Raw genomic sequence first — 70763 nt, forward strand, 5'->3', positions numbered from 1 at the left:
TACAGACTCATCAGGAATTACAGTTCCATCAAATGTAACTCCAGATACGCAACAAAAATCTGCAGATGCCCAGGCTTTAAGAATAAAATATCAGTGGCATCTATAGATACACAAACAGTAACTACACCATTGTTATCTTTAAGCATAGATCCATTATAAATAGCTATTGATATGCCAACAATATCATCTGATTTATTATGAGATATTAGATATATTGTCATTTACTACAAACGGGATTCCAAAAAAGTTGGGACACTAAACAAATTGTGAATAAAAACTGAATGCAGTGATGTGGAGGTGCCAACATCTAGTATTTTATTCAGAATAGAACACAAATCACAGATCAGAAGTTTAAACTGAGAGAATGTATCATTTTAAGGGAAAAATATGTTGTTTCAAAATTTCATGGCATCAACAAATCCCCAAAAAGTTGGGACAAGGCCATTTTTTACCACTGTGTGGCATCCCCCCTTCTTCTTACAACACTCCACAGACGTCTGGGGACAGAGGAGACCAGTTTCTCAAGTTTAGAAATAGGAATACTCTCCCATTCATGTCTAATACAGGCCTCTAACTGTTCAATCGTCTTGGGCCTCCTTTGTCACACCTTCCTCTTTATGATGCGCCAAATGTTCTCTACAGGTGAAAGATCTGGACTGCAGGCTGCCATTTCAGTCCCCGGATCCTTCTCCTACGTAGCCATGATGTTGTGATTGCTGCAGAATGTGGTCTGGCATTATCTTGTTGAAAAATGCAGGGTCTTCCCTGAAAGAGATGACGTCTAGATGCTGTTTGTGCTGTAACACACACCGCTCCACCTTAAAAGATACAGTCACTTCTTACTCACACATACCGCTCCACCTTAAAAGATACAGTCACTTCTTACTCACACGCACCGCTCCACCTTAAAAGATACAGTCACTTCTTACTCACACACACCGCTCCACATTAAAAGATACAGTCACTTCTTACTCACACACACCGCTCCACCTTAAAAGATACAGTCTCTTCTTACTCACACACACCGCTCCACCTTAAAAGATACAGTCGCTTCTTACTCACACATACCGCTACACATCAAAAGATACAGTCGCTTCTTACTCACACACACCGCTCCACATCAAAAGATACAGTCGCTTCTTACGCACACACACACCGCTCCACCTTAAAAGATACAGTCGCTTCTTACTCACACACACCGCTCCACCTTAAAAGATACAATCGTTTCTTACTCACACGCAACACTCCACCTTAAAAGATACAGTCACTTCTTACTCACACACACCGCTCCATGTTAAAAGATACAGTCGCTTCTTACTCACAGACACCGCTCCACTTTAAAAGATACAGTCGCTTCTTACTCACACACACCGCTCCATGTTAAAAGATACAGTCGCTTCTTACTCACACACACCGCTCCGCCTTAAAAGATACAGTCGCTTCTTACTCACACACACCGCTCCACATTAAAAGATACAGTCGCTTCTTACTCACACACTGCTCCACATTAAAAGATACGGCCGCTTCTTACTCACACACACACCGCTCCGCCTTAAAAGATACAGTCGCTTCTTACTCACACACACCGCTCCACATTAAAAGATACAGTCGCTTCTTACTCACACACTGCTCCACATTAAAAGATACAGTCGCTTCTTACTCACACACACCGCTCCACATTAAAAGATACAGTCGCTTCTTACTCACACACTGCTCCACATTAAAAGATACGGCCGCTTCTTACTCACACACACCGCTCCATGTTAAAAGATACAGTCGCTTCTTACTCACACACACCGCTCCGCCTTAAAAGATACAGTCGCTTCTTACTCACACACACCGCTCCACATTAAAAGATACAGTCGCTTCTTACTCACACACTGCTCCACATTAAAAGATACAGTCGCTTCTTACGCACACACACACCGCTCCACCTTAAAAGATACAGTCGTTTCTTACTCACACGCAACACTTCACATTAAAAGATACAGTCGCTTCTTACGCACACACACACCGCTCCACCTTAAAAGATACAGTCACTTCTTACTCACACGCACCGCTCCACCTTAAAAGATACAGTCACTTCTTAATCACACACCGCTCCACCTTAAAAGATACAGTCGCTTGTTACTCACACACACACACAGCTCCACATTAAAAGATACAGTCACTTCTTACTCACACGCACCGCTCCACCTTAAAAGATACAGTCACTTCTTACTCACACGCACCGCTCCACCTTAAAAGATACAGTCGCATGAACACAAACCAGAGAGGAAATTTTGTTTTGCTGTGAAAATAGTAGCTCTTCAGAAATATCTACACTACCTTTAACAGCTAGTTCATGTTGCACACATAAAAAAGATAATATGCAGAAGCAAGGACTATAAGGGTCCTTACTCTCTTGTTGGTGTTTTGTAATATATGGGTTGATTTTGTTGAGTAACTCTCATATTGCCTAATGCATATCGATCATATTATGATCTCTTTTTGTAGCTGGACAGAGCTGCTGCTCCTAATCACTATGAAGTACACAGTAGTGGCCCAACCCAAATAAAGATCTGGGATTTGTACAGACAGAAACATCATTTTGCTTATGTTATGCTTCTAACTAAGGAAAACTCCTAATTATTACCAATTGCATGGTATTTTTGATTTTATTCAGATTCACTCACCACTGTGTCAGCATGGAGCACAACAGGTCAAAATGGGACTTCATCAGTCACAGACAATTCAGCTACAGACACATTACCAACAACAGCTGAGTCAATCTTAATATCCACAGGGCCAAAATCAGTTACAACGCAGGTACCATCAATGTCCACAGACACACCATCAGCTGTAATAGAAACATCATCCGTGACCACAGATACAACAACGTCCACAGAGACAACATCCATCACCACAGTGACACTATCAACAAATTCAGAGACAACATCAACATCCACAGAGTCACCAACGACTACAGAGACACTATCAACAATAACTGAGATATCATCAACAACCTCAGAGTCAACATCAACATCCACAGAGTCACCAACGACTACAGAGACACTATCAACAATAACTAACCCATCATCAACAACCTCAGAGTCAACATCAACATCCACAGAGTCACCAACGACTACAGAGACACTATCAACAATAACTAACCCATCATCAACAACCTCAGAGTCAACATCAATGTCCACAGAGTCACCAACGACTACAGAGACACTATCAACAATAACTGAGATATCATCAACAACCTCAGAGTCAACATCAACATCCACAGAGTCACCAACGACTACAGAGACACTATCAACAATAACTAACCCATCATCAACAACCTCAGAGTCAACATCAACATCCACAGAGTCACCAACGACTACAGAGACACTATCAACAATAACTAACCCATCATCAACAACCTCAGAGTCAACATCAACATCCACAGAGTCACCAACGACTACAGAGACACTATCAACAATAACTAACCCATCATCAACAACCTCAGAATCAACATCAACATCCACAGAGTCACCAACGACTACAGAGACACTATCAACAATAACTGAGATATCATCAACAACCTCAGAGTCAACATCAACATCCACAGAGTCACCAACGACTACAGAGACACTATCAACAATAACTGAGATATCATCAACAACCTCAAAGTCAACATCAACATCCACAGAGTCACCAACGACTACAGAGACACTATCAACAATAACTAACCCATCATCAACAACCTCAGAGTCAACATCAACATCCACAGAGTCACCAACGACTACAGAGACACTATCAACAATAACTAACCCATCATCAACAACCTCAAAGTCAACATCAATGTCCACAGAGTCACCAACGACTACAGAGACACTATCAACAATAACTGAGATATCATCAACAACCTCAAAGTCAACATCAATGTCCACAGAGTCACCAACGACTACAGAGACACTATCAACAATAACTGAGATATCATCAACAACCTCAAAGTCAACATCAATGTCCACAGAGTCACCAACGACTACAGAGACACTATCAACAATAACTAACCCATCATCAACAACCTCAGAGTCAACATCAACATCCACAGAGTCACCAACGACTACAGAGACACTATCAACAATAACTAACCCATCATCAACAACCTCAAAGTCAACATCAATGTCCACAGAGTCACCAACGATTACAGAGACACTATCAACAATAACTAACCCATCATCAACAACCTCAGAGTCAACATCAACATCCACAGAGTCACCAACGACTACAGAGACACTATCAACAATAACTAACCCATCATCAACAACCTCAGAGTCAACATCAACATCCACAGAGTCACCAACGACTACAGAGACACTATCAACAATAACTAACCCATCATCAACAACCTCAAAGTCAACATCAATGTCCACAGAGTCACCAACGACTACAGAGACACTATCAACAATAATTAACCCATCATCAACAACCTCAGAGTCAACATCAACATCCACAGAGTCACCAACGACTACAGAGACACTATCAACAATAACTAACCCATCATCAACAACCTCAGAGTCAACATCAACATCCACAGAGTCACCAACGACTACAGAGACACTATCAACAATAACTGAGATATCATCAACAACCTCAAAGTCAACATCAATGTCCACAGAGTCACCAACGACTACAGAGACACTATCAACAATAACTAACCCATCATCAACAACCTCAGAGTCAACATCAACATCCACAGAGTCACCAACGACTACAGAGACACTATCAACAATAACTAACCCATCATCAACAACCTCAAAGTCAACATCAATGTCCACAGAGTCACCAACGACTACAGAGACACTATCAACAATAACTGAGATATCATCAACAACCTCAGAGTCAACATCAACGTCCACAGAGTCACCAACGACTACAGAGACACTATCAACAATAACTGAGATATCATCAACAACCTCAGAGTCAACATCAATGTCCACAGAGTCACCAACGACTACAGAGACACTATCAACAATAACTAACCCATCATCAACAACCTCAGAGTCAACATCAATGTCCACAGAGTCACCAACGACTACAGAGACACTATCAACAATAACTGAGATATCATCAACAACCTCAGAGTCAACATCAACGTCCACAGAGTCACCAACGACTACAGAGACACTATCAACAATAACTAACCCATCATCAACAACCTCAGAGTCAACATCAACATCCACAGAGTCACCAACGACTACAGAGACACTATCAACAATAACTAACCCATCATCAACAACCTCAGAGTCAACATCAACGCCCACAGAGTCACCAACGACTACAGAGACACTATCAACAATAACTAACCCATCATCAACAACCTCAGAGTCAACATCAACATCCACAGAGTCACCAACGACTACAGAGACACTATCAACAATAACTAACCCATCATCAACAACCTCAGAGTCAACATCAACGCCCACAGAGTCACCAACGACTACAGAGACACTATCAACAATAACTAACCCATCATCAACAACCTCAAAGTCAACATCAACATCCACAGAGTCACCAACGACTACAGAGACACTATCAACAGTAACTGGCCTATCATCAACAACCTCAGAGTCAACATCAACATCCACAGAGTCACCAACGACTACAGAGACACTATCAACAATAACTGAGATAATAACTGAGATATTATCAACGAACTCAGAGTCAAGATCAACGTCCACAGAGTCACCAATGACTACAGAGTCAATATCAGCAGTAACTGACAAAATACATGAGATATCATCAACAACCTCAGAGTCAACATCAATGTCCACAGAGTCACCAACAACTACAGAGACACTATCAACAATAACTAACCCATCATCAACAACCTCAGAGTCAACATCAACATCCACAGAGTCACCAACGACTACAGAGACACTATCAACAGTAACTGACCTATCATCAACAACAGCAGAGTCATCTTCAACAGCTACAGTGACCACATTAACATATACCACACCACAAACAACTACCAACACAACCACACCACAAATAAATACCAACACAACCACACCACAAACAACTACCACAACAACCACACCACAAACAATTACCACCACAACCACACCACAGACAGCTACCAACACAACCACACCACAAACAACTACCACTGCAACCACACCACAAACAACTACCAACACAACTACACCACAAACAACTACCAACACAACTACACCACAAACAACTACCACCACAACCACACCACAAACAACTACCAACACAACCACACCACAAACAACTACCACCACAACCACACCACAAACAACTAACAACACAAACACACCACAAACAATTACAACAACAACCCTTTCAACAACTACCAACACAACCACACCACAAACAACTACCACTACAACCACACCACAAACAACTACCAACACAACCACACCACAAACAACTACAACAATGTCCCTTCCAACAACTACCAACACAACCACACCACAAACAACTACCACCACAACCACACCACAAACAACTACCAACACAACCACACCACAAACAATTACAACAACAACCCTTTCAACAACTACCAACACAACCACACCACAAACAACTACCACCACAACCACACCACAAACAACTACCACCATAACCACACCACAAACAACTACCACCACAACCACACCACAAACAACTACCACAACAACCACACCACAAACAATTACCACCACAACCACACCACAAACAACTACCACCACAACCACACCACAAACAACTACCACCACAACCACACCACAAACAACTACCACCATAACCACACCACAAACAACTACCAACACAACCACACCACAAACAACTACCAACACAACCACACCACAAACAACTACCACCATAACCACACCACAAACAACTACCAACACAACCATACCACAAACAATTACAACAACAACCCTTTCAACAACTACCAACACAACCACACCACAAACAACTACCACCACAACCACACCACAAACAACTACCACCATAACCACACCACAAACAACTACCACCACAACCACACCACAAACAACTACCACAACAACCACACCACAAACAATTACCACCACAACCACACCACAAACAACTACCACAACAACCACACCACAAACAACTACCAACACAACCACACCACAAACAACTACCACAGCAACCACACCACAAACTACCACCATAACCACACCACAAACTACCACCATAAACACACCACAAACAAATACCACCACAACCACACCACAAACAACTACCACCATAACCACACCACAAACAACTACCACCACAACCACACCACAAACAACTACCACCATAACCATACCACAAACAACTACCACCACAACCACACCACAAACAACTACCACAACAACCACACCACAAACAATTACCACCACAACCACACAACAAACAACTACCACCACAACCACACCACAAACAACTACCAACACAACCACACCACAAACAACTACCACCACAACCACACCACAAACAACTACCACCATAACCACACCACAAACAACTACCAACACAACCACACCACAAACAACTACCAACACAACCACACCACTAACAACTACCACCACAACCACACCACAAACAACTACTACCACAACCACACCACAAACAACTACCAACACAACCACACCACAAACAACTACCACCACAACCACACCACAAACAACTACCACCATAACCACACCACAAACAACTACCAACACAACCACACCACAAACAACTACCAACACAACCACACCACAAACAACTACCACCACAACCACACCACAAACAACTACTACCACAACCACACCACAAACAACTACCACCATAACCACACCACAAACAACTACCACCACAACCACACCACAAACAACTACCACAACAACCACACCACAAACAATCACCACCACAACCACACCACAAACAACTACCACCACAACCACACCACAAACAACTACCAACACAACCATACCACAAACAACTACAACAACAATCCTTCCAACAACTACCACCACAACTACCCCACCAACATCAACAGCCACAGCTACCTCACCAACAGCTGCCACCACAAACTCCACCACCACAACATCGCCAGCGGCCTCTACAGCCAGTTTGACCACAACTACTACAACAACAACATCCAGCACCTCTCCTCAACTTATCTCTCTGCAAACATCAGCTGTCCAACTGATGCCAACAACATTGCCACAAAGTATTGCTTGTTTTCTTTATCCCAAACCATTTCATATAAGTTCAATACTAAAAAATGTAAAAAAATAACTTGTCTGTTTGATTTTCTAGATTTTACAGCATTTGCTGCAGCAGTAGTTAAGATAAGGTCTTTTACTGCACTGAGCAATGATACGATCATAGCCTACATACAGGAGGTAAGTGAAATGTAGTGGTGGTCTTACACTGCATAAAGTAATGTTGTGTAGAAAAAAATGTATAACATTTGCATACGGTAAAATCATAATTGAATACACCATCTTTCAACAACAGCCACAAACCGAGTTTTATATTATAAAAGGCATAATTGTTTTATATATATGTGTGTGTGTGTTTGTGTGTGTTTGTGTGTGTGTGTGTGTGTGTGTGTGTGTGTGTAATATAATAAAATGTAACTTTTTTCGTTGCAGTTTTCCAAACAGATTCAGGCTCGAGTGAATGGAACCATTAAAGTTACTGTGAAGAAGATAACGAAAGTGACACCTTAATGATCATTTCTGGCAAACTCCGTGTCCAGCCATTCTCGTTTGTATTCACAACTGAGAAAAACGTGAACAGTGAACTAAGTGGGGGCCGGGGCAGGACAAAGGCCTAATTCATCATGACATCAACAGTCACCAAGTGGACACTTTTCTTTGTCGTTGATTGAATTTAATTACAATCAAAGGTGGATAAAACTAGAACCACTGAATGATAGAAGATTTACCCCAATGAAAAACACTACAGCAGGATTCCTCAGTTCCAGGTTTGTTTCAACAATTTGGGCAATTTGGCCCTAAAATAATATCACAATATTTCAGGGAGGGTGGCACAGTCACACAGCTCCAGGGACCTGGAGGTTGTGGGTTCAATTCCCGCTCCGGGTGACTGTCTGTGAGGAGTTGGTGTGTTCTCTCTGTGTCCGCGTGGGTTTCCTCCAGGTGCTCCGGTTTCCTCCCACAGTCCAAAAACACACGTTGGTAGGTGGATTGGAGACTCAAAAGTGTCCGTAGGTGTGAGTGAATGTGTGAGTCTGTGTTGCCCTGTGAAGGACTGGCGTCCCCTCCAGGGTGTATTCCCGCCTTGTGCCCAATGATTCCAGGTAGGCTCTGGACCCACCGCGACCCTGAACTGGATAAGGGTTACAGACAATGAATGAATGAATGAATGAATGAATGAATATTTCAGGGTATTTTGACGATAACAATATTATTGAAAATACGACAAAGCATATTATTTTATTAAGCATTTATTTTACTACAAATGTAACTGTTTCAAACTTTCAGAAGAAAAGACCAAACAAAATTTGTAAACATTTTCTTAGTTTGTTAAAAACAGTAACTTGCCACGTTACTAAATTGTTTATATATTTACCACAAAACCATTCATTCCTTTTATAATGCCATGGTTTATTGTACATCTGATATTTTGTAACTAAACCACCTCCCCACGACTAAAATCACTCCCTTTCTGTTGGAGCCACCGTACCCCACTCTGCCTAAATCACTAATGTAATGAATGTATGCCCTGTTATATGTAACTGAATGATGTCATTACATAAACAAGTCAGAATATCACAATTATCACGATATTGATTATTTTTTGTAAACTTTTAAAAGATTTGACAATATTCTCATGAATGATAAGATACGGCACACCTCTGTGGGGGACAAACACCACAGAGAGGTGCAGCTGGTCATCAGCAAAACATTTTGTATTAGTAATTATCTGCGTATGAATAAAACAGATACAGTATATATTTTTATATGAGTTTTTATGTGCTCCAAGAGAGTGAGATATGTAGAGTGGTTAAGTGGTTAGATGATTTGTTCTTGCTAAAAGCTGCACTGTAAATTAACGGTAAATTAATGTAAATCATCACTGTCCAAATAAAAACAGGTTCCTCCCAAAACAATGATTATACAGAGGAGCTTACCTTTCAGTGGAAGTCAGTGTAAAAAATCTATTCATTTCATCGAGTCATTTTGGAGTGTTTCTATTGGTCGATTCGTCATGAGATTTACACACTGCTGTGCTCAAATGATGCAGTAACTAAACGTGTTTTTCAATGGACAGCGATAATATTGTATTATGAGGTGTTAATCGTTAGCATTCTAAAGTTAAAATACATTGGATGTGATCAAATCCAGTTATAATCTCTGCACAAATAATGAGTGTAAAAAATCACAACTCTTACAAAGAGAAACAATAATTTAGTGACTGATGGTGAGAATAAAGTAGTATTTCATCAAATGTCAATGGTGGCTCTTTTTTTCATACAATATTAAAGGTTTCCATAGTTACGAGTTGCATTACAATTATATTTAATTGTGTGTAAATTCAGTTACAGTAAACTGTCGTCCGCTTCACGTGATCACTCAGGTTTGTGATGTCAGTGTTTCAGGAAGCTCCCGCGTCTGTGTGTCTCTCCTTTTAGTTAAAGCTGTCATAGTCAGATCTGCCGGAGTCATTAGCCACACTTTGGAAACGTTCATATTCTATGCTCTACATTCACCCAAACAGTTCACAACTAACTCCATCCCTCTACCTTTTTCTGAGTAAATGACCGCCCACCTGTCACTGGACACTGATGGATGACTGTCGAGATCCTGCTCCACTCTTCAGACCAGCTGCCCATGCTCCAGCCACCACCACTGGCCTCGGGGCTGCCCCTACACTGCAATTTTCTCAGACTCCTAACTGTTACCAGTAGATTGACCAGAGGAGGGTAGGTCCCCTGTGTGAGCCTTGGTTCCTCCCAAGGTTCCTTTGTTCCGCTGTCACCCCTGGCCTCACTCACCTGGGGGTTTTTACATTCTTTACATTTTTACATTTCATGTCAAAACTTTGACTTCACTGGAATTCTGTGAAGCTGCTTTGTGACATCATCAGTTGTAAAAAAATAAAATAAATAAATAAATACAACATACAGAGTATACAGGGTATAAGTATTAATGGGCGGCTCGGTGGTGCAGCAGGTTAGTGTCGCAGTCACACAGCTCCATGGGCCTGGAGGTTGTGGGTTCAATTCCCGCTTCGGGTGACTGTCTGTGAGGAGTGTGGTGTGTTCTCCCTGTGTCTGCGTGGGTTTCCTCCGGGTGACTGTCTGTGAGGAGAGTGGTGTGTTCTCCCTGTGTCTGCGTGGGTTTCCTCCGGGTGACTGTCTGTGAGGAGAGTGGTGTGTTCTCCCTGTGTCTGCGTGGGTTTCCTCCGGGTGACTGTCTGTGAGGAGTGTGGTGTGTTCTCTCTGTGTCTGTGTGGGTTTCCTCCGGGTGCTCCGGTTTCCTCCCAGTCCAAAAACACACGTTGGTAGGTGAATTGGTGACTCAAAAGTGTCCGTAGGTGTGTGTCGCTCTGTGAAGGACAGGTGCCCCCTCCAGGGTGTGTTCCTGCCTTGCGCCCAGGTAGGCTCCGGACCCATCGCCGCCCTGAACTGGATAAGGGTTACAGACAATGAATGAATTAATTAATAAATATTAATCAAATCAAATCAATTTTATTTCTATAGCTCTTTTTACAACTAAGTTCATCACAAAGCGGCTTCACTGAATTCCAATAAAGAAAAAAGTTTTAATATGAAATGTAAATGTAAAACCCCCAGGCCAGGGGTAACAGTGGCACAGAGAAGCTCCCTCAGAGCTGAGGAAGAAACACTGGGAGAAAGCAAGTCTCACACGGGGGACCTACCCTCTAAAATCCTAGTAATGACCTTGAAACTGCAGATATTTGCACTTTAATAAAGTGAAAGCCACTACGTATTTGGGAAGGTTTACAGTGAATGTTGGGACAATGCTGGGAAGATTTGACTGGATTCATTCCTGAGAATTACTGCAGTCAGCTGCTAACGCTGAATGATTAGATTCAGAGTCATCTCAAACAGTCCCAGAAAAAATGAACAGAGGGAAATCACTCCAGAGTTCCACTGCTCCACAGCCAAATGCTTCTGAGGCTTTACACTCCTTTAGCACAAGCTTGGTGTTGTGCATGGTGACGTTTGAAGATCATTGGATGGGATTTCTGACTGTGTTTGGTCACATTTCATCGACTAATAAGTAGAGAGTTAAATGTAGCATATACACTTTTATGTATATGTTATATTTTATTCTGAATTCCAAAGGGACTAATGGGAAAGTAATATCAAACATAGAAAGGGGAGGAACACAGTGGAGAATAAAGCTGAGTGTGTGTGTGTGTAAAGATCAAGGTTAGGTTTGTTCAGGCCGTGGTCAGTTTATCATTAGCTGTGTGCTCCTCTGCACTTCCATTAGGAGTGATAAGCTTGTGCCTGTTAAAGGGCAATGACACCTATTTTAGACATAGTCCGTTGTTAAAGGAAAAGTAGAAAGAACTTGTTGGAATTCTGCTTTCCACATAATACTAATAACAACACTAATACCACTGAAATGTCTCTTTGTACATAAATCACATTTAAGTACAATCCAGTACACACACATCTGAGCTATACACATTTTAAAGATGTATTATTTTGGGAAATATACATTCATTCATTCATTATCTGTGACCCTTATCCAGTTCAGGGCGGCGGTGGGTCCAGAGCCTACCTGGAATCATTGGATGCAAGGCAGGAACACACCCTGGAGGGGGCGCCAGTCCTTCACAGGGCAACACAGACACACACACACACATTCACTCACACACTCACACCTACGGACACTTTTGAGTCGACAATTCACCTACCAATGTGTGTTTTTGGACTGTGGGAGGAAACCGGAGCACCCAGAGGAAACCCACGCAGACACAGGGAGAACACACCACACTCCTCACAGACAGTCACCCGGAGGAAACCCACGCAGACACAGGGAGTACACACCACACTCCTCACAGACAGTCACCCGGAGGAAACCCACACAGACACAGAGAGAACACACCACACTCCTCACAGACAGTCACCCGGAGGAAACCCACGCAGACACAGAGAGAACACACCACACTCCTCACAGACAGTCACCCGGAGGAAACCCACGCAGACACAGAGAGAACACACCACACTCCTCACAGACAGTCACCCGGAGGAAACCCACGCAGACACAGAGAGAACACACCACACTCCTCACAGACAGTCACCCGGAGGAAACCCACGCAGACACAGAGAGAACACACCACACTCCTCACAGACAGTCACCCGGAGGAAACCCACGCAGACACAGAGAGAACACACCACAATCCTCACAGACAGTCACCCGGAGGAAACCCACGCAGACACAGGGAGAACACACCACACTCCTCACAGACAGTCACCCGGATGAAACCCACGCAGACACAGAGAGAACACACCACACTCCTCACAGACAGTCACCCGGAGGAAACCCACACAGACACAGAGAGAACACACCACACTCCTCACAGACAGTCACCCGGAGGAAACCCACGCAGACACAGAGAGAACACACCACACTCCTCACAGACAGTCACCCGGAGGAAACCCACACAGACTCAGAGAGAACACACCACACTCCTCACAGACAGTCACCCGTAGGAAACCCACACAGACACAGAGAGAACACACCACACTCCTCACAGACAGTCACCCGGAGGAAACCCACACAGACACAGAGAGAACACACCACACTCCTCACAGACAGTCACCCGGAGGAAACCCACACAGACACAGAGAGAACACACCACACTCCTTACAGACAGTCACCCAGAGAAGGACTCGAACCCACAACTGGAGCTATGTGACTGCGACACCTACCTGCTGCACCTGTTCTTACACATTAAACTTGCTGGAAATCTTCTTTTAACACAGTAATAGTACGACAAAATTGTGGTACTTTTGCTCAGAAAAAGTTTTTTATGAATTTTTAGTACAATATATAGGTTGTTGTGTGTCTGTTTGGGAAAATAATAAGAACAAAGGATATTTCTGTTTGTAGCTTGCTAAAGGATTTAAATGAACGCTGGATTTTTGCTGCTGGGGCTCCCCCTAGTGTAAATAACGTTTACAGCACCGTACTGAAATCAATTGAAAGGGAGAGGGGTGGTGGTGGCTTCCTACCCTTCTCCAAAAGACACATAGTGCAGTTTCTGCAGTGCTGAGCCTAGAGTAGCACGGACAAAGGTTCTATTTTCCCGATTACAGCTCAGTGGAGCATCACAATGAAGCTGTAATTTTACGGTAAAAAATGTACCGTAGTGTTCCTTTAATTCCACAACGCATTTGAGGCACACACGTATTTAGGAAATGTCCCGCCCTCGGCAAGCTCTGATTGGCTACTCCTTTGTACACAAGAAACGCTCCTATTGGTAGATTTCTTGAGCGTATAAGCTATGAGCCAATCAGAGCGGGGGGGCGGAGAGTGGCCAGCTCTAACTCTTCGTGTGCTTAAGTGGATTAGAGTTGGGTGAGACTTAATCCTTGGAAACTAGAGGTTATTTTGCGGTTTTAAATGAGAAAAGTGGCCAGTTCGGAGCCATGGCGTCGGAGCTGCAGCTGAACAGAGTCCCGTTCCCAGCGGAGGACGAGGAATTCCGTCAGGTGCTGAAGCAGATCGGAGGGAAAGGGAATGTTTACTTGGTGGGCGACGTAAACAGAAAGGAAGGGGAGTGTAAATGCGGTTTGATGAAGGAGTTTGTTGCTGATGTGTTTCCTGCGGAGGATCCTCACGAGGAAATCAACCTCAATGGAGAGATGAAGTCAAAATGCTGTACTGGGTCTCAGGGGTCAAAGGGTGAATGCAGGCCAGAGGTAGGGGCTAGAATCAGGGCTAAATCTGACCAGGGAAGAGCCATGCACTGTGCCATAGTGATATTCCTGTTCAGGGATGGCTTTGTCAGTGATAAAGCTAACCGAGCGAGTATGAGGGAGGTGCTGAAGGATGTCAGGATGAGGACAGAGGGACATGGAGTCCGGCCGGCCCTGCTGGGACTGGTCCATTCTGGCAGCGAAAGTCCAGAAAGTGGAGAATCTGTGGAGCTCCTGGAGCACATGCTGAGGTCCGTGTTCCCTAAACATCCGCACGACTCCATATGGGCTGGACACTTCCTTCCCAAAGCGCCGGACTGTGTGCGGACCATCAGGACACGCGTCTGCAAAGCTGTGGTGTCTGCTCAGGCTGCTCCAGCTGCAGGTGAAGTAGTGCAGTGTTTTGTTGTTGTTTTGATGCCACTGTTTCCCCCTTAAATGTATTTATTAATTCCTTTATACTTGATTCCTTCTAAAAGGGCAGTTATTTAAGTTTCTTTAAGGTCCTTGTATTCAGAGTGGTGTTTCTGTCACTGCTGGTTGCTCTGGGAAATAAAGTTTAATATGAACCCCAGCGGGACAAACCTGCGGGAGACGTTTCCTAAAGCTGGGTCTCTCAATAAGCCTGAGAACTTAAGCCAAAAGTGGTTTGCCCAGTTGAATTTCTACAGTTTAAATCAATGTTTGTGATGTAAATAAAGTCATTCAGAGCGGTCTGATGTAGGGCTGGGCAATAATTCAATATGCATTAGTTACAGCATCTGTCACTGGGTGGCAGTCATTAGAGGGCGCTGTAATTAGTTAAGAACTCAGTTTATAGTTTTGTTTAAAAATATTAATGGGGGAGGAAACCCACGCAGACACAGAGAGAACACACCACACTCCTCACAGACAGTCACCCGGAGGAAACCCACGCAGACACAGAGAGAACACACCACACTCCTCACAGACAGTCACCCGGAGGAAACCCACGCAGACACAGAGAGAACACACCACACTCCTCACAGACAGTCACCCGGAGGAAACCCACGCAGACACAGAGAGAACACACCACACTCCTCACAGACAGTCACCCGGAGGAAACCCACGCAGACACAGAGAGAACACACCACACTCCTCACAGACAGTCACCCGGATGAAACCCACGCAGACACAGAGAGAACACACCACACTCCTCACAGACAGTCACCCGGAGGAAACCCACGCAGACACAGGGAGAACACACCACACTCCTCACAGACAGTCACCCGGAGGAAACCCACGCAGACACAGGGAGAACACACCACACTCCTCACAGACAGTCACCCGGAGGAAACCCACGCAGACACAGAGAGAACACACCACACTCCTCACAGACAGTCACCCGGATGAAACCCACGCAGACACAGAGAGAACACACCACACTCCTCACAGACAGTCACCCGGAGGAAACCCACGCAGACACAGGGAGAACACACCACACTCCTCACAGACAGTCACCCGGAGGAAACCCACGCAGACACAGGGAGAACACACCACACTCCTCACAGACAGTCACCCAGAGGAAACCCACACAGACACAGGGAGAACACACCACACTCCTCACAGACAGTCACCCGGAGGAAACCCACACAGACACAGGGAGAACACACCACACTCCTCACATGATTCAGGCCAAAATCTTCACTCAAAACTCCAGTGAAGCAGTGATTCAGGCGTGAGGCGGTGCATTTAAAGGAAGGCGTCTTGTTGCAATCACCACCACTGTCTGGTTTCACTTCTTCAGTCAAAACCCTCTCCATCACTTCATGTTTTTACATGTTCACTGTAAATCTAGAGAGAAATGCTAGAACAAGTCAAGGATTGTTGAGATGCTCCAGAATCTGTGTCTTGGTGAGAGTTGGTCAGATTTGAGTCACAAGATTCAGAGCTCTTCTCGAGGCATGAGGAGCCAGGGGGGAGATTAATGTCTCGACAGAAGATTTCATTCATAAAGCAGTCTGCCGTCTGTTGAAGGTTTTTCTGTGTTGTCGTTACGGCTGTAGATCTCACCCCGAGCAGAAAGAGGCACGTGTGCTGGCCGCTGCAGCAGTGGTTTGGACGAGGACAGAGGAATCGACACGCGGCAGCTTCGAATAATCAGGTACAGAAAGGTGAGCTGAGAGAATCCTGCTTGTCTCTCGTCATCCTCCAGCAAACTGCTTTCACTCTTTCTCAAACAAGCTGTGTGATCTGTGCAGGACGAGCAGGAAACACGGAAGAAGGAATTCCACTGCAGATGAGAGCAGAGCCACACGTACGAGGAGCAGGGAACTCGGAATGACACACTACAGACGTACAGTGTAACTGTGATCTAATGAACATCTAAGGACCTTCAGTACTGGGCGTTTACTGCTGCTCCAGGTCTCTATTGTCTCAGTTTTTAATGTTAATTATGGAAGGATTGTCGATTAATTGCACAGTTCTTATTGTTTCTAACACTGTTTACACAAATGCATTGTTGTAGTGTTTGTTAATTAATCCCTTTAATCTCTGACGGCTAACGATGTCCGAGTCACTGAACAAAACTGAGTCATGGCCTCGAATGGAAAATGTGAAAACACTTGGGAAACTACCAACTACCACTGAGTCCGATTCATGGCACGGAAACGGAGACCGTTGTAATTCTCAGTGCGATGTATTTACGTGTGACGCAGGACGTGTGGGCGGGAACTAGCATCGGCAGGAGGTGATTGGATGTTCCTCAATAACATCACTGGACGAGATGCTGCTGAATGTTCCGACCTCTGGATCGTGTTTGTTTCGTTGTGTTTTTAAGTCTGTGTTTTGATTACGCTTCGTCAGATTTGAGTGAATGTGGCTGGAGAGACGAGGTCCTGCAGGTTGCTGTGAAGTGTGGATGGTGTCTGTACGTTAAACCCTTCCTGAGTCACGACGTCAAACTGAAAACGGTAGGGTTAGGGTTCACGGTGTCAAAGAGCTCATCATGAAGTGTTTTAAAGTTTCAGAACACGCTGCTAACCACAGATACCTCACACATCATACACAGAAGCTAAGCAGCAAAACGGCTTGTTTTTATGATGTCACAAGATAAATGCTTCTACATACATCTGTCTTCTCTGCCTACAGCAGTTTAGCCACGCCCCCTTCATAGTGAAGTGGGTTTCAGAGCAGGCTGAACTTCCTGAACAAGGCACAATACAGAACGGCCAATCAGGACAGCGCTCATTTCACATATCAGCCTTTAGGGCATGTTTTAATATCAAAGCCGTCTTCGTGTGGGTTTTTCCATTTCCGTTCATTCATTCATCGTCTGTGACCCTTATCCAGTTCAGGGTCACGGTGGGTCCGGCGCCTACCCGGAATCACTGGGCGCAAGGTGGGAACACACCCTGGAGAGGGCGCCAGTCCTTCACAGGGCGACACACACTCACACATTCACACCTACAGACACTTTCGAGTAGCCAGTCCAGTTTAGATGTACTGAGTTTTGAGTTTCTGGGCCTCTGCAGTAACCCGTGATGAGGTTATAGATCTCTTCTGAACTCTGAACTCTCTGGGAAACAGTTTAATGTCTATTTTATAAAACACTGATTTTATTTTCCAGTATTAGTTTCAGTATATTTTAAAATAACTCAAGTTTTTATGGTAGTTTTTATAAATCTTGCTGTATAAGGACTGTATAAGTATTGCTTTATAATTCTATTGTAACCACTGATGTTTTTATCATTGTTTAGAATATGATTTAAGATTTAATAAATTATGAAATCTATTAGGAACAACTGTGCCTTGTGTATTTTATTATTTTTATTATTATTATATTATTATCGTGTGTGTGAATTTTGATCTAAATCTGAGAAACCTGGAGGTATTGTGAATCAATTGAAGTAACTGGATTAATAAACAAAACATACTCTGATAACCCTTAAGTTCCTGTTCAAAATGGCTTCATTCTGACTGTTCCCTACGCTGCTCACTATATAGTGCACTGTTACGAATTCAGGAGGGTACTGAAAGATTTTGGACACTACTTTATTATGGTTTGTTATTACAATGAGACATAAACACTACAAACAACGTGCCCCGAAACACTAAAACCACTGAGTGGACAAATAAAAACTATGCTAGGATACATGGGTTGTGCGCTACTTATTGCAGTGCATTGTGGGATTGTTTGAGTGCACTTAAAATGGTGCACTTTGTTTTTTGGACACTTCTACAAAATGGTGAATGGGGCACTAATAAATTTTATTTTTCAAAATTATGACTTACAAACAATTACAAGATTCCGAGTTCTCTTTTAAAAATAAGAAAATGTTCAAAAACAGTGGCCTGATTTAATCATTTAAACATTTAAAAAGTGAGGGTGACATAGCTGCTCTATAAAATTCTTAATAATGTAATGTCACCGTTTCTTATAAAAATTACAACGCAAAATTAAGTTGCTCCCAACGTATTACATATTTGTTCTACTGTGTCTCACAGCGACTACAGAATTTACAAGTAGCTCCTTAAATTAAAGCGGTAATTGTTTAAAGGGACCGCTCGGGGGCGCAGTTTGTTCATTCCTTCATAACGCACAGTCATTGGGCTTCCACGCTGCCGCCTTCGTGAAAATAAACACAATTAACTGCAGTATCATTTATAATAATTTTTATTATGATATATATTAGATAAATAGTGCTACTCCAATTTAAATACACATGTTTACGTCTTAAGGTAATGTTAAGCAGTTTTATATTAGCGTTGGAAGTGGGCATCTTTGTGGAGAACCCGAATTCAGTTAAAGCCAAAGATCGTGTAAAGTAAACCGAGACAAGCCACTCCCGGGACACAGAATGACACGCATGCTGTTACGTCATACAGTTCGCCCCGCCCCCGTCAACGGTCAACACGAGCAGCGTTTCAGAACAGACTTCAGTTTACGGTTTTAAAAGTTTTCAAATAAAGCCGAATAAGTTTTATTGGAATATTTAAGTGTATTTACTTTGTTATAAAATTATGGTGATATTTATTGTTTACTATGATTATAAGATTAAAAAACATGTAGATGTCTTGTTTTTTTTAGATTTTTTTCTATTTCTTATTTTGTTGTGATATTTGTTTAAAGAAGGAGAGACTAATTAAGGATTTAAATAAAGAATATTTAAATAAAGAATGTTGACTTGAAAGTTTAAAAGTCTTGAATTTATTTATTTAAAATTATTTAAGTGGACATAACAGAACATTAATAATGGTGGTACATATCTCCAGAGTTTCAGGCTTCACTGTCCAATTAAAAATATGTATTTTAATTATTGTCCATTTTGATTTTACTACACAAACACAGCAGCTGTCAATCATATCTATCATATGCTAAAAATCATGATGAATGGACCAATAGAAATGCTCCAAAATCACTGAATAAAATCTTTTTACATTCACTTCCACTGAATATCTGTAAAGTTACTATTTCAGGAGATTCATGTTTTTAACTGGACAGCGATGATATATTACTGGACTGCCATTATTTATCTGAAACAAGCAGCCCACCAGGGTCCCACATATATCTACCTCATGTACCAATGCAAAACAGAGCCCATGTTCAACTCATGGGGGCCCTGCTAAAGTGTGCTGACTTGTGGTATTGTTTGTAAGTTTTAAATCCAAGAAAGAAATTAGGGAACTCTCTCAACCTTAAACAGCCATATTATAATCTTGTAATAGAATAAGACATACATTAATACTATAAAATACCACAAAACACCACGTGACACGGCCTGGGAAATATCTCTCAGTAGAGACTCTCGGTTTGGTGAAGACTCTTTGGCGTCGTTACAGAGAAGCGCCTTTCGGCGGATCTGCGGGTCACATACATTTATTGATTCAGTGCTTCTTCTTTTGCCTATTTTTTATTCGTTTTCACCATCGCGTCTCCGTTAACCGTTCTACAGTGTTCCTTTTCTCCGAGAGGTGATTGAATACCCAGGCTACAGGATGATTACTTCAGCCGGTAAGAGATTAGAGACTCGTTTAGCTGAGTCACACACAATAACCTAGCGTTTTGGGCTAAAACAGACTAAATGTATGTTAATTCTGTATGTTAACTAAGAGTATACAAGCTGAGCTAATGTTAGATAAGTTTAAAATATGTCAGATAGGCTTCTTACGCGGTATGGGTTGGTTTAACATAATTTTTAACTTGATTTCTTGTTCGCGAACTTAGCTTCTAATTACAACTGTCCGTTCCACCTTAAATAGTGTGGCAGTTACGTTCTGGTGCCAGGCGGCAGAATGTAGCTGCTGCAGCATTTAAGGTGGAACGGACAATTCGAACCAGAAGCTAACATAAGATGATAAACAAAGAAATGACAGGAAAAACAACGTAAAGAAGGATATAAATAGTTTTATTATATACATAGCAACAGGCAAAGATTCTTAAAATTAGGGTTTTCAACCTAAATAAAGCAAACTGATTATTAATATATAATACAAAACAAGTTGAGTGTAACAACAGAGTAATATTCCTTTAAATCAAACCTGGTTTGTCTTGTTTTATTCTATTCTTAACATCACTTTATCCGTCAGCCACAAGAATAGAACCAGTGAATTGACAAGTGAAGGGAATAGTGTTAATGTTTTGTTCAGAGCGTCTCCAGACCTCAGGTCTCGTGGGGTGTTCTCGGTGTGTGGTGGTCAGTACCTGCCAAAAGTGGACCCAGGAAAGGTGATCGGTGACTGACAACAGGGTCCTGGGTGCCGAAGCTTCACTGATGGAGGGGCTACAAAGCTCCAGACCAGTCCGTGTGTCACTGCTGACCCCTGTCCACCACCACAAGTGCCTACACTGGGCACATGAACATCAGAACTGGACCCTGGAGCAGTGGAAATAGGGGGTCTCTCTCGTCTGATTGATCACATACCCTTGTCCGTCATGTGGACGGCGCTGACCTGTGAATGAGACGTCCCCGTGTGCGCTATGGGAAGAAGACGAGCTGGCGGAGGCAGTGTGCTGCTCAGGGAGATGTTCTGCTGGGGAACTTTGGGTCCTGGTCTTCACGTGGACACTGCAGACCAAGCCCGCCCTTCACAGCTGTGGTGTTCACTAACAGCATTGCCTCTTTCAGCAGGGTGATGCTCCGTGCCTCTGTAGGGTCTCTAGGACGTGCTGGAGAAACAGGACTGTCTTTGTCTGGTGCCAATGTCTTTATGTCAGAGACCACCTTCAGAGGCCTCGATGGGTGGCACGAGTGGGGTCTCCACATGGATACAGTTGGCTTTAATGTAATGGCTGATCAGTGCTTGCAGTTCAGGTCTCAACACCCAGAGCACTGCTTATTTAAGCATTTACATATTTCGTTTATTTTATGTGCCCTCTGAGGTTTTATAATGTACATGTGTATTGTTAATAACCGTCCGGTGTGTGTTAAAGCTGATGTTTTTGTTTGTGCAGCTGGTATCATATCCCTCCTGGACGAGGACGAGCCTCAGCTGAAGGTATCCTTCTGTTTACACACAGCTTTATTTCCCATAGAGTTATAAGAGCATTAAAGCGGATATAATGGAGACGGTTAAACCTGGCTCCACCAACTGTTCCAAGCTTGAGTGAATATATTTGTGTGTATTTTGTGTGTATTCATGCTTTAATCGTGCTTGTCTGTTTTTTTCGGTAGGAGTTTGCACTCCACAAACTGAACTCCATCGTCAATGACTTCTGGGCTGAGATCTCAGAGTCTGTGGATAAAATGTAAGTCATGTCTGTCTCTGCGTAAAAGGGAAATGTTTACGTATTAAAACATGGGTCTTGACTTTGGATCTGAGGGGTGTTGGTGTCTTGATTTGTTTTGATATTTGACGCTATCAGAGATAATCAGCCAATATTTATTCATTCTAGGGATTATAAAAATACAAGAATGTTTACCAGGGCTGGGCAATACATTAAAAATTAATCGAATTCGACATTCAGAACTTCGAATTGACATAATCTTGTCTAAATCGATTATATTAATTATTTTTAACCGTTGTTTTTATATATATATATATATATTATTTTTTTATGTCCCCACTGTGTGTTCATGTACTGTCTCTTTAAAACCACGTTACCAAGCTGTAGTCACATGATTCTGCCCCCTATCCGCCACATGGAGGAGAACCTAAACACAGAGGCCGACCGAGCGACTCCAGCAGCTCGTACCAAAGAGAAACACAGCGTCTGTGGTTTGGACGTGCTGTGTTTGAGTATAATTAAGGCAACACTGGATTTGCAACACTGCAATTGTAGCTATGTGTAGTTGTCCCTAGGGGACAATAAAATATATCTTATTTTATTTTAAGACGTGGCCTTTCGACGTATACATTTCACTATGCTTCCCAAAGTATCCAGTGTTGTTGAGTAGTATCATATTTTATCTTACCATCATAACATTTCCAAATATTAACCCCGTGTACAGTGATGTAGATGGGGTTTGTGGGCAGAGGGGTATCACGCCACTTTCATGTGCCACGATTAGAAAAGCATTGATTTAATAAAGTCTAAGTTTAATAAGGTCATCAGGCCCAGTGCCAATCATGTGTTAGAGGGGTATAGACTATAGGGATATAGCTCCATCCACTGCCTTTGGAAAGGGCTGGAGTGGTATTCGCCTTTGTAACTTGTGTTTAACTTAGAGAAGATACACCATCAGGACCACGTCTCTCCATCTGTACCAGGTTGGTCCCGGTCCGAGCGGTAATCAGAGAGTGATTACACAGTCTGCAGGCTTCATGAGTCATGAAAAGTTAAATCCAGTACCAGATACAAAAGGTTCTCTGGTTGTTTACAGCTCTTGTGTTTCTGTTTCGGCAGTGAGGTCCTGTATGAGGACGAGACGTTCCGCAGCAGGGAGTTCGCCGCCCTGGTGGCTTCAAAGGTGTTTTACCACCTCGGGGCCTTTGATGAGTCCCTGAATTACGCTCTGGGAGCTGGAGATCTTTTCAACGTCACTGATGATTCAGAGTACGTGGAGACCATTATTGGTAAGAGCCCTGTTTCCTTCCTCTTTCATTTGCGGAGTTAAGTTTTAGCTTAAAGCTGTGGTCCATGAGCTGTTATAGTGAGGAGCTGGTGGGCACTGTACCTGGCAACCCACAACAATCTGCTCTGAATCTCCTCCTTTCTTCCCAAACAGCCAAATGTATTGATCATTACACCAAGCTGCGTGTGGAGAACGCTGAGCTGCCGGAGGAGGAGGAGAAGAAGAGCGTCGATCCTCGTCTTGAGGGAATCGTGAATAAAATGTTCCAGCGCTGCCTCGATGACCACAAATACAAACAGGCCATCGGCATCGCTCTGGAGACCAGGCGCCTGGACGTCTTCGAGAAGACCATCCGCGAGTCGGTGGGGAGCTCTTTGTTACTTTATGTTGTTGTTTATTGTTCTGTTGTTTACCGTAATTCAGTCAACAACAAACATTGGTGACTTTGCTGGTACTGGTCAGTTGTAACACACCGTGTCTTTACGGAACGAGTGACATTTTATAGAATAAATCTGATAACGTTTTCCAACTACAGCAGCAAAGATTCATGTCTGCTCTCTTTTAACAGAGCGATCTGAGTGGACTGCTGGCCTACAGCCTGAAGATCTGCATGACCCTGATGCAGAACAAGAAGTTCCGTAACGAGGTTCTCCGTGTCCTTGTCAAGCTTTACATGAACCTAGAGAAGCCTGACTTTATCAACGTTTGCCAGGTAAGAGGCCGACCTCCACATTAACACACTATTTAATATTACAACTTTTAGATGCTTTTTCCGACGTGTGATTACTTTATTCATTCAGCATCCATCACTGATTCCTCCATCTCTCCTCTGTAGTGCCTCATATTTCTGGATGATCCTCAAGCAGTGAGTGATATCCTGGAGAAGCTGGTGAAGGAGGATAACCTGCTGATGGCGTATCAGATATGTTTTGATCTGTATGAAAGCGCTAGTCAGCAGTTCCTGTCGTCTGTGATCCAGAACCTGCGCACCGTCGGCACTCCCATCCCTGCAGTCCCCGGCTCTACCAACACAGGCACCGTGCCAGTTCAGGACAAAGACAGGTGCTCATGGGATACAATCTGTTAAAACTCTTCCACACAAACACTTTAATCCTGACGGTGCTTATAAACGAACGGAAACTGACTCAGTTGGATTGTGAACCGTACGTCAAAAGTTTTCCTGCACAGGAACTAGTTCAAAGCCCAGGAAATGACCTGGAGGTTTACAGAGTCCGTGTGTGTGGGCAGAGGGCAATACACAAATAGCTTCATAGCCATCATTTCTGAGAAGGTTGATTTAAACATCAGTTTTCTGTAGTTTACTGTGAAGTAATAAAGCACCGTGAAATGGAATTGAGCAGGAAGTGCTATTTTAAAAGGTGCAGAAAAAGACACATTGTAGGCCCCTGTTGTTGATATCTTCTGTGCATTTACACGTGAGTTTGACCTCACATAAAAACGCTGTTATAAAGCGGGGTGGTCGTTATTTGTGATATCTCATAGGAAAACTACACTCCCAATCAGTTGTACCTTTGGCACTTGGGCTAATGCCTCTGATTTTGACCTGCCAATGTTCTGTGTGTTTTGGAAGTACTCCCCACTCGTTTTGGTAAGAATTCCTCTGATTGTCGGTGTAGTCGGTCTAGGGTGTTTGACTTGATTATTTGTGTTTTAACGGGACTGGCAGACCTGCAGTGTTGGCACCCTGCTTTATTTCATGATTACTTAGTCTCCTGTTGCTCATTGACAGTGAACGCATGATGTGTGTTTTTAGTGCCCCTTAGCAGCTGTGCAATAGCTATAAAAATATGTTGTTTCTCATTACAATTTTCATCTTGGTTTATGACAACAGTGTTTTCCTCTGGTTGTTTACACTGTGAATGCTGTTATTTTAGTGAAGCCATGGAGACGGATGACAAGGCTGGCAGTTCTCCTGCTGGAAAGGCTGCAGAAGGGGTAATTATTCCTGAAAGTACTCACACTTCTGTTTATAGTACTCCTCAGTTACAGTTAAAATTGTATGTAGATGTGTGAAACGTCAGTGTTTTCATAGTCGAGTTCTACCTGCTCACCGCTTCCATACTGAATGTTTTTCCTCTTCTGTCAAAAGAAGGAGGAGCCAAAAGACCAGAACTCAAAAATGATCAAGATCCTGAGCGGCGAAATGGCGATTGAGCTCCACCTACAGTTCCTCATTCGAAACAACAACACAGACTTAATGATCCTCAAAAACACAAAGGTGAGAGATTCCCGCTGCAGTGTTTGAGAGTGGAGCAGTGTCACTCGGACTGGTTTGGTTTGACATGCTCTTTTTAAAGTGGTATTGGTTGGTTGGTTGTTGCCCACACCCCCAGTAAATCTACACATTTTCACGTGTGTGATCATGTTAAAATAGATGGTGGGAAATCACAGTCACCACTTCCCCCCTGCACCACAGTTGCTATAAACGTGTGTTGTACCTGAAGGAGTATTGTTCACATCGTGTGTATCCTCTTTGTTTAGGACGCAGTACGAAATTCAGTATGCCACACAGCAACGGTCATAGCAAACTCTTTCATGCACACGGGGACCACGAGTGACCAGTTTCTCAGGTAACCCCACCTGTGTTCTTCTAAAAGCTTGCTGTCATTTCTTTTGAGTAAACATTGATTTTCAGAGACAGTCAAATGGAAAAGAGAGACATGTTTTCTTTCCCTTTTTTAGGGAAAACCTGGAATGGCTTGCGAGGGCTACAAACTGGGCAAAGTTCACAGCCACAGCGAGTCTCGGGGTCATTCACAGGGTGAATACATTATTATATTTTCCTTTCGTGTTGTGTCCTGTAAATGTAGAAAGTTGCTGGTAAACTGAGCACTGATCCATTATGCTTTGATTTCTAGGGACATGAGAAAGAGGCCCTGCAGCTGATGGCCACTTACCTGCCCAAAGACACCTCCCCTGGCTCGGCCTATCAGGAAGGAGGTGGTCTTTATGCCCTGGGTCTGATCCATGCCAACCACGGAGGGGACATTATTGATTACCTCCTCAGTCAGCTGAAGAACGCCAGCAATGATGTGAGTATCCAAGCTGCTTTTACGAAAACTACAGTACCTCTTAATTCACGAGTGCTGTATGTACTTTACATGTTTTCCTTGTCTCGTGCAGATTGTTCGTCACGGTGGTGCCCTTGGTCTCGGGCTGGCTGCCTTGGGCAGCGCTCGCCAGGACGTGTACGACCTGCTTAAATCCAACCTCTACCAAGATGATGCTGTTACAGGCAAGTTACCACACACAGAAAGTATTCCCCTGACTTATGTGATCTAGGACCACCCTCTTATTATGTTTTATTTAACACTTTCAGACTTGTATCTTGATTGGGGGGGGGTCCAAATGTTTAGGGAATAATACATTTCTATTTGTGCTCGAGAGGAGGTATTTTGCACATTGTATTATTTTTCAATCATCTTCTAACTTTAAATCCATCATTTTTTGGATGTTAAAATAAATAAAATTAATAAAGGGTTAATCATCTCCTGAAACCTATTCCTGAAAACTTATCATTCAGCTTCAAATAGTCATTTTCTTAAATTTAAAATGGAAAAATGTAAACAGATTTATTACTTAACTGTTATTTGGTTTTATAATTTACTGGTGCTGCACAGTAATCCCTCTAGATCTGCTCTTAAAACTCGTTTAGATATTAATAATTGAGTCTGTTTTATTTTGACTCTATAATTTGTGTGTGTGTGTGTACATACACAGGAGAGGCTGCTGGTCTGGCTCTCGGTCTTGTGATGCTGGGTTCTAAGTCCGCTCAGGCGATTGAGGACATGGTGGGATATGCTCAGGAGACTCAGCATGAGAAGATCCTGCGAGGTTTGGCCGTGGGCATCGCGCTGGTGATGTACGGCAGGATGGAGGAGGCAGACGCTCTCATCGAGAGCCTCTGCAGGGACAAGGTGAGGAAAATGTATCCGTTAAACAGTATTTACTGTTTTGTATTGTGGGTGTTGAAGTGGGGAATAGAGTTTTATTATTAATCCTTCAATCCACGGTTCTCTCTCTGTCTCTCTCTTTTTTCTCTCTCTTTATTTCTTTCTATGTCTCTTTCTTTCTCTTCCTCTTTCTTTCTCGCTTTCTCATTTCTATTTCTTTATTTCTTTGTCTCTCATTCTCTTTTCCTATTTCTCTTTTTTCTCTTTATTTCTTTCTTTTTATTTCTTTTTCTCTCTTTATTTCTTTGTCTCTTTCTTTTTTTGTCTCTTTCTGTCTCCTCTCTTTTTTCTCTTTTTATTTCTTTTTTTGTCTCTTTCTCTCCTCTATTTCTTTGCCTTTCTCATTCTCTTTTTTTTATTTCTTTCTCTCCTCTTTTTCTCTCTCTCTCTCTCTCACTCTTGCTCTCTCTTCATTCATTTTGGTGTCTGTGTCTTTATCCTAAAAGGCAGTTTCCCTGCTGAGGAGTCATTAGACACCTCTCTCCTGTGGTTGAGCTGGTGATGTATTGTGTGCTTTGCCGTTGTCTGCGTACTGATACTCTGCTTCTTTTCAGGACCCTATCCTCCGGCGCTCAGGAATGTACACAGTGGGCATGGCATACTGCGGCTCGGGGAATAATAAGGCCATCAGACGCCTGCTGCATGTGGCCGTACGTCTTCTCTTTCTCACATTATACAGGCACATACCTGAACGCTCACGGAGTCCCCTTTAAAGAGAGGAAGTGTCAGGCGATGGTGGTTTGTTTACTTTGTTATAATGAGGATTGAGTATCACTGAAACTTTTTATATCGATACTAATATTATCTTCCTGTGTCTGTTCAAACTCACCACACACCCAGAAAATAGTTCTGTGCCGTATAGTGTGTGTGTGGTGAAGATTGCTTTAAGCACTGTGAGATATTCTTGCCGTTTCACCCAAGCCCTTGCTTTAGTTTAGGTTTTGAGTTCCTTTGCTGAGAGGATGTGTATTAGCCACCGAACTGAAGACATATGAAGGGAAAAATACATCTTTTGTTGAACTCATCTTTCCCTGCAGGTGGCAGCCTCTTCATGTTCAGTCAGAGCTTAGAGCGGTCCTGAGGTTTGTTTGTTGCTAACGCTCCATGCTATGGATAAACTAGATTTTAAATGATAATTTTATACCTCAAAATAAACGCAGGGGGAAATCAATAATGGAGTGATTAAAGATTGATCTGAGAGAGTTATTTTGACCAAAGCCCATCCTTGTTTATTAAAAACAGACACTCATCTGGAGCTGTGATTGTTCAGGATGCTCACAACAAACTGTAAACAAACACGGATTGTTTAGACAGTTTAGAACAGCAGATGTCAATTAAACAAAATAAATTAGTTCTTTATACCGTTAGTAGTTTATTCTGAATTATCTGGGAAAATAATTATCAGAAGCCACCATACACAGAAAATAGCTGCTGTTTTGTTTTCTTAATGAATGGAGATCACTCTGTGGTTAATTTTTTGTTTTGTTTTGTTTTTTTAATACAGGTGAGTGACGTGAATGATGACGTGCGTAGAGCTGCTGTTGAGTCCATTGGGTTCATCATGTTCAGGTACCGTCTCGTCACTTTCCCACCCAAGTAATGCTTACTTAGCTGACTTTTTCCACAGAGACTATATTGAAATATGCAGCAATTGTAGTGTGGCATCAATAATTGTATGTAGCTCTTTTTCCTGAAGGAACTTTAAAATTCTCTGGTTTGAGAGTTGGTTTATTTTATCATCAAACAATTAACATTGACAGCAGAGACAAAAATCACATCGAATCAAATCACACATGTATTTGACCTTGGTCTTTGCAAAATGTTCCTGAAGCCAGAGCTCTGAGCCTGCAGCCAGCAATTAACTAAATCTTAAAGCAGCTTTGAACTTGTACAAAATACCAGCTAACAACCGAGAGAGAAGCCTTTCCCTTTTCAGCCGCTTCTGTTTTCTAATTCCTTCCACTGTTTTGGTTGATGGCTATAATGTCGTTTTGAAGGTGCAGCATAGTAACGTGGGATGTTGTGGCCCCCGCGGGACAAAATAGCCCATTCGCTTAATTTGGACAAGTTTAAGATCGTGTTTGGTTTTTTTTGTTGGACAGCCCTTGTCTGTCAGTGCTGTCCCAGAATCTTTCCCCAGCTAAGCCTGATTAATCTGCCTGCACATGTATACACAAAGGCTAGATTCCATCCATTCTTCTGGAATATTTTCCAAATGTGTTTGGAGTATCTTTTCAAATGGATGTTGCTAGCGGTTGACTTCACCCACCCTCCCTCACGTTAATACCTCCAAAAGAAACACCGAGATTGATCCTTTCCGCCCATACTTTTAATGGAGATGGCTTTTCCGTGCTTTATTGTTAGTGGGTCTCTGCCCACAGACGTTTGCTTCGCAGCCCTTAACCGGCACGTCAAATGTTTTTGAGACTTCATGTCAGGGTTTTTTTTTGTCTCTTTACAAATCCCACTGTTGGTGGAAACCAGAGATCTTTTCTGAAGTAAACGGATTCAGAGCCATGCTGACTTTTCTTAACACGTCTGATCTGATTGATTCCAAGGCTGAGGATGGTTCTGCTCTGACTGTATGAGTTGTTGCTATGTGGTGGTTTACTGTTTCAGTGTAATTTTTGATTTCAGCGCTCTGCCTAGAGCCAACCAATTGATTGCCTTTTTAAAAAATTGTAATTGAGATATTACAGTGACAAGACTTCTGTTAAATAATCTTTATTACTTAAGAATAGTGCTTTTGTAAAAATGTTATAAATGGATCAAATGTCTGTCAGTTTAGTTTAAGGGCCTTTTGTCAATACAACAGCATGTGTTTCCTGAAACATCTTGTAACATTTTACCAATATTGGCACAAGCTATTTAAAAAGTACTCGAGTTATACTGTTTATACTGTTAAAATGTTATTCAGTACCGTCTGAGTCCAGGAATGTAGCTAATTGTGGATCAAACATATATTTGGAGAAACAAATTCCAAAAATTTCAAACAAAAAATTGAGCTGTTTGAGAATTGTTTGCATCAGTGTTTCTCCTTCATTCACCGCATGCGTTGATTGATGGCAAGAAGCTTTAGCCCGTGTCCTTCTGGCCGTTCAGATTTATGAGATATAGTTCCGTCTACTTTTTGCCTGCAGCTTTTGTTATAGACCAGAAATTTTCTCATGATCTTATGCTCGTCCACATGACATTTTACACATACTTTTATAGCATTTAGCAGATGCCCTCGTAGAACAGCTTACAGAAGTGCTTTGTTAACTATTTCTACTGGGCAAACATGTTGAAATCTATAGACCCAACTCAGATGATACAGAAATACATACATGCAGAGTTTGTGCGTGATTTGGATTCATTTCTTTTACCTTTAAAACGATCCTCTCTATAACTTTAACATAGATTATACAAGATACTATAGGTTTACTATATTTCAAGTTACTGACCCTTCTGCCTGCATTACATGTTAATTTGAAGTTTTTTAACGTAACAGGCTTTAAATTATTAGCCAAATACTAATTTAGAATTATTGTGCATTATTTGAATTAGAATGAATGGAGGTATGGATTCGTTTGTTTTCAATTTTTTTTATTTTAAGGAGATCCTAACACATTCCACTATCAGTTAACACTGTTACTAGTTTTTTTAAGTGGCATAAATTTGACTCTGGAATTTGCCTCTTTGCATCGACGAGGCAGTACATTTTCTTCAGGAGTGAATTTACCCTTCATTTGTCCGTGAAGAGTCCTGGGCCAAGTAAAGGAACTGTGGGAACTATTTAAAGCCCTAAAAAGGCCATATGATATTTGCATGATCAATTGGTTGTAAGCTAGAGCCCATGTAAATCCTTCCTGTGTTTACAGAGCCTCCAGAGCCGTAACAATTCACTTGTGTCTTCTCCTAAGAGTTGGAGCTTGCCGGTGCATGGGATGTTATATAGATCATGGTAGTCTTTCAGCTATTGGGTTTCTATTTAGGGAAACAGTCTGTAGTTCCAGACGGACTAGGATTCTCTGTGTACAGATGATGTGATGATCTGTGAAAGTATGTGTTTGGATTATTTGTGTTTAGTATTTTTAGGTAGTGCTTTCAAGGTTTTTGCTTTATTGTAAAGCATATTTGTGACATTTATTTAGTTTTTTACATGTCCAGACATTTCAAAAACACTTCTTAACTCAGAAATACATTATTAAGGTTGAATTAATTGAATGAAAGCAATGGCCTTTATATCTGACATGTTTTATTTGACAAAGGTTTGTGTGGACTTCTCATCTCGGTCAGTATCTACAAACAGCTTTGCATATTGATAACATTTGAGAAGGTGACCTTGGACAAAACAAATACTCTCTTAAATACAATCACAAAAATTTCCCTTTCAACCCTCTGTTCACTTTAACAGAGATGTTTTAAACCTTTTGGTGTAAAAATTGGTGCCATTTAAGTGCGTTCATCATGCATAAGGAGCCCTCCAATTTTGGTGACATGGCAGAGCCCTGCTAACCAACAGTGTTGTGAATAACATGCATACACTGTTCAGTTTGGTCATTTGGCACAACACACAGTTTTGCCATTCATTCTTCCCATTCCAGATTGATTGCATTGCTTTCTTTGGCCTTGTTTGAATTTCCATGGATTGTGGACTCATAAAATCCACCACAGGGCAATAAATATGTGTTATTCCATTTTGTTGTAATGAGTCAAACCTCATGCTCTTCATACAGTTACACAGCTTTCTGCTTTCCCTGAAGAAAGTTCTCAATTTATTATGTCCAACCTATACGTAGCTGACACTCTCGTCAGGTTTACAATCCTCGTTTTCTGTGAGAAGAAGGGTGTCCAGTCTGACGCTAGCAGAAGGCTGAAGATGTGTTGGATGTCTTCTCAGGGGGCTCTGGTAGCTCACAGGGCTGATGCCATTCTTCATCCCATTCTTCATAAACATTTTGGAGTTCTCTGCCATGGAGGAGTGGAACGAGAGTCTGGTCAAGTTTCTACATTGTATTTTGTGAGCTTTCCTACTGCCAAAGTTGCACATGATGTATCGTGTAAAAGCCTGCCTGAAAGTCTTGTTGAAGAGCGTGTAGACCAGAGGGTTCACCCCTGACGAGATGTAACCCACCCATACAAAGATGTCCAAAAGTCTCTCCACTAACTTGTTGTCACAGCTCTCGCAGAGCACCGAGGTGACGTTGGTAATGAAGAACGGACACCACATCACAACAAACAGCATGAAAACAATCCCCAGGACCTTCGAAGCCCGCTGTTCGTTGCTCAGGTTTTGCATGGATCTCTTTCCTAATGTGGACATTCTCCGAATAGGAACCTCATCACCGGTGACGGGGTACACAGGGCTCGGTACTTGGTCCTTTTTTATTCCGTCCAGCATGGAGTGTTTCTCCGGAGAAGAGGGAATTGTCTGCTCTCTTTGGAAGACCGTAGACACAGTGGGTCTGTTAAAGCGCTGAGAGACCCTGGACCTGAGGAGATAGGCTTTCTTACGCAGCACTTGGATTGTCAGCAGGTAGATGATCATCATTATCATAAGGGGGATGAAGAAAGCTGCCAGAGAGCCAAATACTTTAAATTCCCCAAAGCTCTCTAGCGTCAGCAGGCAGGTGCAGTTGTAGTTGAACGTTATGTTGTTGGGATGATTGGAGCTGTTCAGTCCTTTGATGGGTATGGGTATGGCGATACCTGTCAGAACAGAGGAAGACGGTCAAGAAGTGATCAAGATGAGCAACAATTTAAAAAATGTGGCGCCACAGCTCACTTGGTTTCTGTACGTGACACAGCAAGTTCTGCACTGCATGGTTCTGTAAAATAAAACACTTACAGCCAGTAAACGAACCATTTATCGCTGAAAAAGCAGTTATGACAGTGGCTGTAGATCTTGAGCTTGCGGACTCTTCCACTAACCTTGGCTTGAGGAGCTTCCATAACTTTAGCTACCGTTGTCTGGTTTTGCTCAGTAATATTGCTTTGTCAAAAGGCAGAATATGTTATTTCGTGCCTGGGGAACAAGCAGGAACATCGTGTGCAGGTTCAGAACCGAAAAGACTGCACAGGGCCTTCCTTTCAAGGCTCTAAAGCATGGCTAAGCTTCCACCTAATTTGCAGCACGACCTGAATGATTACCTACAATTTCTCGATGGCTACGTATACCTGAGGACAGTGATCTGTATCACGTTGTAAGAGTTCTTGTTAAGCCAGTAAAATCTAAGTTTTGTTGCTCTTTCTTGAAGATGTATGTCAAGCTAGAAAAAGAAGAATAGAAATTGACCATGGTTTGCTTTGGCTTTGTAAAGCTGAAACATATGAATCCTGTCTAAGTTGGACATATTTCGTGAGACAGGCCCAGGATCCTTAATGGTCAGTCATTTGTTTATATCACCGTGCCAGTCCATGATCATAGATCTCCAGGGAGGTTAAAGTACATTTTATGGAAACAAGAAGGGGAAAGCCCTACTGAGGAAATGATACACCAGCTCGATGCCTGCCCTAGCTCTTGGCTTTGAGTTTATTACGAGGGAGTTTTATTAGAAACAAAGATAGTGAAGTAACATATCTCCTTGGCAGGTATAGTATTCCTGGGGATAACAAAATAAACAACAGCTCATGCACTACAACCTGGTGTCAGATACTTGAAAGTGGCACACAGTTGTCTTCTGGAGAACAAGCTAGAATATGATCAGATAAGAGCAAGGAAATTGACCAGTTGTTCCTTTGAATAAACATTTCAGCAAGGCAGGCAAGCTGGAGAGAATAGAGCAAGCAAGAAAGGTTGGGAAATTTCTTATCCACATGTGTACACTACATCCCAGCCACACGCTTAATTGTGTTGTTGGAGTGTTGGGTGATTAAGGAAGAAGGTGCTAATGCAGAACAACAGATAATTTATGTGAACTCTAGGAAACCCAGGATTACTCAGGATTTCTTTATCAGTTTTAGAGATTTTTATAATAACTGTTTAATGCATGCTGGCTGTTGTAGTGGTATAAATTTGTTGGACAAAAACACAACCAATGAGCCTGCGGGGTGCCTTGCAGTGCCTCACGAGACTAAATAAAAATGGGAAATAGCTTGTTAAATGCTATTTTTTTTTCCCAGTCCCACTTTAACAGCTTACCTATAGATATCAGCCAGACCAGTGCAATTTTGGCCATTGCTTTGGCTCGAGATTTGTACTGACTGTGCTGGATGGGTTTCTTGATGGCGATGTAGCGGTCTAAGGAGATGGCACACAGGTGCATGATGGAAGCTGTGGAGAATAAGACGTCCAGGAAGAGCCAGATTGGGCACAAGAACTCTGGCAGGGGCCATGCTGCGTCTGAAACCAAGAGATATGATCAGTCCATCGGTTAAACTAATATATCTATTTGAAATACAGGGAGAACTTTTTTTTTTGGCCCTGGATGACTTTATATTTAAGCCTCATTATTGCTTTCCTTTAAGTTGAGTTTCATTCCAAGAGTCTCTCATCTTCTCTATTGAAGTACCCTTTCATATTCCATATACCCTTCTCATCAATTACTCTTTATCCCAGGTTATTTTTTTTTAATCTGAAAGATAAACTTGAGCCAATTCTACTCGGCAAATGATGGCAGTATCGCTGCAATTTGTCCTAGTACATTTTCTGACATAAGATCCCACCCTTAGACCTTGATTGTTTTGGGGATGTTGGTCTTTCAGAGGAGTTTAAACAAGTAAACAGTGCAGGATTGGCTTTTGTTCTCATAACTGCTTCCATATTTGCAGTCTAGAAGAATCAAAACATGGTACAAATATATTTTTTTTCCTACTTTCCAATCTCATTAGGTACGTCTTAAATCAGAAACCGTTGAACACAGTGCTGTGATGTTTTGCTGAACTGAGAGTTATGTTTAGAAGTTATGATCAGTTGCGTGTCACCTAAGCCTCTTTGTTTACCCCCACCCCCCACGTATTTGTGCTGCTGTAAAGTGTAGATCTATGGTTTTACTCGTAACATAGCCTTTGTCAAAAGCATTCTTTTGGGACAAAATGTACAGTTAGACTTTGTCTGCACATGTCTTATCTTGACTGAACCAGAACCAAACCACACTGAGTTTTGGAGGCTTGCGTTTCTAGTTTTTAAACCAGTTTCTGTGCTGAAGTTTATATCTTGTGCTATTAAGAAAAATCACACAGTGATCCTGATTTTTGAAATGTGCAGTTGAGCTGGGTTTTTTGCCACCTTGGCCCATCAAGAAGCAAATGAATTATTTATATTGCACGTCTGGCTGATAGAAAACCCCTGAAATGCAGTAGTGTGTTTCTTGTGTTTACTTTAGCCCACACTGTGCCAACTTCAGCTTAAAATAATGTCTACAAACTCCTGTAAGTGAGATTTTAAAATTATCCAGATTTGAGTTACAGGTCAGTTGTGTTTTGAATATAACACATTCTCAGTGATTTTTGCTCATTCCATTATTTTAAAGTTCACTGCGTGGACTGGAAAGTTGTAACCTTCTGCTGTAACTAGCATGTATTTAACAAAGAGAAAAATACCTTGGGGCTCATCTCCAGACTGTGTTTATTGCTATTTTCACCTCATCTACTGCATCAAAAACCCAACTTCATAACACACAAGATGTTAGGTGATGGGGATATTTTTGAAGAGTGAAGGATCACAGATGACTGTTGCATTGGAAGTTTAGGATCTGTTGGTCCGGACACAGTTTGTGAATAAAATATTACAGATGTGTCCTATTTTTAATGTCTTTGGTTACGGCTTTTCTCTCCTTTTGAGAGTAATGAAAATATGCCACCAGCGATTTTGATGTTTTGTCAGTAATGTTGTCCCCACTTTCCTTCAAAAGAGAAACTAAAAGATGTTTCACTCCTCCTCCATAATCTCTCGTTTCCTGAGAAGAATATAAAAATGGTCGTAATCCTTGATGACTACATTTGTAATTCTTTATTTTCTGAGAAGGTCGTCTTGCCTTTTAAGACCTGGTCGTGTCATTTTACAGCAAACGAAGCTCAGTCTAGGTTTGCTCTGTGGTCAGACAACATTTTACCCTGACACTGAACCGTTTAGTTTTTCAGGGTGTTGACAGTAAGTCCTGCGTTCACCTGTTTAACAGATGTGGACATTGACTTAGAAATGTTAGCCCCCTACTCCGTCAGCAAGACTTCACCTCACAGTTTGTCTTAAGAGGATGTATGCCGAAATGTAGACCTTTTAATAAAGTTGAAATCCTAGGAAGCTGTGGAAAAATTGGGAAATATCTCTAGATTATTGGGTTGTTCTGGAAAAAAAATTATTCATACTCCCCCCACAATTATTCATATATTACACTCAAGTAATGATCACCATGCTCCCAGACTGATATAAACACTACCCCAGCAGTTTTACAGTGTCCCCTCAAGGATGATAAATGACCAGTCACTGCACTCAAAATCCATCTATCATCCTTCCCTCTCTGTCCCGGTAATATGATTTAATTAGCCGTGAGAGTTCCTGTCTTCTGGTAAATTTCTAGCTCCATTTGGCCATTCGCTCCCAAACCCCATTTAACTACTGAGTACACTTGACATATTCTCTAAGCGCCGGTGCTTCTCCTTTTTTCAAATTACTTTTGTTACCCAATTTGGGTCCCTGTAGGAATTGTTTTCTTTGCTTAAATAACTTTGATAAATTGCTGACAGTCTTTCAAAGGCTTTTATGCTTTTGTGTGTCATGCCATTTTCTTAATGGACAGAGATTATTGTCAGCTGTGTGGCTCCATTGTCATCTGTTTTATTTTTTCTTAGCTAATTGACAAGTTTGAGCTAATGAATAAGTTTCTGACACAAGTATCTCTCATCAGTTTGAAGCAGGATTGTGTTTCCACACACTGAACAGCCCATATGGTTCCTATACAGTTAAAAGACTTGCTTTTCCAAAGCCTGGTGTAAGAGCTAATTCCAAACATGCACAAACGAGTCGAGGCACATGTTGTGGCACTGAACCCTGTGTAATCTAATTAATGAGGAGTAATGGAGCGGCTGGAGATTGGTGGCACTGGAGCTGAATACCAAGCTGGCAGAGAGGACGGCGTTAGCTCTGAGCACAGCTGTATAGGCGTAGGGCTGTCATTTGCACATTTATAAGAGGTTTTATTTGTGTAGGTGTGTTATCTATAGTTCTAAGGAACTACAGTTAAGATCTTAACTCATTTTAGTTTTGTGTCATGGGAAAGGAGAATGTCCCAAATAATATTTCGATGTCTAAGTCTATAACAAGTCTAACTTAAAAGTTGAAGTACAGCTTAATTTGTTGTCGTAACGGTTGGGCTGTTTGTTGTCATTCAGCAGTTGGTGATGAATGGAATAATGCTTTCACTTGAATAAATCTATATAACGCATACATCTGAGAGCAAACAAGTCAAAACAGGTCACAATGTTCATTCTACTTTTAATGTAGAAAAAAAGAAGTCTAGCCACATAGATTGTGCTGTTAAAACGTAAACGTTGCAAATAAGCTAAAGTGGAGATGGTTGGAGGGTCACTTACTGAAGAGCACAGTCACCAGGGCAATGGGCATCACCAGCAGACCCACCAGCAGGTCCGCCACAGCCAGAGACATGAGGAAGTAGTTGGTGGCGTTTTGAAGCTTGCGCTCCAGCGAGACGGCCAGGATGACCAGGATGTTGCCGCCGATGGTGGGGATGATGACGATGATGATGAGCAACGAAGCCCAGTGGAGATCCTTCGGGTCCAAGTGCGGAAAACTGCAGTTGTGTTCCGTCGCGGTGCCGTTGAGCTGGGCCATGCTGCCGCGCACGGCCGAGCTGTGAGAAGTCGTGCTTTGGCTTTTTCCTGGGGCTTCGCCAGCATTGTCACATTGGGGCGGGAGTTGAGTAAAGTTGGACTGGAGGCAGATGCAGCTCACCAGAGCTGTGGACCCATCCGAGGTACAATTAACAACAAACCAATAAGTACTCCAACCAGAACGTAGGTCTACGTAGTTTCGTATTCTTTGACCCTCAGCGTAATCCGTCCGGAACAGGCACGTCCAGCCAGGTGCTCAATACATTCACAGACTCATCTGGCATATCCTCAACTTCTTCTCGTCCGACTCCACGAAATAAAGCTGCAAACACCAAACAGAACCCGTGTAACTCTGACCCCTTCCATCAGTGCTCCCTATCTCTGTTCAAATTGACGTTCATCATTACAAATGATATCAGATTTTCCCCTGCGCTCATTAGCGGCATTAGTTCTAGACCACAGAGAAGTAATTAGACAAGGAAGTGGCTATCGGCTGTAATCACTGTTTGCTCATAAAGTCCGCCATTTCACGTTTTAATGAAATTTAATCAATCAGAACAGATGGCACAATCAGGTTTCTAAATTACACTTTGACTGGTTTTGCCTTAATGTTATTAGGGTGTTAATGGTTTTGATTGAATGTATTGTGCGGTCTCTTTGCATACAACATTTACACAATTTAACATCAATTAAAAAGTGGTGCAAGAGTGAAAGGAATTTGAAAGAAATTGCATTTGGAAACTTGATAAATACATGTTTGTTTACATGCCTCACAAAGTTGATGCACACTATTCTTTTAAATAAACTAGATATTCACTTACTTCTAAAGAAGGTAATGATTTGTATGTGTTCGGTCGTGCATTAGACGAGATAATAACCACCCTAAGTTAGTCACTTGAATGTTTATGCTCTTTTTCCTTATCTTTGTCATTTAAATGATTTATTCAAGCAGTTCTAGATGTTGCATCGGTTGCAAGTCGAACAGATGAGAGATTCACGTCTTGATTTAAAGCCAGAGCATTAGTTTTTTGAGCTTACCTTCAACTCGCACCCAGAGCAGTGTCCTCTGTGAACATTGTTCCTCTTATGTGATATTTTCTTCTTTTCCTTCACAACTTGTGAATGCAGAAAAGCAGCTCAGTTTGCTGCCTCCCACGTTTTTATAAGTGAGCACAGAAAAAAAATGTAAGAATTAAAACAGAAAACAATATTTGGAGCCGTTTGTCGGGAAGAGAGCCAGTTGTTCTCTCAGTTCTGCCTTTTTTTTTTTTTTTTTTTTTTTTTTTTTTTGGAGGTGTTGAAGTGTTTCCTTTTAGTCCTGACGGATTGGAAGAATCCCCAGTCCTGCTTCGCATCACCTACCTCTACACTATCCTTCTCATTTTGTCTCAGTCTCTGGTTCTGTACTTGTCCGCTCGCCGCCTCTCTCTGACTCTCTCTCTTGGCTGTATGGTGAGTCAGGGTGGGAGAAAACGAGCGAGTGTGTCGATGCTGGATTGGTTCCAGCAGTTCTGGGAGGTAATTTCCTTCAGCACAGCAAACCTACTGTTTATGTTTGTCACTGAGCTCGCGCCTCAGCCCTGGGGCAGTCGCACAAATGGATGAGTTATTAACGGAGTTGGAGTGTTTGCTTTACGCTCTCTTCTCCCTAAACCCCAAGGTGTCATCTTCAGAAACCCAGTGTTTGCTGCATCATCTTTCTCCTGCTTCTCCTAAAGGAATGAGGGAGTGAGGGAATTCATTAATTATTTTCCCCACTTAGTTACTTTTAGTAATTGAAATACATCACCCGCAAACATCCACTGTAAATTAATTATTTTTGTCTTTCTCCTTTTCTTCTATAAACACTCTGAGATGAGTATAAATGTATAATAATGATCCCCATTAAAAAGTGATTTTATTCTTCATGACGATGCCCCCCTCTCTGTACAAACTCTTGTGTGGAAGAGGCTATAACTGTATTTTAATCAAGACGCTTTTATAGACGCCCAAACGTCCTCCTGGTTCATGGTGGCTACGTAGACCATGTCTCTGTCCAGGTGGTGGTGTCTGACTCTAATTATAACTAAGGGCACTCTTCTTACATCTTCCATATCATTTAAACACACACATAGCACAACGTGTTCTATCTTCTCAGGCTAGGACACATCTGTTACCCACCTTGCCACGCAGCTGAAGGGCTATGCCTTTAAGATGTTTATGCTTGGCTTCAAAATAAAGTCTGACTCTACTTTGAATTTGGTGGTGTGTTTTACAGACGGAAACTGGGACTGTGGTGTTCGCTGTGTGTTTTTGGGGCTTTTGTTTTTTTCTCTCTCTCTCAAGTGTTTCCCCATTGATGCTCATTTACATATACGTATACATATACATGTAGGTTATATATATATATATATAACATCGTTTTTGAGGTTTCTTGATGTTTTTGAATCTGTGAAGTAAATGATTATTAATGGAAACTCAACATGTCGTTATTGCAAGTCTTAATTAAGTATTATTTTGGTAATTAAATGTAAATTATCCAGCCCTAGTGCAAACCCCCATTCCTTTCCAAGCTGGAGCATTCCTTCATACTTCTTGTGTACTCGAGTGTTAATATCTTATTTCTCCACTTTCTTCAAACGGGAACATAACTCGTGGGCTCGGGACTTCCTTTTGTTTGTTCGTTCTTGCCGTTGCGTCTGGTAAAAGGAGCTTTGAGCTGCGACTCCTGGAGTGTGTCAGCCTCCCTCTTTTGTTTATGAATGTTCAGAAGAGGGGGGAAAAAAAGTCAAAGCAGACCAAAACAGCCTTATGAACTGGAGGAAGAATTTTTTTTTTTTTTTGTTCTCTTTTCTCCCCTCTCTTCTTTCTTGAAAAGTTCCAGATATGGATCTGAGGAGCTCTGGACTATGGCATTGTTTGCAGAGTAACATGAGAAAGCCCTTCTGAAACGTCCTGGTTATCTCGACCAAGGTAGCACCTCGGAATAAGTGTCTTTGAGACGGAGCAGATGATCTTACCATTTGAAAGGGTTTATACCGCAGCTTCATTCTTTTCTGCTTTTCGGACAAGTTAATCTCTCTGTAAATGTCCTCATCAGTCAGATGAACGCACGTCCGTTCTTCCGTGCCCTCGTCGTCCTCTCAAATTTAGAAGAAGCAGTCCTGGACTCTGACATTCTCAGGCTGACGCTTTAAAGGAAAAAGCTGATGTAATAGTCTTGGACTCTAAGGCTAATACCTTTATGGGAAAGATTTTTCCAGCTGTCAAAATTTTGAATGTTACCTGGTTTTGAGACTAATTAAGGAATTAGGGTGTCAAGACGGCTCCAAGGACGAAGCTTTTTCGCGACAGAAATAAAGTATATTTTATTTCATTTTTATATTACCGTAGATTTTAATTCTTAGATATTTTCAAATATTCTTATTTAATGAAGCAAACAAACAAAGTCCCCAGTTTGAGTGCTGATCCTTGAACACACACGACACAAACAACTGCTTGTTATAAGCTAGCATGAAAATATAGGGTTATGGGGAACCTAAATAGATTTATTCACAAATAAATTCTTACATTTGTGGCAAGGACTTTAGCTTTTGCTTTATGACAGCGTTTCCAAATTGTGTTCAGTCTTTAAGCCTAAAATGAGTGTAAACACTTTGTTACCCTCTTACTCTGGCATAAAGTTTTAGCTTTTACGGTTATGAGGTTGAATTTAGCAGGGTTTTCGGCTTGGCTGGTCCCTCTGTTTGTGCGATCGAGATGGTGTTCGCTTGTTCTCAGCAAAACTTGTAAAAATCCGAGTTTATACAACACTTTTCACCATGTGGGCCCCAATATTTCACTTCTGCCAAGATAAATCGTTCAAGACTTTGGGTTTGGCTGAAAAACAGAAGAAAGGACAGAAACATTTAGTGCATCAGTCGGTAGTTTATATTCCAAGCACCTCATCTCCATTAGTCAAAACTTATTTGTGGTCTTTGTGTTTAGTTTAATCATTACAACAGTAGCAGTGACTGCTTCGTAAACATGCCTTTTTCGCCGTTGTGTTCTGGTATACGATGTTTAGCTGGTTTATTTGGCTTGTTGGGGGATAAAAATGCATCTTCAGGTTTGATACAGTGTAGGATTCTGAGGTCATTTTCATATTATCCCTTACTGCCTTGGTACTACAGAGCTCTTATTTTACACTGAACACAGATACATAGTGGATAGAAGGTGCTCATTAGACACGAAGATGTGAGATTTCTCAACCGTGCAGTTACATTTTTATACACTAATGTTTTATCTGTACTGAAATCATTACGCCTTTAATTTCTGGCACTATACTTGTCCTAGATAAGTGTGAGGTGGCTGAGAGGATTTGGCAACCAAACTAAAAATCTGCCATCACAGCGACAGCCCATCAGTGGGCTTTTGTTTTATTATAGCATGGGCCCGTGGCTCTTTAATCTTACCGGCAAAAAGAAATTTTAGTATGCTTTAAATAAAATACTTAGTCCTTTTATAATTTAAAATGGGCAGAGAAACTTTTTTGGTTTCTTTTTGTGGTGTCAAATCAATTCAAGCATTATTTAAAATAAATAATAAGAGAGTCCCTTAACTTTCAGTGAGCCATTGCACTTTTGGGGGCTTTGATTAATGAGACGTTTTCGGGAGATGGGAGTTTTGGACGAGTCGTCATGAGGAGGCTGTTTTGGATTTAGTTTTTTTATGAGATTGGAGTTCTTAGTCTGCCATTCCATCGGTGGATGGTCATTTAAAAGTGCTCAGGCTGTTTTTAAATTGCTCACACAGCACAATGGAGACTTAAAAGGACATCGAACACAAAGTGGTCATCGCTTTAGAGCACAGTTCAGGCATTCGGAGTTCAGTTCAGTGTTTGTTTGTCTTTGTATTGCTAGGGGCTACATCTCAGCTGGATTTTAGGGAAACACACCTTCAGACGTTACTCTTTTTTCTTTTCTTTCTTGTGTAGTTATTGTGCAGTTATTACCACACTGTTGATCTGTGCCAGGTGACTCTCTTTATGGAACATGTATCCAAAATCACCCACATTGCCATGTTTTAAAAACCTGTAATAGCCTGAGCTAATATTTAAAACTGATAAACGTCCAAATCACAATCAAATTCACCCTAATGACACACTGTTTAGCAGTAAAGCAAATACGGAATAGACACGCGGTCTTATATCAGTCACCAAACCTTTCAGCCCTAAACGAAGACCCTCGGTGGAGAGGAATAAGGATTATTCTCAACAGCTTTGTAAATAAACCCAACAAAAGTTTGTTACATTTAATGAAGAATGGAATGGAATGTAATTAATGTTTAATATTAATCTTCAGGCATGAAGTACTTAAGTAATTTTCACATTTTTATTCTCTCAGAAGACGTTTAGTGTTATTAGACTCGAGGAACCCTGGTGCTTTAGTAAATCGTGGGCTGGTAATAGACCGTGTTCACTCGTGTTAATCTTCATCTACAGCCATTTCTCCTCCTCCCCCCTCTTCTCCCAGTGCAGGGAGGGCCATAATCACCTTGTGTAAATTGTTTAAAGAAACTTTCTTGACACATCTGCCTCGACTTAGGAGAGCTGGTAAAAGGTATTCGAGTTGAGTTTCAAAAGAACTCGTGAAGAGGCTCTTTCTTGCTTCAGCTTTGACGAGAGCCAGGAAAATCTGATGAGGAAACAGAGCCTTGAGAGGGAGTTTTTTTTGGTGCAGTGTTTTATTACTGTGCACACAATGCTTACTGTTAATTTTAATGTAGTCAGCAACATTAATGTTGAATAAAAACATTTGTTTAAAAAAATGGTATGAAATGAACACCAAATAAGTGCAAATTTACAATTAAAAATATTTAAACATGTTTAAAAATAACAGGAACCAAAACCAGGGAGAAGCTGACTTTCGTTTTTATTATTAATAACACATTTTATGTTTCACACATTGATTTTATAATAATGAATGATATCTGTGTACATTTTATTGGTGTAATTATAATGTTTGTTGTGTGTGTTTTTTATTTGTGCAGGACTCCAGAGCAGTGTCCGAGTGTGGTGTCTCTTCTGTCTGAAAGTTATAATCCTCACGTCCGTTGTGGGGCAGCGATGGCGCTGGGCATATGCTGCGCTGGCACTGGGTACAAGGTGAGTTCAGCTCTTCCACCGCCTCTCAGTCGCTCAGAAGGAATGTTCCTGTGAGACTGTCACAGAGGGAAAGTTGTAAACACGGCCAAATAAACGTCCACAGCCATCAATCCAAGCCAAGCAGGACTGTTTATGACGTTAACGTCTTTAAATGTTAGAATAAAATACAATAAACCTATTATTGAGTATGCACTAAATTTACTGTAATACTTTAAACCCATCACTTCACCATGAAGCCGATTTATGAGAAAGAAACAAACCATTTAACAACCATTTTGTAACTTGTGTTTGAACGTTTTGTTCCTGATCTGGGGTCAGAGTGTGGAATGTGACACAGGAGCAGGTGAAGAAAGCTTTTAAAATGGTAAAAATGTTGAGAAACAGCTTTTAGAAACAAAAACATACTTTTAAAATAAGCGTTTGTACGGACTCTATGTCCTCACAGAGCACACCGTCATTCTGTAAACGTGGACAAACGTTAACAAACGCTCACGTGACTACATCCAGGACGTTCCGTGAATGTCACTTAGGGACGTCGTTATTTAAGATGAAGATAAAGCTGTGTAGGGAACTCTCCAAACCTCACACACACGTCATCATTAGGGTCTTATGGGTTAAAATATTACTCCCCTTCTGGCTCCAGTATAAGGATATAGAGCGAGCAGAAATAAAAGGAAATGCTGCTGTGTAAATAGTTGCTTAAATAAAATAGTTAATTTAAATAAAAATGAATCATGGTCACGTTTGAGATTTAAACAAGTTGTTTGTTTGTTTGTGCGTTCTTTTTCCTGTTGAGTGAATCAGTTTCATGGTCCTCAGAGTCGGCGAAATGCAAAAACATTACGTTTGCTGCAAAGCTGGAAACGTTCTCCTTTGTTGCCATCGGTTTCCCTCGTGTTCCAGAGCGGGAATGGGTCTGTAATGTGGGTCACACATGAGAAAAGGCCCACAGACTATAATTTATACACCTGGGGTTCGGTTATTTTTATTTTAGTATTATTTCAGTTCACGCTGTGCTGACAAAAAGTCCCTGAGAAAGCTGTTTACTGCTTTTTACTCTCCCATCTTTCAAACACGAAGGAGCTTTGTGCTCAAGCTGTTTAAGCAGTGTGCAATTTGTGTCTGAAAAATGACTTCAGGAGCAATTTGGAAGCAACCGCTGACATTCTCGCCTCCACGTTTACCTCTCTTCGTGTCGGCTGCCGTAGCAGACGTACCTCCCACCTCTGGAGCAGGCTGCAAGTCTCACAGTACTGCAGTAGTAGTTAACACTGCACTACCGCATGTTTCCTCATAAGGAGAGCAGAAGTAGTCCTGTGTTTGGATTCAATGTTGAACAGTATGTAAAATGCTAAATAAACATTGATTTCATAGTTTCTTAATCTTCCCCAAAAAGTACGATGATCAATACTGTGTTTTGAGAACCAGTGTTGTGAGGTTCTACAGAGCACTGATGGTATACTACAAAGATAATGTTATATGAAAGATAAAATACGGTTTAGTAAAAAATGCCTGAATTCACAACCTATAATTTACTAGCTCTTTAGAAAGAGGAGTCCTGTCATGAGTATCAGGTCTGTCACAGAAGCCCCGCCCTCTCTTCACCTGCTTTATTCTGATTGGCTGTCCCAGATGATTATTTTCATCATCGATTCCCAATACGTTATGAGAGATATTCAGAAGACAGACTTTAACATTTACAAACACTGTTTTGTTTATTTGCTTCTCCACTCTTTTGGTGCTGTATTGCCATTTGGAGTCAAAACCATTTTTAGGCACTGCTCTGCATCACGGCTTCTTTAAGATTAGACTTGAATGTGAATTTCCCTAATTACAGTCAGTTGTGAAGTAGATGTGGTCAGGGACCCTGTGAGTTATTGGATGAGTTTTCGTTTTCTGCAGAGAGCAGCACACCGTTTGTTTACCTTTCCCTCAAATCTCTTTGTTTTTCCTTGTACGGCCCTGTTGCTGCTCCCGGTTACTGTTTTCGGGTGTGGGCTGACGGAGAGAAAACTGAGATGTTTAAAAGGCAGAGAAAGTGGAGAGTCTCATTCATTCAGCCTTGGATCATCTCACTTTGCTGAGAAACAAACCTGAGGGGAGAGAAGTGAGGGAGGGAGTGTATTGTTTTGTGGCTTTTTGTGTTGTGTCTGTGTCTGCACTCCATTTTAAGTGCTGAATTCTGGTGTGAGCCGATGCCAGGAGTGTAAAGTTTGGTGTAAAGCTCCAGTCACTGCTTTGCTCTGATGCAGCAGCCCTTTAGATCAGCACCTTTTTAACCTGTTTCCTCTAAAAACACTGCGGATTTCTTCTATCAGGGGAAAGCTGCTGTACCTGCACAGGCCTGGAACACTCGAATACTGTTGTCAGTAACAGCTCACGTGTTATTTATAATCCCCACAGGGGAAACTCAAGTGACATGCATTAAATATAAATCAGAGTTGGACAATAATTTAGTATCAATATATATCGCAATATAAAATGATTTAATAACCATATGATTTTTAAACACATATTTCAAAATACATTATTTATAGCATCTGTCACTGGCTGATGGTCATTAGGGGGCACTGTTGTCAGTTCAGTGATCTCAATTTTAAAGTTACTTTAAAAATGTTCATATTGACAAAGCCAAGAGGTTTGTTTTTCGGTGTTGTCATGTTTCTTGTCCCTTCGGGGCAGTTTTTCTGTGGCTTTTGTTTATATCAAAATCTGAACTATATCATTTCGACTGAAATTCAGAAATATATATTGTGATATAAATTTTGCCCCTATCGTCCAGTTGTTTTATTTATATAGATACATGTATAGTAAGGTTGGGCGAGATGGCCCTAAAATAATATCACGATATTTCAGGGTTTTTGGCGATATGAACGATATCTCACTAGGTGCAAGGCGGGAATAAGCCCTGGAGGGGGCACCTGTCCTTTACAGGGCGATACACAATTCACTCACACCTAGGGATGCTTTTGAGTCTCCAATCCACCTACCAACGTGTGTTTTTGGAGCATGGGAGGAAACCCATACAGAAACAGGGAGAACACACCACGCTCCTCACAGACAGTCACCCGGAGGAAACCCACGCAGACACAGGGAGAACACACCACACTCCTCACAGACAGTCACCCGGAGGAAACCCACGCAGACACAGGGAGAACACACCACGCTCCTCACAGACAGTCACCCGGAAGAAACCCACGCAGACACGGGGAGAACACACCATGCTCCTCACAGACAGTCACCCGGAGGAAACCCACGCAGACACGGGGAGAACACACCATGCTCCTCACAGACAGTCACCCGGAGGAAACCCACGCAGACACGGGGAGAACACACCATGCTCCTCACAGACAGTCACCCGGAGGAAACCCACGCAGACACGGGGAGAACACACCATGCTCCTCACAGACAGTCACCCGGAGGAAACCAACGCAGACACGGGGAGAACACACCACACTCCTCACAGACAGTCACCCGGAGTGGGACTTTAACCCTCGACTTCCAGGTGCCTGGAGCTGTGACTGAGAAACTACCTGCTGCTCCACTGTGCCTCTCCTATATATAAAAAGCATCACAAAAACAGGCCAATCCATATTACGGACATTTTATAAAATGTTTATTAATAGAAAAACAGTCCAGTAGAGATGATGATTGTTCATGTCTTGAATTCATAACATGATTAAAAGTTGCATTGAGTAATATCAGAAGCTGTTCATTTAAAAGGTTTGACACCCGTGGAACCAAAAGATCACCTTGACCCTTCTACTAAACAAATCATCATAACTTTTGAAGACCATTACAACTACATTCTATCCCTAATCTAATGCTGCTATATGATTTATTTTATATGAATATCGCTGACATCCGTGGCGTTTCTGTTTTCCACAGGAAGCCATAAACCTGCTGGAGCCGATGACCAATGACCCGGTGAACTATGTGAGACAGGGAGCTCTCATCGCCTCTGCACTCATCATGATCCAGCAGAGTGAGGTCACCTGCCCCAAGGTGAGGGAGTGAACCAGCACTCTGAGGGTTATCAGTGGGCCAGTAGTGCTGTAACTACGTCATGAAAAAAGAGCTTTTATTTCAAAGAGTTTAACTGCGATAGACTTTATGTAACCAAAGCATCCCACATTTTCTATGACCTGGCTCGATCTGATTATCTGAATAGTTTGTAGCTGAAACTTCATCTGCTAAACTCTCTCTCTCTCCAGTGTCTAATCCTGATTGTTTCTTGGGCACTGGCAGTTGCAGTGAAGTCTATCACCAATATCAGTTTCAGCTCTGAAATACACTAGGGCTGTGCTTCTAAAATCACTCTCCTTCAGTTTCTGCAGAACTCCTTAAAAATGAAGCGTTTGCACATGCTGTGTTTGATCAGAGGGACAAAAAAGACAGGATGCAATTAATGCAGTTCCTTTTTGTTTTAGATTCAATGAACGCCCAGAGTATTTAATCTTGTGTATTGAACAATTAAGAGTACGGCCTGTTTATTTTCTTAGATAATGCAGCCATAGAAATTGAATTATACACGTTAGGCTGCTAATTAATTTTACAGTAAAACCACATCGTATTCCTGGATGGACTCCAGCCCTTTTCTAGAGCATCATTAATACTTACCCTTCGAGGAGCTCAGATTATTGAGCTGTGTCTGACTGAGGTGAGCCTCCGGTTCTGGTGTGTGGTCAATGTAACGTGTCTGCGGAAGACGTTTAAAATATGTGAGCTCCGGAGACGAAATAAAATGGAAAACAGACTTTCTTTTCACTCCTGTTTACTGTATACATATTCATTCTGGACCTATGTTGGCGTGCGGTGTGTTTCTGCAGTCTTTCAGGGAATTTATGGCTCTGTCATATGCTGGAGTTCTCTGGGGTATTTCTCTCTTCACGTTGCGTAGCCTAATTATTATAAGGCTGTAAATTTAATAGCGGTATGAAAACGATTCCTGGATTTGAAACGCAGCCTTTATGGACTGTTAGAGATGGAAATCTAATATAAAGGGTGTAATTTCATGCATCTATCATAATTTACAGGTTTTGGATGAAAGCAAAGGCATTTCCCAGAACTGGAAAATAGTTTCATTGATAACTTTTGTTGTTGTTGTTGTTTTTAATAACGTTATAACACACTCTTATTCTTAGAATTAAATGCCATTCCCTTCTGTCTCTTAAGTGACCAGGCTAGTATTACCTCATTCTGCACAGTTTATTGATTAATTATAGCTAAGATTCTTATTGCATTGTGTTCAGCTTTTACAAATGTTGTTAATGGCTTTATTTTTAAACTAATTCCATCTTTAAAATATTTGGTTTTTAGAGTTTAACAGAGCGCTGGTAGAAGTCTTAGCATATTACCACACTGTTGGTCAAATCGATGTCTGTTACCATCGCTCAACTCTAAATCACCAAGCCGTATACTCTCAGTCTCTCTCTCTCTCTCTCTCTGCACCGTCTCTCCTCACTGTCTCTTATTTAATTACTCTGTTTGCAGGTCAACCAGTTCAGACAGCTGTACGCCAAGGTGATCAACGATAAGCACGATGATGTGATGGCCAAGTTTGGAGCCATCCTGGCTCAGGGCATCCTCGATGCAGGTTAGTGTTAGGAAAATGCAGCCCGGCTTTTGTTATTTCCTCCTAGGGACAAGGAAATCTGCCCCAAACTGGCTGAAATGTTCTGTTCTTTGCCCCTGGTTATTTCTAATGTGGGAATCATCTCTTTTTCTAAAGCCCTGAGACCAAGTGTTTTTTGCTGAGAGTTTGATCTGGTGCGGTTTCGCTTTCTGCTGAAAGAAGAAAGACACTCTTTAAGAAAATGTCTGTCTTTGACGCATGCTTCCCCTTCCTCAAATTCCATCACCCTGTTGTTATGTGTCGAGGTGATGTAGCTGCTTGGAAGTGGACACTGCTTGTGTCCGGCAGCGCTTTCCAAAGCTGAGCTGTCTGGAACAGATCAATATTCATGTGGATTATTGCATTCTAATCTTTCTCAGGAAGAGCCATGTGGCTCAGCCTCCAACAGGCCTCTGCTGTGTGTGTGTGTGTGTGTGTGTGTGTGTGTGTGTGTGTGTGTGTGTGTGTGTGTGTGTGTGTGTGTGTGTGTGTGTGTGTGTGTGTGTGTGTGTGTGTGTGTGTGTGTGTGTGTGTGTGTGTGTGTGTGTGTGTGTGTGTGTGTGTGTGTGTGTGTGTGTGTGTGTGTGTGTGTGTCATCACTTTAGAGGCACGCACTAGAATAAAGAATGCACTTGTAATGCAAACGTTTGCATGCTCTTGTATTATTTTGGTTCTTCCATGTTCAGTGCAGAGGTATTTGGGCTGAGTTTCTGGGGGTTTTTTTTTAAATCCCCTGAGTGCCGAACAGAACTCACCGTGATCTGTAGTAAAATTGTACTGCTCCCTACAAGAAAACAACAGTGAAATACAGACTTCTTTGACACTGTGATGTTTATTTACATGGAGAAGTAGACAGAACCTGAATTTATTTCTTAAAGAGACAGGCACAGCCGACATGCACAATCTCTAGGAATGCAGGAAATGGGACGCTCTGAAGTAGCTGCTCAGGGCCTTAAATCATCAAGCTCAATGGCACGCTTCAGCTAGAGGTGTATAACATGTTGTGTTGGTGCTTGGGATCTTTAATTAATCATGCAGCATCAGAACCTGTACCTGTAGATCAGCACCATCAGTGCTCCGCTCCAGCTTGTTGGCAGAGAAGATAGCTTTATGCCAGATCAGTCAGCAGATAGCAGCCTGCCCTATGCCTCCCACAATCAACATCACACATCTCCTCTCTTTAAACTCTCCTCTCCATGTTGGAGTGAAATACCAGGCCAGGACGCCAAACGTCTAATCGATATCCGTAAGCCCTGGCGCTGCGTAGTAAGACGTCTCGTTGCACATTAGGGTTCGCTTTGTTCCCTGTCACCTTGCAAAACACTTTCAAGTATCCCAGCCCCAGCCGTTTTCACTTTCTAAAGTGATCTGGCAAACAGCAACACGTCCAGAGATCTGGAGATTGACTCCCAGGATTGGACGTGCTTTGTCTTGCTGTAACTGTGGGAAACATCATCAGTTTGGAGAGTAATGCACTCAAACCTTTTCCTCAGAGAGCATGTGGCAAGCAGAAAATTATGGAGAGTCAGTGCCAGATCTTAAAGTAATCACCTCATTGAAAACATGTGAAATTCGATGCACAAAAGACATTACTCTTCATTATTGATAACGCAGAGAACGAGCCAAACTTTCTCTCCATTTTTCTGTCGTGGCTTCATTGCCTTATTTAAAAACAATTAAACAGGGTCGTAATCCACAGGCTGCAAAGGGTTAAGTCTGAAAGTGAGGTGCACTTCAGAGCCTGATGGACATTCATGAGAGAAAAATAAATATATATCAACTGTCGTTTAAGACAGAAATATATTTGCCAGTACTGCCCAAAATCGTTCAGCCGTTTAGGACCCACCACCAAGACTGATTATTGCCATCCTCACACACTCCGAGGGCGGTGATTAGACAGTGATTAAAGCCCCAGCGCTAACTTAAACCGCTTTAAAATCTGGCCCAGTGTTTTCCAGAGGAAACGATAAGATGATGAATATTGCCGTGTCAGAGTGGCACATTTGTCGGCGCAGTCTGAACTTTGATTTCAAGCTGATTGATGGTCTGAAGATCTATTTTTCTCTTCCTTTGTCCTGTAAAAAGGCAACTGACAGATCCACACCTCTTTCCTTGCCTCTCTCCCACCCTCCCTCGCCCCGTAGATCCCCTGAGGGAGCCAGGCTGTTTCTGTTATTTTGTCTTTCCCTCCCTCACGCAGCTTCTGCCTTGACCTTCACATCATACTCATTAACAGAACCGCTCAGTATCAGCTGCTCAGGCCTGGGTCCAGACAGGAAAAGACGCAGGAAAACAGTGTTCTCTCGGCCGCTCCATTGTTCTAATAAAATCCTCCCTCTAATCTTATCTCTTCCTTCATGAGGAACAATTGTAACGTCTGATAGAAATGAGTTATGGCTTTGGAGCACAGTTACAGATTCCAGACGGAAAGAGTTGTCTCTGCTTAATTAACAGGAACAAAGGTCCAACTGACATAAATCTTTTAAATTTTCTGTCTCCTTCCCCTTCTTTCTTTTTTTTCTTTCTTTCTTTCTCTTACTCTTGCAATCCTTTTCTCTTTCTTAATTTGTTTTCTTTTTTTTTCCATGCCATTATTTTTCTCTCTCTCTCTCTCTCTCTCTCTCCAGGTGGCCGTAATGTGACCATCTCTCTGCAGTCTCGTACTGGTCACACTCACATGCCGTCAATTGTGGGTTTGCTGGTCTTCACACAGTTCTGGTTTTGGTTCCCTCTGTCTCACTTCCTGTCACTGGCCTTCACACCTACAGCCATCATCGGCCTCAACAAGGACCTGAAGGTAACCACGCATCAAACACTGTTATATAATAAGCCAAGCATATGTCAAAAAGGCTTTTCCTCTTCTGTGATTAGAAGGATATCCGTTTATGTGTTCTTAAAGATGCTGGAATATTAGAGTGAGACTTAATGCTTCACCCTGTTACTGTAAATTTCTCAACCAAACAACTACAGTCATCTGGTGCTTATTCAGCGTCAACTCTGGCTGATTGTGTTGTAAAACACTTTATGCTTCAGTGAGAAGATGAGATTCTTTCCCCACACCTGCTCCCTCTGAGCCCACAGCAGCTGGCTCTGCTCAGTCTCTCTGTTTTCTCGCTGATAGAGGGTTTACCCAAAGTGCTCTGTTCGCCAGCTTCCACTGCAGCCAGAACAGCACCAGAATGATAATAGTGGAACTGTATTAGACACAGTCATCAAACTTCTGTTCGGTGCAGTTTTCAGAGATTTGGGAGAATAATAAATATTTACATTTGCATTTAGAGAATTTGGCAGACTAGTTCTGTTCTCCTGAGAATGCATTATTTTAATAAGATGACAAAGCCTTTTGTAAGTCACTGTGGACAAGACAGAGTCCAAATAACATTGAATTAAGACACCACTAGGGCAGCGCTGTGGTGCAGCAGGTAGTGTCTGTCACAGCTCCAGGGACCTAGAGAGAACACACCACACTCCTCACAGACCCCACAACCTCTGTGTCTGCGTGGGTTTCCTCCGGGTGACTGTCTGTGAGGAGTGTGGTGTGTTCTCTCTGTGTCTGCGTGGGTTTCCTCCGGGTGACTGTCTGCGAGGAGTGTGGTGTGTTCTCCCTGTGTCTGCGTGGGTTTCCTCCGGGTGACTGTCTGTGAGGTGTGTGGTGTGTTCTCCCTGTGTCTGCGTGGGTTTCCTCCGGGTGACTGTCTGTGAGGAGTGTGGTGTGTTCTCCCTGTGTCTTCGTGGGTTTCCTCCGGGTGACTGTCTGTGAGGAGTGTGGTGTGTTCTCCCTGTGTCTGCGTGGGTTTCCTCCGGGTGACTGTCTGTGAGGAGTGTGGTGTGTTCTCCCTGTGTCTGCGTGGGTTTCCTCCGGGTGACTGTCTGTGAGGAGTGTGGTGTGTTCTCCCTGTGTCTGCGTGGGTTTCCTCCAGGTGGTAGTTGATAGGTGCGAGTGTGTAGTGCACTATGAAGGACTGGCGCCCCCTCCAGGGTATGTTCCTGCCTTGCACACAGTGATCCCAGATAGGCTCCAGACCCACCGCCGCCCTGAACTGGATAAGCGCTACAGACAATGAATGAATTAAAGAATGACTTTACACAGGGTCTTAGTGACATTTATGTCCATTATATAACTTTAACTAGACTGCACTTACACCCTCAGCTAAGGATATTTTTTTTTCTATAGCGCCCAAACAAACAGCAAATGTGCTCTTTCTTCTGTCTGTTTTCTAGATGCCCAAGGTTCAGTACCGGTCCAACTGTAAACCCTCCACCTTCGCCTATCCCCCAGCCCTGGAGGTGCCCAAGGAGAAAGAGAAGGAGAAGGTAAAGATTTATAGCACAGAACTTCCCAGTCACTGACTTAAGAACTGTTTTCCCCCCAGAACTGTTCTGTCCCATCTGATCCACATCACAGGTTTCTGATCAGTTAAATAAGGTGTATAAAGATTAGAGAAAGAATTTGCAGACCATGGTGTGTTCTGCTCTGTCCTTGGTCACTATCTAAAATTACCGTACTGCGTAACTGAGTGCTTCGCTCCTCAAAGCCTGTTAATCTACTCCTTCATTTCAGAATCAGTCGAGGTTCAGCTGTTGGTGCTTTACATTCATTGTTCCACTGTTTAGGTTTCCACTGCTGTGCTCTCCATCACTGCCAAAGCCAAGAAGAAGGAGAAGGAAAAGGAGAAGAAGGAGAAGGAGGAAGAGAAGATGGAAGTGGTATGTTTTTTTGTTTTGTTTTTCCCCCCATGTGGGTGTAGAGGTTTATGACAAATCTCTTGAGTTTCTAGAACGTGTCATTGCTCAAGAGTTCAGTGTTTTGTTTTGTCTGTGGTCCTTGTTGATGTTTCTTTTCTGTACTTCAGTAATCTGTTTATTCTGTATATGTCCACATCTCCTCACTGGTATGTTTGTATTCCATGGGTCTATGGGTGTAGAGCGATGTGCTGTTCCTTGTTTGTTTATTCAGTAGGGGTCTATAGAGATTATTCGCTGTAGTTTTCTGTGTTATGTTCGAACTGTGGCTCCAGTCTGATTCTGTAGTTCAGTGAAACGTTGACTCCGTATCAGTCCAGAGATAATTTTTCACCTGATCATGACGGGTTTATTTGGAGGGTAAGGATCGGGAGCTTCAGGCTGTGGAGCGTTTTTAAAGAAGAATTTTTACTTCTACCTCACTGTGTTTATTCACCATGACCGTCCCAGGCTCGCTGCTCCCTGTGAAGGCCGTAATGTCTGTCCACAGTTTATCTCTTTTTGCATCTCCATGTGTTTTGAAAACTCTTTGAAGCAGAAAGGACACTCCACCTCAAACACCTCTTCTCATGAAATGGAAAAGTGGCAGAGGCCCTGCAGGTTTTGTTTTCTCTGCTGAAGAATGGCCCTCTCGATTGGTTTTGATTGGCTAATGGGTTGCAGAGCCGGCTACTGCTGTTGAAGTGTAGAGTTTAAAGAGAGGGCAGAGGGCAGGTGGAGTTTTCTGTGATGCTGTCAGTTCACCCACGAATCGCTCAGTGGATTAGGGTGTATTAGCTGGATTCGCTGTCGACTCGGTGGAAGCTTACTGTCACACCGGTGTTCCCTCCGTCTGTGATGAGTGAAAATGAACACGCACCTAAATCGCTCCCTGCTGATTTCCAAGCTTCTGTGGCGAGGGAGTCTGGTGGAGACTCGGCTGAAGGGATTGGCCGAGTTGTGCCGCTGAGTGAATTAAGGCTTAGGACCCGTCTTTTTGTTGGCTATCTGTAATTTGAAAAATCCAGATTTATAATGGTTAGTGCCAGTCCGTCATCAGATTTCACCGTCCTAGCATTCACATTGGCAGTGTTTCCTCTGAGAGAGTTTGCTGAGGGTAGGTCCACACTATGGGAAGGACATTTGTGGGGTATAATGTAATAATGCTAGAGATATAGATGTGATACTATTAATAGTTTCACAGTACATTATACACATTACAGTAATTGGTTAGCATGTCTTACGGCTCCATCTTAGGGGGCAGCCGTGGCCTGGTGGGTAGGGAACTGGGCGTGTAACCGGAAGGTTGTCGGTTCGATCCCCAGAGACGGCAGGTTAAGACTGAAGTGCCCTTGAGCAAAGCACCTAACCCCCAACTGCTCCCTGGGCGCCATGTTTAGGGCTGCCCTCCGCACCGAGCACTGCTTACTGCCCCCTAGTGTTCACTAGTGTGTGTGTTTCACTGCACGGATTGGGTTAAATGCAGAGAACATATGTCCAATAAAGTGATTCTAATTCTAGCTTTGCATTTGAGAAAATAGTCCAGGAACGACGCATACTGTTTTTAATATTAAGAATTGCAGCTCTGATGAGCACATTTGGCTCACAGTAACACTCACAGTAATTAACAGTAAAGCAATACGGCTCATTCATTCAGTCCTTCTGTATTTGTCACAGGAGACACAGGAGGCAGAGAAAGAGAAGAAAGATGAAGAGAAAGAGAAGGAGAAAGAGAAGGAGAAGGAAAAGAAGAAGGAGCCGGAGCCCAATTTCCAGATGCTGGAGAACCCGGCCAGAGTGATGCCAGCACAGCTGCGAGTGCTGAATATGCCCGAGAGCTGCCGCTACCAGCCCTTCAAACCCGTGAGTGTCTCCCCTTCCCTTACCTCCACTGCTCACTCTGACCAGCTCAAGCTGAGGCTGGGAAAATGCTCCACACGATCAGCTTTCTGTTTTATTCATATGTCCATCCAAGTAAAATATTTCTTCTTGTAATATATCAATTGTACTGTGGTTGGCAAAAACTGTTTAGAGAATGGATTTTAAGGGTCATTAATGATTCATTAGGCCACAGTACAGTACAACTGTATCTAACAGGGACGGTGATAATTATTTTGTTCTTACTCTCAGCCAAACGCAGCCCTTTCTTTTACGAATTTAAAAGCAATAGGCAGCAGGCTTCATACAACCGGCCCTAAAGCCTTGGACCGTGGCCTGCTGTAAATGTTTGACAGTTTTCCACCGTAAATAATGGGATCGCCAGTCCCCCACACGCAACCTAACCCCAAGAAAAAGACGACGACATGCCGCTAATGGCTCCAAATAAACAGAGCTGAGAGCCGAGCAGAGATTTAGCCCCTGAGGTCAGCTGTCTGACAGATACACACTAAACTCTCTCCACTCCTTCATTAGAAGGCCCTTTCCCCCCCGCTGTGGTTTTAGAAATGTTGTATCGCTGAACAAAACATGTCTGCATGTCAGTAAGACGATGGCCGTTATCAGCGGTGTGTACACGTTTAAATAGCAACTACACCCTCCCTCACAGCGACCATCAGGCCTTGGGTCGGCCCTCGAGACGAATTCAGTATTTGATTAGGTTTAACTTAATAACAAAATGATAAAAATTAGATTTAAATCAGATTTCCTCACGTTTAAACCACAAATGGACAGAATTAACCCTTTCAGGATGTGTTTTTTGTTCAAAATCAAGTACTGACCCGAATGGGAACTCTGAGACTCCACCCATTTACAATAACCACAGTTAGACATGTAGTTATCCTCTTGGTCCTTTTATGTCACTCTAAAGCATCTTATTTACATACTCTCTTTTAACCCCTCACGTTCCAGGAGCGTCTTTGGGTTAGCAGATGTCCAAAAACGTCTTGGCCGATGTATATCTGTGTCTCTGTGGGTTGTTGGTGGGGGAGATGAGGTGATGGTGAACAGGGTATTAGTTGAAGTGGATAGTTTCAGAGTAAACGCAGCATAATAATAAGAACTGAGGGATGATCCGTTTTCTACAAAAAGTGTCAGCAAAGAGGGCAAGAGACAATGTGTACACACAAACACAAACTCTAAAGTCTAGTACCAGTCTCCAGGTCAGTGTGGGGGCAGTGGATCCACATCTTACCGCTCTGTACACAGTGAAAAGCCTCCATCTGATAAGATTTCTTCCTCTCACGCAGTTGCACACGGGTGGCATCATTATCCTAAAGGACACCAGTGAAGAGGAAGAGGAGCTGGTTGAACCCGTCTCTGCCCACGGCCCCAAAATTGAAGAAGAGGAGCAGGAGCCCGAGGCCCCGGAGCCATTTGAGTACATAGACGAGTGAATGTTGGCGTAAAAAGGTACATAAGCACCACAGCAGACTTTATAACAGACCTCTGAAGCAGTTTCATTGTTCTGCAGCCGTTACCGAGGGGAGGGAGGTGAACGGCGGTTGGCTGTTGCTTCTTGTGTTAAACATAAATGTTCCAACCCTGATACGTTTTGATGAATCTGTGTTTTTAGTCTGAAATTTAGTTTGACATTTACTTACAGCAGCACTAGGTAAGATTTGATATTTTGCTCTAGGGCTCCCCCTACAGTTGCCGGGTGTAATTCACTTTTACAGCACTGTCCTGACTGCCTCCAGGAGTTTCATAGTGCTGATTCTACAGTGCTGAGTCTGGAGTAACAACAGCAGAGGCTGCCTATTACGGCTCAGTAGAGTATCACAGTTATTTTGAAGCTGTAATTTTATGGTAAAAGTGTGGCTTAATTAGATTTATTAGGATTTATTTTAGTGTGCAGAGGTGTCCCTTGCTTATGTCAAAGGGATCTTGTAATTCAGAGAAACCCCGGAACATCTGCAGGGCGCTACATCCTTTCAAAACACAGTAGAGAATAAATGATCTGTCGCAGATATTTAATAAAAAGAGGTTTTGTCCCTTTTATAAATGTATCACTAAAGTCCCGCTGTGCACCAGTGGTGGGTTCTGTTTGGTTTAGTGTGGCTCGCTGTTAGCTGGGTGCCATGGTCCTCCGATCATTTGCAGATATCTGCAGAGGGAGATGCCTGGTTTTGCCGCTCTAACCCATCACTGCCTGTGGAATGTAAGCAGTGGCTGAGCTCTGAGTCATTTCCACTGAGGCTTAACCATGAGGCCCTCAGCCAGTTTTACAACAAGAAACACGACCCTGCAGCGGCATGTCACGATATCGCGTGGCCAGAGGAGTTCAGGACGATCAGATTTGACCTACAGTAGCTTTTAACTGAGGGGGAAATAAATTACAATAATATTTAGTTTTATTCTTTCATAAACGCCATTTAGAAAGTCCTCCTCCTCTTTACTGCCAGCGTTTCATGACGAAACTGATCAGAAGTGGATACTACTAGTAACATTTATACATATATGCACTTGGGTAAATTAAAGACGACATTATGTCAAGCTCCTCACGACCCAGACACTGTGATCTGCCTGAGTCAGGAAAAATTAATAAAACGAGTCGTTCTGATTCTGCTACGCTTCTGACGGCAAGAGCAGAGACTTTAGAATGGCCCCGCCCCCTCGTCTGAGTCTGTCCAATCACAGCGCTGGACCCGTGTTTATGTGAGAGCACAAAGGCGAGGTTAAACTCAGCAAAACACAGAAATAAGAGCACTGAGTACAAACAGAGAAGAAAGAGAACAGAGTGAAAACGGCTAAAAACCAGAGCTTCTGCTTCTCACTATAATTCCTGAGGGTTCCCCAATTGTACCTCCTCTTATACTAGGATTAATGCCATGTTTAGGGAAAGATACTCCTTATTTTTACACAGGTAATAATACATTTACACAGGAATGTATTCAGGAATGTATTCAGGAAAGTCAAAGGAGGATATTAATGAAAGAAAAAGAATAAACTCTAACTCACTCATGTCTGTGTTGAATCTGCGTGACCTGCTGTTAAAGCTGTGTCTGAGACGTGTGACTGATGCCGGGAGAGAAGTGAATCTGCCTCATGAACTAATTCCCCTCTTTTTTTCCCCCCCACACAGGTGGTGAATCCATTAGGATCCCAGCATGCACCTCATGTCCTGTCCTCCAGCCGACCCTTTATTTTACACGTTCCTTCCTCTCCGTGACCTCGTGCCGTTTGGCGAACGTTTTACATTATCATTTTCTGTCATTAAAATAAAAAAGAGCTCTATTGGACGCTTGTGGACTGAGGTGTGTTTATTTCTCGTGTTTTACGCCTCAGAACAGGACTTCAGCTGTTTGTGATTTTTTTTTCTGATCGCAGACGGCTGTAGAAAGTTGAGGTGGTGAAATATTTCCGTTTGTATCACTGCGTCTGTTTCTCTAGATATGAATCATCATTAGAGACGCTACTGAGAGTCTGCTCTTCGAACCAAATACTTTATAATTAATAAAAGGAACTCTTTGTAAACCTGTGGTAAGCTACAGACTCGGACTGAAGCTGCAGACGTGTTCAGAACAGAGAAGGGAGACCCATATGTTGTGTCTTCAGGTGATGGACGTGTTTCTGTACCATCCCGCATTCTTCAGACCGACAGGAGGAAGGGTTTAGTCACACTTCTAACACACACCTCACCATTTCCCGTAAAAGGCAAAGGTCCTGCTAATGCGCCGGTTTCCCGGACGGTCTCGACGCTGTGGGTGGGATGCCTTCATCCATCTGTCTTTGGAAAAGTTGTCAATTCTTGGTTCTTTACAGCTTCACCCTGATGCCGCTTTCTTATTCTTTCCGTCTTGGAACTGCTAAAGCTTGACGAGGCCCGTCGGAGATGTTCATCGTCTCATTAAAAGCTGCGCTTTCAACATGGCGCTGTCGGGGCCAGCTCATAAACCCTGCTGAGGGACGGCTGACCAGTGCCCTTGTCCTCGGCGATGTTTGGGTTCAGTCTTTTCAGGAAATCTCAGCCTTTCTTCAGAACTACTTTATTGTCCCTCTATGGAGATAAGGCCATAGATGGCAGGCCAGTAGCCCTCAGTTTTAGGGTCAGCTGCAGTTCCGTGTCTGTCATCATTCTGACGAGAAAGCACATACCTTTCTCGCGCTCTCGCATGGAGTCACAGTCTGCTGGAGCTTCAACAAGGAACCTGCGATGATGGAAGGCATGATGAAGAAGGAAACCTTGCGTTTGGTCAGTCAGCGCCCTGGTCAGAGGGGTACGGGCCAAAGCAAGAACATCCAGACCATGTTGTGATGGTCAAGGGTCTTATATTTGTTGTACTGTGCTTTTGGGGGGGGATCACGATTTACGACCCCTCGGTATTTTCATTGTGAGAGCGTTCGCTTTGAGGGCATTGACGTCTTCACTCACACTTCGGGGGGGAAATGGATTTAAACCGCCCTCATTTCCTGAAGCTGCGTCATGTGTTTGGTCCAATGTTATGAAAAGTGTTGCTCTTTATCTTATCTCTTACATTTTTTTAAATGGTCGACGGTGGACTGTAGGGTTCAGTCAAGGCTTCGACATCAAATCTCAAGCAAAAGTTGCGTAAGTGTCTGTGTGAGAGCCAGGGGAATGTTCTGAGTTTATCTAAAGGATTAGCCGTGTTGGTATGGCTCAGAGTTGCCCACAGAGCCGTGCTCCCTCTGTTTTCACAGGTGGGTGAAATCAGTTCAGAGCAACAGTCAGAACAGAGTCGTACGTCAAGCTCAAGGAGGTTCCACCTATCCACACCGTCCTGTTCGATTAGGTTTTATTTACAGGAGAACGTTACTGGAACCGATATCAGAAGTGGTTCAGTGGTGCTTGGGCCAGGGTTAGGTTTCTACTGAGTGAGAGCTGAAGCCCTTATTATTATTAATTATATAAAACCTACAAGTGTTTAAAAAGTGTCCTTCTAATCAACATGGGATCTTCGGCAGCAGCTGAACACAGAGGTCCCCAGGTCATCATGCTCGACGCCTAGTGTGGATTAGAAGGGTTTAAATCCTCCAGCACTGGGTCTTAGAGCAGTGGAGCTGTATTCTCTGGAGTCTGTTGGTTTCACAATGTCTTTCCGGACCATGGATCGGGATCGGCAGGTGTTAAGACTTGTTCTTAAATGATTGTTCTTCATGGAGAGTGAAGAATGCAGGGGAAATGTGGGAGAAACTGAGATGGAGTTAGAATGTCAACCTGTCTTTGGACAGCTTTCTTCCACGTGTAATGTTTCTTAGCAGAGATTCTTTACAGTCTGCGTGGTCCGGGCAAAGAGGACCACTGGGGGGTAGGTGCAGATGCCAAAACAAAGCAACCACTCCAGGACCATCACTGCACAGATACTGAGGGACGTTCCCCTTGCACCTGATCAATGGTGGACCTTTCCATTACTCATTCCTTCTACATTCTGCTTAATCAGGTCTAGTTACATTAATCCAAGTGTTTCCCTGCACCGGTAGTGGCAGTTAGTTGGTGTTAAGGTGTGAGCATTTGATGCCAGCCACAACATCAAGTGAGGTCAGGTACTAATGTTAGATAAACACCACTCCAAGTCGTCCCCAAGGTCTTGAACGGAGCACCATCGCTCTGCAGGAGAGTTCAGACCCACAGCTCAAATGTAGGTGGTTTTATACCCCACTGGTGGACTCATAGCATTGGGCATGGACGTCTTTGACCTGGCTGCTACAGAGCGTACGGTCTTCTCTATAGCGATTTATAAAAATCTGCATTCAGAATTGGTGCAACTTTATATATACTCATTCCTTCATTCATTTGCTGTAAGCTCTGCTTCTAGATCAGCGTCAGAGTGGGCTGGGTCCCTACTCAGACTCAGTGGACATAGGGCAGAGCTGCGGTCCATCACAGACCTTAAAGCAGCTGAATTTATAAATTATAATAGACGTATATTGTATATAGAAGTTGGGTAGAGGTCTGGACCAACCTGCCTCACACAGATGGAGGCCAGACTCATGGTTAACTTCGGCAGCTTTAGTGGTTTAGAGTTTGGAGGATTTTCCAGCCACGGCGTCCGGGGTCCCTGAAAACCCAGATTTTAAAAAGTGGATGCTGAGGCCAAGGCATTCTGGGAAATCAGGCTTGGAGAAATAAACAGCAGGCCTGGATTAGGGCTCGGAACAAGGGAAGGATAAAGAAAGGAGGGATGGGGTAAAGGGATACAGAACTGCAAAAAGGTTGAAGATATAAACATTAAATCTATTCCGTATATGGAATATTTCTCATTATGAGAATAAGCAAGAACATCGTAATTTTATTCCGTCTGTTTTCATACGTAACACTCTGCTTATTTCAACGTATGCACTGTTCTTAGGAGTTGATGGATCTACCCACAGAATAAAACTAGACAAAAGGTGCTAGCAAAACACTGTTGTGAATGATGTGAAGCGCTGAATAGCACCCCCCTGTGGTGCATCTGCCAAACACGAGTGAGTATGAAATGAGTGAACGACAAGTTCCTTGAAATGCTTTGTTTCTGTTATAAAATACGTGTAAAATAACTTAGATTATGGTATAAATAGGAAATATCTGATCTATTGACTAGGATTTGTATGATTACACTTTTATGAGAACTCATTTTTTGTTGTGAATTCCAGTGTTTTGTTGGCACTGACTCGGAGAGGGTTGGAGAAGTTTGGATGGAGACACACGGTGCCTATTCATGCCACATTCATTCATCATTACTCAGTAAATACAGAGAGCAGTGTTTGGATTCCCTGTGGCTCACGTCTCCAAAATGTGAAAAACACTAACCGTTCCTCCACAGTGAGCTTGTGAACACATTCTGAAAGATCAGCTGCTGGAATAGATGCAGAAATTTAAGCACAGGGCAGGAAACCATGCTGTGGTCCACTGCGGTGAGCCCTCATCAGTCTGAGTGGTGGCAGAAAGACAGGACATTAATAAGGCGTTAGAGTTCGAGTCACTGTCCAGTTTTTTTTCCCCTCTTGAAAGTCAGGGTTGGCACAAAGTGAAATATTGGTGCACTGTGATCATATTCAGGTTTTCTTTTCCTCTGGAAGGTCAGGGGGTTTCTATATCAGCGATGGCATTCTCAGAATATAAAGCCAAGTCAGAAATCATATTCTCACAGAACGGCCGACAGTGGAGGTGAATGGAACCAGACGTCCACTTTAAAGAGCTCCTCACAAATGTATTACATGTAAAAGTTAAGAATAAACTGCAGCGGGGGTGAATGAACAGTGCTTTCTCCTCCCTCAACATCCCTGAGGACGCCAGGAGACCCCGGGAGTGTGTGGGTGCATTCACTGTCACAAATGTGTTAAATAGAGTCTAATTTTATTCAAGGGGATTAATGAAGTACCTCTTTTTTTTTCCTCCTCCTCTTTTTCTACATCTCTTCCTCCATTTATTTTTTAACTTTTAGGTTTGAGAAAGCTTTGGCATAGTACATCATTCACGGTAGTGCACTCCATCTTTTAACAGACCACCGTAGACATTGTTCCCATCGGCACCAGCGTAAAATCTGAATGTGTAGGTTTCTCTAAAATAAACCACTTCAAAGTTAAACACCCATTAACCGTGCTTCCATTTCAAACACAGAACAATGGTGAAAATGTGGTGGACTTGCACTTCGAATGCTGCAGCCAAGGCCTGGTGCATGAGGCTGAATGGACAGTGTGTTGTTGTTAGTGGAGGGTTTTTTTGACTCCTTTTATCCACAGGAAGATCAGCTGTAGAGCTTCAGCTGAACGGAAGACTTTAATGGACCTTGGCCTCTCTCGCTCTTGTTCACATTTGTGTTTTATGGAGGGTGAAGGGCTCCAGCAGTGACTCTCCGCCGCTCGGCAGGAATCTGACCACAGGACACACGCCCGGCTGCAGAAACCCAGCACCAGGAAAATATGACACAATCGCACAGAGGGAGAGAAAGTGAGTAATCACAAGAGAAATGGACTGGAAATCTGTTAGTGGTGAATCTGGGGAGTTGACCACCAACATATTGTTACCACTGACCAATTTCAGCCAGCTTTCAGTTACTTATTTCAGTAATATTCATAAGAAAAGCTTAAAATGGAGCAGTAGCACATGAGCCTAAGGTCACTGCGCTCAAAGCCAAGCGTGGGCTACTGGAGTATAACGCACCCCCAGCACTGGGCACTACTCAGGAGGGGATGGAGCTCCATAGAGTACAGTGTGGGCCATTTATATGGATACCCCTTAATAAAATGGGAATGGTTGGTGATATTAACTTCCTGTTTGTGGCACATTAGTATATGGGACGGTGGCCATTTTGAAGTCGGCCATTTTGGATCCAACTTTTGTTTTTTCAATGGGAAGAGGGTCATGTGACACATCAAACTCATGTGATTTTCACAAGAAAAACACTGGTGTGCTTGGTTTTAACGTAACTTTATTCTTTCATGAGTTATTTACAAGTTTCTGACCACTTATAAAATGTGTTCAAAGTGCTGCCCATTGTGTTGATTGTCAATGCAACCCTCTTCTCCCACTCTTCACACACTGATAGCAGCACCGCAGGGGAAATGCGAGCACAGGCTTCCAGTATCCATAGTATTCCCAATAAGTCTGATGTGTCACATGACCCTCTTACCATTGAAGAAACAAAAGTTGGATCTAAAATGGCTGACTTTAAAATGGCCGCCATGGTCACCACCATCTTGAAAAGATTACCCCCTCCCAATTACTAATGTGCCACAAACAGGAAGTTAATTTCACCAACTATTCCCATTTTATTAAGGTGTATCCATATAAATGGCCCACCCTGTAGATTCAAAATGAGCTGGTGTGGGGTTTGTTATCCAGAACTAATCATCCGCTCTCAGAACCTGATCTCTCCCAGGTTTGTGCGAGTGAATGCCATCAAACCTTCCCAGCAATGTTCCAACAAATAGAGTAAAGCCTTCCCAGAAAAATAGAGGCCATTAATGCTCTTCACTGCTAAATAAAAGTTGGATGAGCTGGTGTTCACAAACATTTTGGTGTCATATAGAGGTCTAGCCAATCCCAGTCCAGGAGGCGGAGCTTGTGTGAACTGCTGAGCAGCTTTAGTGCAGCTTATGTAATACCAGCCTCTGCATATGGTCTCCATTACACACACACACACACACACACACATCCCCTCTGTCTGCTAATGAGTGAGTGATGAAAGATCAAACTGATTCAATAATACACTGGGATCAGAGATGAGTGTTTACAGAACATAATTCAACTGGGTAAAGTCATTAGACTGAAGAGGATTCAAACCAAATACAAAAAAGACTTTACATCACTAACGCAGACAGAATAAAATGCTTTATAAAAATCATAGAGAAATTACAGCTTCATCAAATCAAGAAAATCCAACATCTGCAGTGAATATAATTATCTCCTTTTTATAACAGAGCATTCGATAAAAACAAGCTCGGACACAACAACAATAATAAAAAACAAAGACGAACAAGCTTATTAATATAGTTCAAGTACCACGTTCTTATTGAAGTATTGAGGAAATAACTAAAGCAAATAAAACCGCGTATGAACAAATGTACACCATTTACATCACTCAGGCCACAAAGTCAGAGCCTGCATCAACAGCTTTACTTTACGAGTTCATCCTGTCGTTACAATAAACTACTGAAGTCGGGTCATGGCTCTGAAGTCGATCTCAGGCCCGTTTCAGGAATTCTGGGTCAAACAGCAGTGAATTTTGAAAAATCACATTTATTTCTGTAACAGAGACTTTGACCTGGAACTCCTTATAGGGGCATGACAAAGACTGTAAACACACACACACACACACACACACCCCACTTCACAGGTCTACGAAAGATCCAAAGATTAAACATCATTGCAAAACACATATAATACACTGATAAACCCATCAGCCAAAACATTAAAATCACCTCCTTGACTTGTCTGAGAACAGCGTCCTGTGTCACTGATGAAGGACTAGAGGACGAGCGACACACACTGTGCAGCGACAGATGAGCTACTGTCTCTGACTCTACATCTACAAGGTGGACCAACGAGGGAGGAGTGTCTCACAGAGTGGACAGAGAGTGGACACAGGGTTTAAAAACTCCAGCAGCACTGCTGTGTCTGATCCACTCTACACCAGCACAACACACACTAACACACCACCACCACGTCAGTGTCACTGCAGCGCTGAGAATGATCCACCACCACATCACACCTGCTCTGTGGGGGACCTGAGCGCTGAGGAACAGGGGGGGAAAGGTGGGTAATAAAGTATGCAGAGCAACAGCTGGACTACAGTCTGTAACTGTAGAACTACAAATGGGAAAAGACTGTAGCAACAAGGAGGTCATTTTAATATCACGGCTGCTACTGAGTAGATCTGGGGTAAGGGGGTTTTTCCCAAAACAACTGACCCAGGTCCGGCTGAGGCAGGCGGACCCTTTCAGAACATCGGACGGAGCCTCAGCGTGATTTCAAATTGGTTTTAAACGGTAGAAGACGTAAGACATCGAGACGGTCAGTCAGTGTAGATACATTTCAAACCAAACACATCTCAATTTCACTCATTTTTAAACATCATTTCTCCATATTCACACAGTCAAGACGTAAACAAAGTGATGAGAGCAGGTGTGGAGAGCTCTGTTCTGTAGAAACCTGAGAAATTAGAGAACTGCTGACTTTGGGGGGGGAATGGAACCAGACGATGGTCTTTTTAAAAGCTCCTCACAGAAGGTGATGAGACGGCTGTGGCCTGAAGCTGGAGAGGTTCGTGTTGATGGTGATGAGAGGTGAACTAGTTCCCAGAGAAGGACTATTTCTATTTCAGATTTACCACGATTACAGTCATGAAGGCTCTTTAGGAGGGTGGAGGTCACTGGAGGTGGAGGGGGAGTTTCTGTTGTAGCCACAAAGACACCTGGTTCCATTGTCCACCACTGAAAAGAAACCTGCTCCGTTCCACATTGACATTGTTTACAGCTCGACCTCTGAATTACACCGAGAGAAATTTGGAAAATCTGTGGAATTCCCCTTTTCCCTGTGACTGCCGTCTGTGGTCATTTACGACTCAAAAAAACACACGAAAACTAGCCTCGACCCGACACAGAGTCGCAATGAAATTAAAAACAATACTAAATCAAATATATTCTAAAAAGAAGAAGCTCATTAAAACTTCACCGAAGCGACGTTTCTGTTGATGACTTTAAACCCCCGGCTGCTGAAGTGTGGACAACTTTCAGTGAGATGAGCGTCTGTGAACTCCCACAACTTACAAATAAAAAGTGCCCGAAAATAACAATAAAAACAATCTTCCAAATGCAAAAGAAAAAAACATTTCTACGTTCTATACACTGCGAGTAAAATGTGGTTATACTTTGTGGAGTAATGTGTTTACGTGCTGTAACCGTGAGGAGAACATTCTGCGGTACACGAGATTAAACTTTTAGTGGTTTTAAAAACAAAGAGGTATCTCTCTCCACTCCGACGAGAGCGTGATTTCCATCTGATTTTACTCTGAATCAGAGCCGAGTCGCATCAACCGCAAACGATTCAAGAAACGAACATTAACATCAGTGACTCTGCATCACACTGCGATCTCTGTCTTCTGTAAAAGTCTGGTTTGTTTCGTTGGGGGAAATGTACAAGACATCAATAAAATTCACACGTTATTAATCTCAGTCCTGGTTTTACCCTCGTGGAGCCGTGTTTATGAATCTCCTGGCTTTTAGGGAGTCGATTCTGAGTCGATTCTGAATGGACTCTGAGTCATTTCTTTAGCTCAGAACCGGTGAAGTTTCTCAGGGTCGTCCGAGGCCATCTGAGAAAAGTCCTGGAAAATATCCTGATACGTCTCGTCTCCTGAGAAGAGGAAGAGGAAGAACAAAAAGGAGAAGAGACAAAGCAATACCAAGAGGAGGAAGATGAAGGCAGAAAGGGGAGGAAGGAGAAAAAGGTCAAAGGTGTAAAGGTAAAGGAGGAGGTAAAGAACAGAAAAGTTAGAGGGAAGAAGACGATGTTGGAACGGAAGGAAGGATGGAGTGGAAGCAGATAAAAAAAGAAGAAGGAAAAAAAAAACAATGTAAATAACTAATAAACACAGACAAACACCAAAGAATACACCTCCATTAACTCTTCGAACGTCTGCTGAAGTACAGAGGGTTGGGCTGAGTGCATGGAGCAGACTGTCAGAGAGCAGAGGGAAGGAGAGATAGAAAACGATGGAGAGTCAGTCGTACCTTAGCAAGCGGTCAAGCAGGAGCGAGGAGGACAGGGGGGAGAGGAGAGCGAGAGGAGGACAGGGGGGAGAGGAGAGTGAGAGAAGGAGGAGGAGAGAAACAGCACTTTAAAGAGAGGAGAGCAGAACACGAGTTCGGAAATAAACAGATTTATTGGAAACGTAGGTCAGATCCCTCTCACCGTCACCAGACTTTAACAGAGAGAAGGATTCTTACATTCGTCTTCAGTTCAGAGACCTCTCTCTCAGAGGAAAAGATCAGAACAGGCTCAGGTTTACAGTGAAAATGAGAGTGGGTTCAGCGTGTGTTAGCATCAGAAGAGAGACAAAGTCGACATGAAGAGAAAAACACAGTCTCAGATACGGTGCACTCTGTTCCAGAACAAAAACACTGTTTAGTTTTGTGTAACCACTGGAAGAACCCGGTAAATTAAACAGCAGTTAAGGGCCAGCTCTCACCAAGCGGCTACATTTGGATTCATTTGATCTTATTTAATAATGGGATCACGTTTGAGATTTTGGAATTTAATCAGCTCCTGAATCTGAAATCATCCTGACCAATCAGACACAAGCTTCTGACCAATCAGAGGCAAGTTTCTGACCAATCAGAGGCAAGCTTCTGAATTCTGTGATTCCTGTCAGTAAACAATTATTCCACCTTCTCTACAGAGCTCTGAGCTGAGACTGTGCTTTTATCACATTCAGGAAGAGTTTGATGGCATTTAGTCCAGTGTGTGTGCGCAGATACAGGCAAACAGTGTTAAAGAAACCAGCAATGAAGTGGTTAAAACAGCCAAGAAAAACAGCAGCCTCTTTAAAAAGAGAGGAGTGAAAAGAAAAACAGAACAACAGCTGCTCCAAAGACTCATTAACATCAGAAAACTGATCCTTTTTCTGAATAAAAAAAAACAGTCAGAGAGTTACACCACGGTCCAAAAGTTTGTAGAAACACAGCTTTCATCGTAATCTTTAAGGTGATGTTTAAGGACACAGGGCTAGGGTTAGGGTGGAGTCTGTGGTCATTATTTGACCCGTTTGTACTTGATTTGGCGGCTTATCGCCATCAAATCCTCACAGCAATGTTCCAATATATGGCTTAAAGTCTTCCCAAGAAGAGCAGAGCAGCGAAAAGGGAACAAACCTGCACTTAATCCATGTCCACAAACTTTTGACCAGAGTGTAGCTTCCCTTAGTTGCCCTCTTGTGGCCAAACAGAGCACAACAACCCACAGACGGCTGATCTGTTCGCTCTGAACTGCGACTGATTTGGCACTTCATTCTTGTGCAAAGTGAAATATCAATACGTTTGATTACATTAGCATTCGATATATATATGAATTTAGCTCATTTAAATAGTCTCTGATATATAAATATACTCATATATACATAATGCAAATTATACCTCTATAGATCATCACTTAAAAAATTAATTAAAAAAAATAATTCACTTTCGAATCCCTCGCATTTGTAAATGATCAAATCAGTAAAAAATTAAATTTTAAATGTTCTAAAATCATATTCACCCCCTGCTATAGACTAGCAATTAATCTGATAGAGTGTGT

General features: G+C 42.5%; 3 protein-coding genes and 1 long non-coding RNA gene across 6 annotated transcripts; 3 read left to right on the top strand and 1 right to left on the bottom strand.

Moving 5' to 3' along the window:
* The first annotated feature begins 7973 nt into the window (after window positions 1-7973).
* LOC136672309 (uncharacterized) lies at window positions 7974-10446 on the top strand. Its single transcript, XR_010795786.1, has 3 exons — window positions 7974-8215; window positions 8305-8390; window positions 8643-10446. It is a non-coding gene; the product is annotated as an uncharacterized lncRNA (long non-coding RNA).
* Window positions 10447-14540: 4094 nt separating this feature from the next.
* On the top strand, window positions 14541-18569 carry LOC136672072 (uncharacterized protein C2orf72 homolog). 3 transcript variants are annotated; one of them, XM_066648015.1, is made up of 3 exons: window positions 14541-15302; window positions 16942-17049; window positions 17137-18569. In XM_066648015.1, exons 1-3 carry the CDS (start codon window positions 14648-14650, stop codon window positions 17217-17219), a joined length of 846 nt encoding a protein of 281 aa, XP_066504112.1. In that variant the 5' UTR covers window positions 14541-14647; the 3' UTR covers window positions 17220-18569. The 3 variants fall into 3 exon arrangements, with proteins under 3 accessions (XP_066504112.1, XP_066504111.1, XP_066504113.1); XM_066648014.1 differs by having other exon boundaries at window positions 16942-17039; window positions 17120-18569; XM_066648016.1 differs by having other exon boundaries at window positions 16942-17039.
* A 2114-nt stretch (window positions 18570-20683) lies between these two features.
* psmd1 (proteasome 26S subunit, non-ATPase 1) lies at window positions 20684-60263 on the top strand. The gene is made up of 25 exons (XM_066648108.1): window positions 20684-20888; window positions 22329-22372; window positions 22549-22622; window positions 23721-23890; window positions 24043-24251; window positions 24458-24601; window positions 24725-24951; window positions 25785-25845; window positions 26000-26128; window positions 26392-26480; window positions 26593-26671; window positions 26769-26942; window positions 27034-27145; window positions 27631-27827; window positions 28418-28513; window positions 29368-29432; window positions 44643-44757; window positions 48646-48762; window positions 50251-50353; window positions 52999-53168; window positions 54593-54685; window positions 54986-55078; window positions 56771-56956; window positions 58279-58441; window positions 60114-60263. Exons 1-24 carry the CDS (start codon window positions 20873-20875, stop codon window positions 58423-58425), a joined length of 2910 nt encoding a protein of 969 aa, XP_066504205.1. The 5' UTR covers window positions 20684-20872; the 3' UTR covers window positions 58426-58441; window positions 60114-60263.
* On the bottom strand, window positions 31520-38699 carry htr2b (5-hydroxytryptamine (serotonin) receptor 2B, G protein-coupled). The gene is given in 4 exon segments (XM_066647742.1): window positions 31520-33554; window positions 34987-35187; window positions 38376-38675; window positions 38678-38699. Coding segments are annotated over 4 exon segments (1443 nt in total). The 3' UTR covers window positions 31520-32634.
* Window positions 60264-70763: the final 10500 nt, after the last annotated feature.

Source organism: Hoplias malabaricus, chromosome 16, assembly GCF_029633855.1.
Source record: "Hoplias malabaricus isolate fHopMal1 chromosome 16, fHopMal1.hap1, whole genome shotgun sequence".
In the NCBI taxonomy this organism is placed as follows: Eukaryota; Metazoa; Chordata; class Actinopteri; order Characiformes; family Erythrinidae; genus Hoplias; species Hoplias malabaricus.

What these genes read in the sequence shown, in the direction of transcription:
- LOC136672072 (XM_066648014.1), top strand. Translation starts at nt 14,648, where the DNA reads ATGGCGTCGGAGCTGCAGCTGAACAGAGTCCCGTTCCCAGCGGAGGAC. An exon ending in TCAGGCTGCTCCAGCTGCAG is followed by an intron (nt 15,303 to 16,941) that starts GTGAAGTAGTGC and finishes TTACGGCTGTAG; the next exon opens with ATCTCACCCCGAGCAGAAAG. An exon ending in CGGCAGCTTCGAATAATCAG is followed by an intron (nt 17,040 to 17,119) that starts GTACAGAAAGGT and finishes TTCTCAAACAAG; the next exon opens with CTGTGTGATCTGTGCAGGAC.
- psmd1 (XM_066648108.1), top strand. An exon ending in CCAGTTCAGGACAAAGACAG is followed by an intron (nt 24,952 to 25,784) that starts GTGCTCATGGGA and finishes CTGTTATTTTAG; the next exon opens with TGAAGCCATGGAGACGGATG. An exon ending in AGAGCCTCTGCAGGGACAAG is followed by an intron (nt 27,828 to 28,417) that starts GTGAGGAAAATG and finishes GCTTCTTTTCAG; the next exon opens with GACCCTATCCTCCGGCGCTC.